Source organism: Rhipicephalus sanguineus, chromosome 5 (genome assembly GCF_013339695.2).
Source record: "Rhipicephalus sanguineus isolate Rsan-2018 chromosome 5, BIME_Rsan_1.4, whole genome shotgun sequence".
Taxonomy (NCBI): domain Eukaryota; kingdom Metazoa; phylum Arthropoda; class Arachnida; order Ixodida; family Ixodidae; genus Rhipicephalus; species Rhipicephalus sanguineus.
In genome coordinates, this window is record NC_051180.1 from 76,755,950 (window position 1) to 76,828,038 (window position 72,089).

General features: G+C 46.2%; 1 pseudogene; it reads left to right on the top strand.

The window, feature by feature from the left end:
- Positions 1-25,414: 25,414 nt before the first annotated feature.
- Positions 25,415-54,629, top strand: LOC119394723 (uncharacterized; annotated as a pseudogene).
- The last annotated feature ends 17,460 nt before the right edge of the window (positions 54,630-72,089 follow it).

Below are 72,089 nucleotides of genomic sequence, written 5' to 3' on the forward strand. Positions count from 1 at the left end.
ATATTTACGGATACGCATATATTTCACGGCAAAATAAAATCAAAGTGATCGCTACTAAGAACTCTACCTCTCTGAAGAAGCAAGGTTTCTAATGGATTCGATGAGATAATTTTAATTAAGAAAATTGTTGGAGTTTAACGTCCCAAAACCACGATATGATTATGAGGGACGCCGTAGTAGAGGGCTCCGGAATGTTTGACCGCCTGCGGTTCTTTAACGTGCACCTAAATCTAAGTGCAGGGGCCTGAAGCACATTCGGCTCCATCGAAAATGCAGCCTCCGCGGCCGGGATTCGATCCTGCGAGTTCCGGGTCAGCAGTCTAGCACCGTTACCACTAGACCACCGCGGCGGGTGAGATAATTTTAAGCAGTTACAATAGAAAAATAGAAACAAGGATGACTATCTTTGATAAATATTCAAAAGAGTAGCAGCAAACTTTCAATAGGGACAACCGGCATGCTTGGCAATCTGAGGGGAGAGATCAAAAAGGGGATTTCGAATAATAAATTTTCAGGCAATCGTGAAAGTGGATCGACGAAGTTGCGTGGAACTCGTGAAAACTTGCACGATTTCGAATGGGCCGGTCTGTATAGCCAAAGGTGCCGTGAATATATTCACAAAATTTATTTCACTGCACGCAGCTGAGAACTTACAATTTTGCGTCAACAAGCGCCAAACATCAGCTGCCCTCTGCTTCGAAATGGTGTCACCAGCTACGCGGCGAGCGGACGCGGCACGCATTGGCTGATGACATGAACGGCGCATCGGCGGGCGATCTTGGAGGCCACGTTCCCTGTCGTGTAGGTACCGCGGTCGACCACGGAGTGCCGCCACACGTCTGCGTGTCGCCGGTCTGAAACGTAAGTAGCCGCCAATACGTAAACAAAAGAAAAAAAGAAAAAAAAAGAAAAACGGAAAATGTTCAAGGTGATTATTCGTATCATAGTAACTTTTGCGTGGCGCATCAGCCCCTCGCCTTTCCCCCCAGTGTAACTTCCATCGCGCTTGTGGATACGAATATAGAAAAAAAAAAATTTCGGCTATAATTTATGCGGCAATAGAATCCGATAACGAGACCATTCTAAGATAAATTATAGAGCCTACTCAGTATTCCTTAATCGCATGTACAGATTAACATGATAAATGAAATCTTGAATGTAACTTATCTCCAGTGTTACCACTAGAGAAATATCAAACAAATGTAGTTTACTTGAAGTACACATTTAATGCATTGTCTTAGTTTTTGCCTTGCTTGGGAAAAATAAATAGCTCGAGACGTGTTGTCGCTTTGACAAATGCTTCATCTAGCCTGTTTACAGTGAAATTACAATCCAATTTGTGACAAATTAATCTCATGCAAATTACACGTCAGAAGGAAATCGTGCTATTTCAAACGTTCGAACGAGATTTGAAGTGAAAGTTGGGTTTATTTATCCGCCTGCTGTAGCTGTCTCGCCGAGCGGCTTCGAAGAAAAACCAATACAGTAGTGCTGTGGTGACTGGAGTCGCACCCTGCGATAAGCAAACGTGAAGATAGAACAATGAAAGCGACAAAAAAGGAAACAGAAAGAACAGACAACCTTCCGCCGCCAAAAACGCACCTCAGAAAGCTCAATGCCTGGGCGTCTCGAGCCGCTGGGAATCGCGCGGTTCGGGAAGCCCGTATATTGGTTCCTCACGATCGCGTCGATTGCTTTCTCAATCGATCCGGTGGGGGCACATTCCTCGGTCTCGAGTGCGACACGAAAGCAAATAAATGGGAACGTGACGGCGCAAGTGATCGTTTTCGAAACGTCCCACGCCCACGTTTTTTTTTGCACAAACTGGCTTATAGAAGAACTGCATGCGCTAGACAGACAGAAAGCTCGACAACCAGAGGCGCTCGTTTAGCGTCTGCTTCCAGTGGCACGATCGCTCCTTCCTCCGCCTGTTGCCCCAGAGATAAAAGAGAGAGATAAAAGCGAAGGAAAGGCAGGGAGGTTAACCAGGTTGTACCCGGTTTGCTACCCTACACGGGGGGAGGGGGAAGGGGAGAAAAAAGAATAGAGAGAGCAAGGAGGAAAGAGGGAACAAGTAATACGCGCACACACATCAATGTTCAGCGCATACACATAGACAGTCACAACGGAGAAATATTTGACATCGGTTCTTCTGCGAGATGTTAAAAAAGGCTTGCAAGGACTGGCTCCAAGGAATCGAGAACTTGCAGAGCGCATTGAGCAGACGGAGTTGTCATTCCGTTGAGGAGAGTGCGCATCGTGGTCATGAGAGACCTCAACACAGCGAGGACTTGTAGGTTCTTGTCGTGGCAGTCATCTGTGGACGATGAAGCACACTGCGGGGCATTCTGCATCGGCTCTTTATGAGTGCGCAGTGGTGGCAGCGAGGGCCACGCGACATCCGCCGCCGCTTTCATAGCTTCTGCTTCTTTCCGGCTCTCCAGTTGTGATGCATTGGGCGGTGGTGGTGGCGGCAGTGGTGGTAGCTGTCGCTTAAGGGAAGTCTGACGATCTGTCGGAGTAGGAGATCCCGTTGTCCGTCCAGATTGGGTAGCAGTAGTTTTAGACCTTCGTCGCCGACGCGAGCGTCGTTGTCTATTTCTCACCACGTCAGCAGCCTCTTTGTGCGTCAAGCCGTCCCGCACCATCTGTTTCATGACACTCCATTCCTTTTTCACTAATGGACAGTCCCTTGATGAGGCTTCGTGTGATCCATGACAATTGGTACACTTCAGGGTAGTTGCTCGGCAGGATTCCGCATTGTGTGGCTCTGCACAGCGGGGGCAAATCGCCACGTTCCTGCAAACTCCGCTGACATGGCCCATTTTTTGACATTTACGGCACTGGAGTGGTCGTGGTGTAAACGGACGGACCACGTGACTGAAGACAATCTTTACGCAACGCTAGTTGCCCAGACGTGAGACTTGGACGATCTTGCTATGGTCACTAACTTCCTTGATGAGCATTGCAAGGTCGCCACAAGGAATGGAGATGTCGACATCGTATATTACACCTACCACCATGTCCTTGTTAAGTGGAAGGTGAGCTCGAACCTTGATACCGTCGAAGTCTGTGACCATGGTCAGAGCAAGCAGAGATGCCTGGTGTATAACGTCGATAGCCAAGACATTCTTGCGGGGGTTGACTCGAACATCCTTGATTTCGTTTGGAGCCAGAGACTCGAGTTTCCTCGAGATGGTCTGCCGATTCAAGTGTCTCAGATTGTCCGATGGCGAAACAGGCACAAATAAGACGGTGTAGTTCAGTGAAGCCTCCTTCGGCTTCACAGTAGATGCGGTTGAAGCTGGTGAAGCACCCATAGATCGTCGTTTTGGTTTACGACTGTAAACAGGCGTGAATTCATCGTCGGAATCGTCACTGCTTGCCGAATACACATCGGTGGACTCACTGTCGGCGTCGCTGAGTTCGCTGTTCCGTTTCCTCGAGGGGCCCGCCGACGGTGTAGGCATGCCTGGAGGGTGTGAGGGCCAGTCTACTTCCAGTGTAGCCAAATAAAATACCGATGGCTACGCGAGGAACATGAAAAATCACCAAAAACTGTCACCCGGTAAACAAAGCGCTGTGCAAGACGCACACTTCGTCGTCGTTCTCCCCAGATAACAATTGCCCGAGCCCTCTGGCCTGGCATCACGCTAAAGGCTTTAGCGAGAGGGCTCCGTTATTCCTAGTGCCATCTCTCTCTCTCTGCGCGTGCGTGCGTGCGTGTGTGTTCCCCCTCGTCCTCATCCGCAACCTCGACCAGGCTACTGCTGCACTCCGCATGGCGCACTCATCTAGAACCACACTTGCTTAACCCTCCTTCTTTACCAGCCACCCCAATCAAACCCCCCTCTCTTGCTCTCCTATTGCCTCACCCAGCAACGCGCAATTCTCTTACTGCACCGTAATGTTTCTTTCGGTTCTCCAATCCTCGTTCTTTACGCACTCTACGCAGATAATTGCGGCCAGCCGACCTGTCGGTCATGCGTTCTGGTGAAGATATCCTTTTCCTTGCTCATTGCCTTTCCAGTCGAAAATACTGCGGTGAATCTTGGCCGCGATATTTTTTTCCTACGCATTTCGTCATCGTCGTTCTTATCGTTGCATCTTGCCCTCTATGCCTTTCCACTGTGTGTCTTTCAACCACGACGGCCAACGTGCCCATATCCAGCGCTTGACTGCCGTGGCCACCGCAGTGTGCCTCACTTCTTTTTTTCCTGATGCGAGTGGATGGTGGGAGTTTCCTTCGTTTTGTCTTCCTTGCCTCCTCTTCCTTTTTTATCAGGTCTCTCGTTCTATTTCTTCGCTATATCCTTTTTACCACTTTTCGTGGCGACACCTCCTAATGCACTTTCGTCACCTTTCCCGTCTTCCCAATTTCATTTTCTATCTCTTTACGCTGGGATCTCCGTTTCCTTTCCGCGTCTCTTTCCGACAGCGACTCGTGGAAACGAGAGAGGAAATGGTTTGACCTGACGACAATTTCTGTTCTCATGCGCACTCGTTTTTATGCTACTTTCGTATGCGACGCGTGATGAACGCGCAATCTCGGTGTTCAGTTAGAGGGGTCATGAAGCACCCCTTGGGCTTGTTGAAAAAATACATCCTGCGAAAAGCTGACACGGCTATGAACTGCTCAGCCAAATATTGCCGTCGTGCGCGCCGCGTAAAGGCTACAAGCGGAACGCGAAGTTGCTGTTTTCTCAGGTGCCCTCTTTTCAAACAGAGGCCGGTTCTCACTCTCGTCGGTGGGCGGGGCGTCTGCCGATTGACGTCGCGATCTGCATCGCCGCGTCGCAAAAGACATAGCATCCTCATTGGCCAATAGCCGACGTAAATCGAGAGCGGTGTTCGGATCAGATGCGCTTCTTGCCACGGGGTGCCGCCACCTGCAGGCGCCGCACTCCTCAGTACACGGTAGCCGCGCTCGCGCACGCGAATCACAGCGGGAGAGCGATCGCGTTTCATGACGCGCGCTGACGTAACTTCTTTCTCCCGTGCCATCCCTCCCCGTGTAGCTTCCAGTGCGCTCGTCGGCACGAGAAAAGAGAGAAAGCGCTGAGAGCGTGCGCCCAATCCCCGTAACTCGCCTCATTCTTGACGAATTCGAGAAATTTTTGCGGCAAGCAATTCGGGAGGCAGTAAACTCCGATACGGAGGTCATTAGATCATTACTTGGAAAAGTGATTCATGACCCCTTTAAGTAACGAAGCGATTCTTATATTTTGATTTGATGGTAACTGCACGAGTACACAGGTCGTGCGTTGATGTATTTTTTTTTATTGCGATAGCAATCATATGGACAGTCTCGGCTGGAAAATGTCCGTCCCCGTCGCCGCCGTCATTCACCGTATATGTATAAGTATGTATATATATAAAAAAGCGACAAAGGAAAATAATTCAGAAGTACTTTCCGACGCACGGAATCGAACGGGTGTCCTCTCACTTTGAAGCCCGCCGCGTTAGACGTTAGGCCAAGACAGCACCGTCTTTCAACCAGCTAACGGCGAGCTATTTATATACACCATGCACTTCAGCATGCTTTCTTAGTTGCCACATAGAAGGTACGATGTGCGCGCGTGTGGCGGGCTTTAAAGATCGTCGCCCCGCTCCTGCGAACGCCGTCGCTCTTCGCCCTACAGGGCGTGGTTGCCTACGTGCACTTATCTCGAGGAAAGAAGGGGGTGGTGAAGCGGGGGGATTGTATGTCTTGTGCTTTCCCCGCGAGGTCCGCGCTGAAGTCACAGAGCGTACGAAGGTCACTTCTCCCGCTGCAGCGGCCGCGTTTGAGAAAGGAGCGCGCTGTTCAAACAGAAATAAGTAACAACTGTGACCATTAGTTCGCGCTCGTCCTGTGTGTACCTGTTTGTTCGTTTCGTGCGTCCTGCTTTATGTTTGAGCAGTGCGCTTCAAGTGTCGAGCTGTGACGCATTAGTTCGCGCTCGTCCTGTGTGCGTTCTTTTCGTGCGTCCTTTGGGCTCGAGCGACGCGCTGGCAATTTCGAGCTGCTTTCCGTTCTTCGCGTCACATTGCAATTTATTGCTATCGCAATCATTGCTTCGCCGTTGCGGCGAAACTGTGACTTTTTTTGTGTGTGTGTGGATACGAAGATGTTTATCGTGCTGCGTCACACACGTGCGTGTATAAATGTGTCTTTCGTGTTAGGTTCAGTCGATAGTTTGTTTACTCTTGTGTCTGTTCAACCCCTGTCCCACGTAGTTAAAACGAGTGCAAGTAAACGTACCATGATTTCGTACCAATTAGCCTTGACCAGCGCCTTTCTAAGTAAAATTAACAAGACTTTTCTTTCTAAATTTTTGTTTTGATGTAAAGAAAGTATTGCAAACATTTTCTCACTTTTAATATTTTCATTACTTAAAGTGTCAGTTAAAAAATTTCGAGAGCTTTGTTTTTTTGCAAGACAGATATAGGCAAAGCCGGACAATTTAGCTGTCAATATAATGAATTAAATTCAACTGCAATAAAGATCTCTCGTAGACGCTAATTCAGGCCCTACGATCGGTAGTGACCGTCTTTGGTTGGGAATTTTTACTAGGATAATGACACCGCGAACAACTGACCTCCGTATTCAAAAACATGTTCATAAAGAAGTTAGGTGACCGAAGATAAAGACAAAATGGAGAGAGAGATGTTGACCATCAAAACACCTGATTGACTAAACCATGAAGTAGGAGGAACAGAGGAATAGAAATGGGAAAGAAGAAAGAAGCAATAAACATTTGCGCACGGCCAAATAACACCGCGATGTCAAGAACACTCGCGCAAGTTAGTCGTTACCAAAAAGCGTAAGGAAATCTTCACTAACTTCTGTGATAGTTATCGGTGGGACGGTATTGCTGCATGTACAGACTGTGGATGTGTCTTATCTCCGCAATGCGTTAGATTTTCTTTGCTCTATATATCGGTTCGAGGCAAGTAGTAAACAAGCAATAGAGTAGTTTGAAGATTAGCTTTTGATATCGCGAGGAATAAGGTCTGATAAAGCAGCCCATGTCATCTCCCCAGCCTATTTACGCTTCTTCTTTCTCTTGATGAAGCAGCCTACAAAAGACACAGTCACGCACACATAAAAATGACGCAAACTCAGCGCTTGTGTTCGAGCCCTTTTTATGTGTGCGTGATTGCGTCTTTTGTGCGCTGGTTCATCAATATCGTGGTTCATCAACTAGCCCATCAGTGCATATCAAGTAGGTTCTTTCTGCTGTTTGTCGTCTTTGCTACATATGATCTTCACATTCAGATAAATATTAATGCAGCATATTAACGGCTGGTGAAAAGTGTTCCGTGAACTGTGCAACTTGTCTTTACTTCTTTCTCATTTGAAAATTCATGCCCTTCTCTATGTGCTATCTCTATCCTCTACTGCTGCCTTCGTCTCAAGAATGCTAAAGGTTAGGTGTTATATTATTCGGTACAGCCTTCATTACTGAAAGGAGAAAGCGCCTCCTCAATATCGATAGCAGCTCCTGCCGCCGGAAAAAGAGAAAAAAAAAAGAACAAAACACCAAAAAGAAAAAAAACGGACGTCCCAAGCGATTGTTAAAAAACCAGCGCACAGGTCAGCCTGCAATTTTTTTTACCATACCTGGATAAAAGAAAAAGCAAAAGAAAAAGACAGAAAAGCAAGAGCGCGACCTCGTGGCACAATCTGTTGTCCTTATTCGCTCGCAATTATTTATTGCCGTCCAATCGGCGCCATTTAAAGAAAAGAAAGAGACGCCATTCAGTTTTTTTTTTTCGGCCTCCTTTTCTTTCTCGAATACGCTCTTCCCTGAACGTCTAATTAAAGGATCGGCCAAGTGCAAGCTTCACAAATACAAACGAGCGACGACGTATCGCTACTCCGCGCCTTGCGGCTAATGAGAAAAGCGAGCTTTTTTTATCGCACCAACCACGCCTTCGATGTACTTTTCTAAACGAAGGAATTCCTGACGGTAGCCGCGGTTCGCATATCTTCATCAAGCACCTTTTTCGCTGTAATTATCTTTCTACAGCTCAAATTCTTGTCGGAATTGCAGGGCCCACGAAAGATAGAGAAAAGAAACATTTCCTTCGAAGGATCTTTCATTTGTGGCCGGATGGTTTAAAAGGTTTAATTTCGCGCAGGCAGCAAGGAGCGCTTACCCTTTTAAGCTTAACGTATTACAGATATCGTTCGGTTCTTCGCTGAAAGCTTCGGACTAAGCTTTGCTTAGTTTCGAAAGACTTTTTTAGTTTTAAGCAAATACTAGAATTTCCAAGCAAGAGGAAACATTGTTCTACTCGCAGAAGTGAAATTAGTATAATAATATCTGGGGTTTAACGTTCCAAAACCACGATATGATTATGAGAGACGCCGTAGTGGAGGGCTCCGGAAATTTCGACCAGCTGGGGTTCTTTAACTTGCACCTAAATCTAAGTACACGGGCCTCAAACATTTTCGCCTCCATCGAAAATGCAGCCGCCGCGGCCGGGATTCGATCCCGCGACCTTCGGGTCAGCAGTCGAGCGCCATAACCACTAGACCACCGTGGCGGGGCAGAAGTGAAATTAGCTATGTTGCACATTACTAATATGAATAAATCAGTGCTGCAAGTATAAAGCAATGTCTACGGTTCACCAAGCAGTCTTATTGAGATTCCGTACAGTGGGCTATTTTTTGAGTGTGCAAAGAGTAAGTTACACCAACGATTTGTGTAGCGATGACATTATGAATTCTAAAAATCAGCACTTCCACAACATTTGAACAGAAAGCTATGGTGATTGGGGGGGAGTGAGAGCCTAGCAAAAAAATTTTGGTTTCAGAGCAGGAATTTTTAACCGCCAGAGGGCACTGCGCAGAAATCTTAAGAAGCGTTTTGACGTGACCGCAGCCATATAAGGATAACGAATGAAATCATCAAACGTAATACAGTGATATGTAAAAGAAGTGTGATATCCATATCAGAGATCTCAAAATTTTGAATACCCGACGTAATGTTTACTTTTACTGTTCCCAATAACCCACGTGTAACCGAACATAAATTCTGAAAAATCTTGGGCACCGTAAGTGTCGGCGAACAAACGGGCTATTAAACCTAAAGTAGCATTAGCAAATACAGGTGTACAGGTAGAACATCTTTTTGATAAACGTGATTGTATATTGGTGCATTGAATATTAATTTTATGCATTAGCACTACCGCATGACCTTCAACTACGTCTCTCGACTATACATACATACGAAGAACTCCCACACCAGTGGTTAAACACTGTGAAGCGTGTTCAGCACTCTTGCATTTGGCCGGTTTGCTCCTGGGGTATTGATTTAGGCTCGTTTATTAGCTCTCTGGTAGTCGCGGATATTAAGGTGAAAGCCATATATGCCTCATAAAACGCAAAAATTTTACCGGCGTTTCCCGTCGGCGGCGTCCACACGAGTGATGCAAAAAATCATCATCACGTGATGACGTGCTGACATATCGCCGAAATTTGTGACGTCACGTGACGTAACTAATGACGTCATCAAATGACATCACAGCTTGGTCAGAGGTGGGACGATCATGGAGGCAGTGCAAAACCAGCTCAGGCGCTTCCGATCCCGGAGGCAGCGGAAAACCACGTTAGGTGCAGGAAGCTTTCACAGGATGGCGGGGCAGAAACAATACACCGACTTAGAAGACAAAGAAGTAGCCTTTCGCCTTCCAGTCGCCTTAGGTGAGTGCGTAAGGGACCCTGTGATGTTTTATGACTCCCCGTCAAACAAGTCCCAAAATTCGCAGAACAAGAAACTGTCAAATGGATATATCAAATATTTTCAGCGTATCAGAAAAACGCCAGGCCTGCGCTGAAACCGCAGCACAGTCACAGCGAAAGCTGGAAGAGCGGCGTTTCTAGAGCCCGTTAAGCTCTGTTGGGGCTACAATACAAGTACACTAGAAAGGTACCCACTACGCCATAAATCACAATTTTTGTGAAGTTGGGAAGCACCTACTAAGCCATTATTCGTCATTCTGTGGAGAAGCGAGGCACCAGCTACACGTCTGTAATGCATTATGTGCACTTTGTTGACGCGACGACTGATGACGATGAATAATTATGGCTCAGCCCTTTGTAATGGGTTGGAATCTTTAAACGGCCCACCAGTTATGTAATTTGCATTGGGTGACGCCCGGTCGCTATTTCCCTCTCCCGTCATACTGTATAACATACGTTGACGTGGGAGAGAGACGGAGGGGGTGGGGGCGAAGAACTTTACTGAGACCCCGAGGAAATGGATCATGCGCTTATGGGCTTCCTTGGCAACCAATACAAGTGCACTTGCGAGGAACCCACTACGCTATAAATTATTGTAATTTTTGAGAAGTAGGGCAGCAGGCACTGTGCCATTTCTCGTCATTTTACGGAGAGCGTTGGTACCTGCTAAACCCATGTAGGGCATTATGCGCACTTTGTTGATGCTGTGCCTGATGACGATGAAGAATTATGGCAGAGTCCTTTGTAATGGGTTGGAAGCATTCAACAACATACCCGTTGCGCAATTCGCATTGTGTGACGCCTGGTTACAGAATTCACGTTGTGCGACGCTTGGTGCTTATTTTACTCTTCTACCACGCTATATTGCATATGCTAATGTGGTTCCTTCCCGACATGAAGCCTGTATAGGACCTTTTTGCAAAGCAGTTTCAAGCACCGGCATGGCTCAGAGGTTGAATACTGGGCTCCCACGCAGAGGGCCCAGGTTCGAACCTCGTTCCACCCTGGAATTTCTTTATTATTTCGTTTTTTTTTTCTTATTTCGAGCGATACTGGTTATGGACACCGGCGGCGGCGGCGGCGGCGGCGGCGGACAACTACGATGCCAAAAACGGCCGGTGAAATGATCTCATAACAGCTTTCACTGTAAAAAAAAAAGAACAATGTACAGAAAACAACAGCCCAGCTTTCGAGATGCACGAAAGCAACCATCCTTCTACAATCCTCGTTTCAGCGTGAACTGCAGATTAATGGAACAAAGCACACCCTATCTCTGACAGGCACCTCACGGGATCGATCTTGAGGTTGCGCTGCCATCGCCTCGACAGCAAACAAAGAAGCGCGAACGGGCTAGGTGGAACCGAGGTGAACCACCTAATTGGCCGCGGAAAAGGCCCTTGCACCATCGATCATTCAATTACTCTGGCTGCAAGAAAATTGAATTTTGCCTCGACGGGACTTCGCCGGTGGAGGATTCGAACTCCAAACAAATGGGCACTCGCTCGCTTCTCTTTTTGCACCAGAGGTCGGACGGTGTCTTGGAGTAACAGGAGCTGAGTCAACCATTTGAGCACAGAGAGAGAGAGAGAGAAACGGGAGTATTTGTGCTGTCAAGAAAATGGCGACAAGCGAAGCTTGTGTGCGTGCCTGATGTACCACTTTTCTTTCTTTCTTTCTTTCTTTCTTTCTTTCTTTCTTTCTTTCTTTCTTTCTTTCTTTCTTTCTTTCTTTCTTTCTTTCTTTCTTTCTTTCTTTCTTTCTTTCTTTCTTTCTTTCTTTCTTTCTTTCTTTCTTTCTTTCTTTCTTTCTTTCTTTCTTTTTGGGTCATGCTCCCTCCTAACTGCTTCGCTTATCCATGCAGAGCGGCTAAACAGCGGCTAAAATATGAAATTTTTCCTAGACCACATCAATAACCTAACCAAATGGACCCCCTGCTTAAGGTTACCCAGCAGCACTCATGTCAATAGCCACTCATTTATAGCATACGTAGGAGACACTTGTAATAATGAGCGCAGTGGAAACCTTTGGAGACTTGTGAAGTGATTTCGTCCTGATTTACAACGCGATTATTACATTCGCGGCTCCGGCAGAGCCATTTACCGCGGAGATCATCAAGACGAAAGTGCTCGACACTGCGCTTGGCTTGCGATCAGCCGTCCGGTATAAACGTCATAAATTGGTGGATCACTGATTACAGAACTACATTTGGCGACAAGGAGATCGCGAACGACATGGGCGCGAAAACGACGATAATCGTATCTCGACTAATACTGAACCGGGACTGCGTGTCCCTAACGCGTTCTCCGGCACAACCTGATTGCCTCCGGAAAAAAAACATTACCGCGATGGTTCCCTAGATACTTTAGTTCTATGAGAACGATGACGACCAAACTCGGTTGTGTTCTTCCCGCAAGCGAATGCCGGTGACATATTTGACCGCTTCCTACGCCGCTTGCGATAAGGGGCTTGGCAACATTTTTATATATGGGATCGCTTTCTTTGTATGTTGGCGCTTTACGGTAGCGTAATATAATAACGCGACAAGGTTAAAGAGCTCGTTTCGTAGAAATTCCGGGGTCGGCATCGGTGTCTGTGTCGTTGGTTGTAAGCGAGAAATTTAGAAAGAAACAAATAAATGAACATAAGCCTTCAGTTCGATGGGAACCGGACCCAGGCCCTCTCCCTGGCAAGCAGGTCTTCTACCGTAGAACCACGCCAGTGCTTGAGACAGTTTCAAAGAGACCCTATACGAATATCATGTAGTGGGAGGCAGGGGCGTAGGGCCATGTAGTTGGAGGCAGGTTCAACGATACTTTATGAATGTTCTTGCGTGCGTTTGTATGTGTGCGTGTTTATATATGCAAGCAAAACTAAAAAATTTCGGGGGGGGGGGGTTGAACCCCCCCAAAACCTCCTGGCTACGCCCCTGATGGGAGGAGTCTACTTAACGCATGTAATATTGCGTGACAGAAGTGTGGGATCGCGCCAGGCGTCCAAATATGCGAATTGCGGAACAAATGAACGGTTTAAAGGCCCACCCGTTACAAAGTGCTCCGGCATAATTAAACACCATCATTAGCAACACCAACAGCAAAGCGTGCAGCTGTGCGTGTTGCCTCACGGACGCGTAGTGGATACTTCGCCGATTCGCAAAAGGAAGCATCATGGCGTAGCGGGCACTTCGCAACTGCACTAATAAGGCTAATTTGAAACACCGAATTTTACGCGCACGGATATGTTCCTTTCCTTCCGGCACGGTCCAGTTGTCCGTTTAGAAGCTAAGGTAGGCTAGCGATTGAGAAGGCGATGCGAGCAGTGCCCGACTACGCTCTCGCGTTCTACTCTTGAAGGCGAAGGCCAAGAGTTCTCCAAGTTCTTTTTTCTTTCTTTTCGCCAGAGGTAACAAATGTACCGATTTTATGGCGCACAGTTCATGCAGTGCATTACCGCACACAAAGGGCTTTAGTGTAACACGAAGCGGTGTCGGCGAGCTGTAGATAATGTTTTGATAGTTTGCAAGCTAAATCATTTATTATTTACAACAGCTAATAATTTGGCGTGCCGGAAACACTATAACAGGTCTATCGGCGTTAAATGCCAGAAATTATTTAGCGCCACACTGCAGTCTAGTTGCTGTACGACATATCACCCTAAACAACCTTTAATACCACCATACACAATCGTTCAGCGCTGCGCCACGCTGTCACACTTTTCCGAATTCTTTATTTTTTATTTTTTCCCCTCCCGCGCGAACTGCCATAACCCGGGATACGGCCGTGCTTCTCGGGAGGACCACCGTTAGCGCGTTCGCGGAATAGATGTTCCTCGAAAAGATGTCCGCGCCACCGGCGCTCACGCAGTCCCCACCTCCACGGTAAGCGAGCGGCATAAGAGCGGCCGCGCTTGCAGGCCCGTCTGAAGCGATGGGCGGCGCATCGCCCGGCGTCCGGCGAGCGTATATATTGCCACTGAGCCATTGATCCGAGAAAAATGTGGTTGATCCCTCTGATATAGGAATCGGTATAGAACACGAAATTGAAACAGTTGGCACATAAGCGGAAGTCTTGGAAAGACTCGCGACCGGGATACATTGTCCGGAGACTCTCCATTGCACGCGCCAGAGCATCGCGCAAATCACACGTGAACCACAGGCGTTCGAAAACCGTGCAGGCGAAACCGAACGGGTTCTCACTGAATCGTTTGGTGAACTCGCGGTCCGCTGCAGCGAAGGGTGCATGATTTGCGGGTCGTGGACCATCCTGTGGGTGTGCTGGGCATCCTGCGTCGTATTGTCGAGCGGCGTCCCGCTGGCGGGTCGCTTCGGCGAAGGTACGATCATTTCGGTCTTGGTTCGGTGTGTGTATGGCAGCCAGTTGGGTCGCGATGCGGTCAACTTCTGGAAAGCGAGAGGCAGAGTTCTCAGCTTGAGCCGTGAACGCGCGAAGGCCTCCCGCTCCCCCCTGGCGTGTCCATCGCTGCACCAAACTCACTTGCGCGACGTCAGCTCGCCGACGTCGTTGTCTTTCGACGGCGCTTAATGCCGCAGTTCTCGTAGTCGGTGCCATCACACTCGTATCAGTAGACAGCAGAGAAACACCGTCGGTGCATATGGAAGCTGCACTACGCTGCACACGCTAGCACAACGCGAAAGACGAAGCACGTAACTGAATCGTCACCGAGTCAAATCAGCGCGTATAGCGCCTCGCAATTGCAGCCTCCGCGATGAACTTCAGAAACATTTTCAGAGCTAATTGCGGAGGCCACGCCCCGCTGTGCTGAGTAGGGCGAACGCCACCTAGGTGGCGTTGGTAGTGCTTCTTGAAGCCAGCGTCCCTTCGAATGCTGGCATCGAGGCGTCGTAGTGCTGAGACCACCGAAGCGTTCACTGCCGGTGCGCGTTAGTGTCATAATGCAGTACTTCTCTTTTCTGCTCGTAGGCGGCGGCACCGCCCCGAGCAAGAGCGCAGGTACACGGAGGAGTGTTAGATATATAAGGCGCGTCTGTGTTGCTCTCTGCAAATGCCATTGTGGCGCAATGGGTTAAACGCTCGGCGATCTATCGTCGCAGACCGAGAGGTCGTGGGTTCGATTCCCAAATTTTCCATGTTTGTGGAACTTTTTCTTCTGGTTTTTTTCTTTGTATTATGTTCGTGTACATTTTAAGAACGTCATATCCGTGACGGAAATACGTCAGTGAAGTCTTGGTGGACCCCGGCATAAAACACTTTCGTGTTAAAACCGTGCGGGATTCTCTCTCCGTCGTTGCGGCAGACTTGACCTCTCGACCCGTCGTTGCCATCCGGCTGCCCCCTCTCGGCTGCGTCTTGCTATGTCTGTGGTCCCTCTCCGCTCTGTACTCTTCGATCTTTAGATAACCATGACAGTGGTGTTTGTCGTCGTGATTATACTGCGGTGGTGATGACTAGAATGAAGGTAGTCATAAGCATAGGCGTGCGCAGGGTTGCCCATCAGGGGGGGGGGGGGCAAAGGTTCATCGCAGCGCCCCCCCCACCCTACTAAGTCAATGTATGGGGCAGATTTTGCACCCCCCCCTCTCTTAGGTAACTAGAAGGGTCAATGTACGGGCCTAGATTTCGCCCCCCCCTTTAGGTGATTAGGGGGGCGGCCGCCCCCCCCCTGCCCCCCCCCCCCCCCTGTGCGCACGCCTATGGTCATAAGGGTGACGAAAATATTGTCACGTGGTCGTGACGTTGAAGAAAGCGGCAGTCGGCAGGTTCAAGACGAAGCTTTTTATTTGGGCCAACTTGTGCCCGGGAAACGAAAAGTCAAACTACAAATAATACACGCCGTACAATGATAGCGGCGAACAGAGCGTCGGCCGTCGATAATCTGATCTGCGTTGAGGTGCGTCGGCATTTATACATGCGGCATCGAGCATTCGAGCCTTATCGCTGGTGCTCGCGCAAGCTCTCGAATAAACTTGACTATTCGCGTCCTACGTGTAATCTTAACAGAACGAGCCCAAACAACCGCGAAGCTTCTAAAACATTGTGGTGCGTTCTGCGCCGAGCGTTGCTAACAGTCTTTGCGGGTGAAACCCGGTCACATAAAAAAAAACGCGCTAAACACCCGTTGCAATATTGATGATTATAAGTAGGAGGAAGCGCTATAGAAGACATCCTCTGCTTTCTCCTTCTTCGTGTTATTATTATTATTATTATTATTATTATATTATTATTATTATTATTATTATTATTATTATTAGACTAGCTCACAGCTTCTAGTCATTGTTTATCGGCTTACCTTGCGCATTATTGTATGTGATTTTAATTATCATGTTCCTTCTATCTTTCTCTTTCAACTTTCATGATGAATATTTACCAACTCGCCGAAACCATCGTTCTTGCATACATAAGCGCGAAGCTATACACATACGCAGTATAGGCACGACGGTCGTGAACCTATATGGGGGCAGCACGTGTTGCTGTCAACTCCTTCCTTTTTTATCGCGTCTTATCGAACTCTCCAAACAGTGTCTTCAGCTATACAAAACAAAGCAAAAAGATAGAAAACATTGTTTCTGCTTCCCACCGACCTATAGAAAAGATTACCTTCGTAAAGAACACGCCTGCGTGGTCTCTACACGCAGCTCCCTTCGGCGTCCGCGGCATGCGACAGCCCTATAAAACGAGCGCTTCTGACGAGGCTTATGGAGCGCTCCTTCCGCTCGACAACCGGGTTCCTTCCTACCGTCATCAAAGGGAAGCGAGGGCTGAGGCAACCGCCATAGCTAGGAAAAAGGAGGGAAAATAGAATAGCGTTTCCCGGTATCATAAACGCCACGCCGACAAGGAGTACTGCTTTTATATTTTGACGGCGTGTTTGTGTTTACTCGAAGCCGCAGCGTCAGTGCGTCTCCTCCGCCCTACGCGAATTGCCTTCATGTACACCCAGCTAGAGAAACCTACGGCCAATAAAGGCTTATAAACAAGCGGCGTAGCAAACCATCTAGGCCGGCCTCAGTATGAGGAGCAGGTGTGTTTTCTTTGTGGAAAGGTGTACACCAGCTCATTCTCTGAGGCAGCACGGAAAGATAAAAGCGGTACAAGTAGCCAGGCAGGAGCTGAAAGAGGATGGAAGCAGACCAGAGCAATCTATCGCTCAGGCCGACCGCTCTGCGTTTCTGTAAATAAGTTTTCTCCCTCTCTGAAAGAGAATGGAAAGCTAACCAAGGATACGGCCAGCTAACCACGTTTCGCAAACTATGAGAGGGAGGGAGAAAGTTCTTTCATGAAAAACAGCTAATTCTGCCGGCTTATATATAGGCGCCTACACGCTACTATGTATAAGGGAAGGGGATTGAGGACAGCAAGTCTATACGCGGAGGAGGGCAGGCAAGGAAAAGGAAAAAGAGAGAGAGAGAATATTATGGTCGCGGTGATGCTGTAACTATAACTAGATCATGGTGGTGCTGGTGATGCAAACTATATTGCTATAAAAAACTGTTTACATGCGAGTCAAGAGTCGTTACAGTGTAAATGGCGCCGTGGCAAGTTATGCCGTGAATGTGAGCAACTAGAACAACATTATTTATTTTGGATCAAGGTTCGGTACGGGTATTCCATTTCAAATGTGAGTGCAGCGCATGCGAAGACGCCAGACAGACACTTTTCCTCTTTTTCGGTCTTTCTCTATGTTGTCTTCACATGCGCTGGAGGAATTCATTAGCTTCTTGAGATCCAGCGTGCGAAAAAGAAGGCCAGGACGACAGGAAAAGCGGGGACACAGCACTGTCCTCGTTTCCTTTGGCGTCGTGCTTCTGTTTTACGCTCAACCTGAAGGAGCGTACTAACTATATACTTGTCCGCCCACTAGTCTGTTCTCATTAGTTATCAGCAACGTCATTCAAGATAATTTGCAAGTCACTCGCCTTCAAGTATTGTAGAAGGGCCCGTATGCCCCTCCCTACGTGTAGGCTCGCATAGTGGAAAAAACTTAGATACCTTCCGTGACATCTATCTATCTATCTATCTATCTATCTATCTATCTATCTATCTATCTATCTATCTATCTATCTATCTATCTATCTATCTATCTATCTATCTATCTATCTATCTATCTATCTATCTATCTATCTATCTATCTATCTATCTATCTATCTATCTATCTATCTATCTATCTATCTATCTATCTATCTATCTATCTATCTATCTATCTATCTATCTATCTATCTATCTATCTATCTATCTATCTATCTATCAAGTTAGCGAAATTTTAAGAGGCCTCCACTACGCCGTGTCCCATAATAATGTGGTTTCGGAACGTCATACCCCAGCAATTACTATATTATCTACCTATCTGTCCATTTTAGAGATATCGAATGTTATTTTGTTTCCTAAAGCACGCAAAGTCACTTGTGTGCAGTAAATAAAAGTTTAGTAAATGATTGCTTTGACTTTGAAGATGTTCAATGAATATAATGCTGTCTTGATGAAGACGACCTTCTGGGCGTAAAATAGGACTAGGTGATTTGTTTATTCGTTCTTGTAGAGCACGAAAAAATTGCAGTTACAGTGCAATAACAAAATTTTAAACCTTGTTTTTAAGGTTTGACTTTTACTTCGCATTCAAGGCACGAAATACACATCGACAGATAATCTCAAAGGGTTAATTTACGGGAACCGAGCAATACACAGAAGTAGCAAGAGTTTTCCCAGAACTACGACCAACAAAGCGTGGCCGGGAAGCGCCTAATCCGGATCAGCCGAAATAATTGAGCTTATAACGAAAGAACAAAAGCAACCGTTAATGCGAGAGTTTCGTTTCAAAGCCACTCGCTGTCCAATCTGTGCGAAACGCAATCGCCGAGCCAACCGTCAGCGTGCGGCTAATCCTCTTTGATCCTAGGAGAATACGGGACGGCCACCGTGGGCACCATTCACAGAGCGAGGAGCGGTAGCCGGCTTTAAAGTGGTTTCCCATGCAGCTTCTGCCATCGATACTTCGGGGATACGCTCGAAAAGCGAATGGATAGAGCGCAACTACAGCTTCCTAATGGTTGATAGTGGACAGAAAACTCGTCGATTTACAGGAGATACGCTTTTTTTATACGCAATTATCCCGAGTTTGAAGCTTAATTTGGAGAATGCTTGAGCTTCGCCTTCAAGAGTAGCACACGATAGCGTAATTGGGCCCCGCGCGCATCGCCTTCTCAATTGCTAGCCTAGCTTCGGTTCTCGGTGGATGCCTCAACCGTGCCGTAGGGAAACGTATGACTGTGCACGTTTCAAGCTATCCTAGAATGCCTACTGCAAGTGATGATGATTATGATGACGATGTTCCTGGAATGATTGGCACCTACACACCCGGGGGATCGTGTAAAAGTCGGGCGGATCATATAGTCTCAAATTTTTAAGTGTTGATAGACGATACAAAGTCAGTTAGAAGGGAGAGTTATTTTTAAAGAATTCCAGTTTTAGTACAGCTGCGAAGTGCCCACTACGCCGCAATTTTTCCTTTTGCGAATCAGCGAAAGGCCCACTACGCGTTCATAAGGCAAGACGCCAACCTGCGCAGTGGCTCACTTTGTTGATGCTTTTGCAGCTGATGATGACTAAATATGTCTGAGTGCATTGCAATGGGTGGGCCTTTAAAACATCCTCTCGGTGCGCAATTCACATGTTTTGACGCCTGGCGCGATTCTACGCTTCTGCCACGCAATATTACATGCGTTAAGGAGACTCCGTCCACTACATGACATTCATGTAGTGTGTTTTCTAAAGCAGTTTCAAGCAATGGCGTGTCTCTGTTGTAGAACACCTGCTGGCCACCCAGACAGCACGGGTTCGATTCTCACTCGAACACGAAAACATTTATTTGTTTTATTTGCATCTTCGCAATTTTTCGGTCACTGACAAAATGTTGATTTTTCGCTCACAACTAACGACACCGATGCCTGAATTTCTGCGGAACGAGCTCCTTGACGCTATCGCGGTAAAAATACGGCTCAAGTAACACGAAAAAAAAGAGATGTAACTTTGCCGCAACAAAGTGCATCGCCAGTTGCTTATCCGCTTCGTTCTTGTACACGATGTGATGGGATGGTTATATAATACCGGGTGGTGCTGGTATGGGAGCTATGGGCCGCCGAGTCAATACTTTTTTACTCAAACTACTCAAACTTTACGGATTTACTACTGATTTACTTAAGCTAACACTCACACACACACACAAAAAAATATTTTTGCGTTATCAGAATCACAAACTACAGGTTGTTATTCACGTGACGCAAAGTTTAATACAAAAAGAAAGAGTAAATCGTTCAGTGCACCTTGAAGCTTTGCAGTATACTGCAAAGCTTCAAAGCACATTAAACGATTTACTACAACTTTCCTACATCCAGTCCGGGTTCCGCTTCCCTTGCGATACATGGGTCATGACGTCACGACGCTGGAGGGGGTCACGTGGGAGCAGGACTTCAGGACGTGTTGGCATTTGCTCCATCTAGCTTGGTAGTGACTTATTCTGCTACGTGAGGCCGCGAAATCAAAGCAACACGGCAGGCTATAGAGTAAGTGGGAGCAGTGTTAAAACGCGTGACGGGCGGCTTCCCTGTTATCTTCCGCGTGGTGACGACACGACACACACGCCACTTGGGAAACGAAGCTTCAGCCGTTCTACAGAAGCCACCGTAGTACATTACTTATAGGACCTTATGAAGCCTTCTTTTATTTCTTGCTAGAATTTCAATGCCTAGGACTTTCATTTAACAAAAAGAAATAATAATAATGAAGACTCCAAAACGTCATTATAGCACTCATTAAAGAGAACTTTAGGTTAGGCAGAACAAATAAATTACTCTTGTGAAACCAAAAAATGGCCTCAAAGGAGCGCCGGTAAACAAGATGCTTAAAGAGGAACGAACTTCGTCGCATATTCATCGCGGCGATCTCTGGCCCATGGCAGAGACGAGACAAAGGCTTCCAGAACCCTTCGATTCAGTCATTCGATCCATACCTACGTTTATTCCAGGAGTTATACCGCGGCCATTAAGCTAGGAACAAAACACTACTACTGCGAAGCAATATCTTCTACCTTCAGGGTCCGCGCTGAATTGCCGGTCCCCTTTTTATCGTCCTCGAAAAAAAAAAGAAACAAATAAAGAGACGGCAACATTTGTTTCCTCGATATAGAAGAAACTGTCTTTTGCGCAGAAGTGGCTAGGACGCGTGCTGCTTCCTTTGTTATAATAATGGATTTCCCTTATGTTTTTATTCCTAGCACTGCGTCTGAGTTTGCTCTATAACGTATTTTTGTTAGTCTTGGTTACTTGTATTGTTACACGGACCGTCTTCTTTCGTGCCACGGTACGCGAGTCCCTTTCCTTTTAGTGTTTGTTGCGCTTTGTGCGTGACAAGCCAGCTCATTGGACAAGCCCGCTATCTATGCTGTGCTTTCTTATACGTTTCCCTGACAACGATCGCTGCGTTGGCTGACTGCGCAAGACGTTAAATGGCGAGGACGCCGTTCCGGAGTGTGCCCTTTGTTCCCAGTACCCTGTAATGTTTGTTAAAGGGCACGCCACAATGCTTCTCTTTACAAAGAGGACGGCGTCGCCAAACACAGCGCTGTTATCTGAGCGCGTGCCTGCATCGAAACGGCGTTCTGGTCTAGTGAGCGTTGCCCGTTTTGTTTCTCCTATTCTTTTGTCTTCGTTGATGTATATAAGGCCGACAAGAGACTACATCGATGATCGTAATGAAAAACCTATCGGTCGACGTCGCGGCAAACGGCTCTAAAACATATTGTTGACTAGCTGCTCGTTATCTGCGGCATCTATACCATACCACGCTACTATTTTATATGCGAGACTTACTATAGATATCATGATGAAGTATTTATTCTCGCTTATTCAGCATCATCAAAGAAGGTAAGCCGTGCAGACGTGGACACACACACACACACACACACACACACACACACACACACACACACACACACACACACACACACACACACACACACACACACACACACGCACACGCACACGCACACGCACACACACACACACACACACACACAGTGAGCTTTTTGCACGACGGACCATTTCGTCATCAAACGTTATCTACCAGCTCAATCTGTCGTTCTAAACTTCAGCAACTTCCAGCTTTCGTCTCCAGCTTTCGGGAGCTCTCCATGAGTGTGAGTTGCCACCAACGTTCTCTATATGTCCACTGTAACAGCTGAAAGTGTCAAGTAGCATCTCCCGTAAAGACGAAACACTGCACAAGGGTTCTCAACTGGGGAAGTTGGTTTACGAATATTATGACAAAACGGCGCCAACGATGGGACAGCTAAAGAAAACAGCGCTTTGTCCTGCTTGTTCTTCCACTGTCCCGTCGTTCGAACGGTTTCACCATAACGTACTCAACATTGCTCTACCATCTATGACTCTTTGGCATTCACGATGTAATATTTTCGTAATGGCCGATACGCTAAGGTGCGTCTCTTGTGAATTGGAAGAAACTGTGTAAGACCGGTTGCGCTCCCTCATACATGTTGTTTAGTAAGCCTTCTCCTGTGGCTAGACAGTCAACTAATTTCTCTGTCAAAATATGCAAGCGCACTTGCCACATCCGCTTTGTCTGTCGTGGTCGTTTAGGGAGGAACCGCCAGATTACTTCAAGACGTTGTACAGACGATAATATTTTAACCTAATTTATTAACGATAGTTTAATGAAGTTTTCGAATTTATATGACTCGAATAAAATGTTGGCCAACCGTATTGCTTTGCGACCCTTAATAAATTGAGCTTACGTGTCGGGTGCTGATTGTTGTGAGGGTTTTGAAAGGGTGCAAAAATATGAGTGGGCACTTAAAGAACAGTGCATTTTGGTTCAAGAACTGAGAGTTAAGAAAAGGTAAGAAAAAAATCAACCTTAACATTTCAAATTATAGAAGGCCCTATCACGAGAATACAAATGTAACTATGCACTTATATCGTGCAGAAAGAAATTGAAACAAATAAAAAGATAGTTCCAAGCGCATAGAGGAGTGGGTTCGCTTTCAACAGGCAGTTGCGGGTGGCTTTTGTCTTGCATATGTTTACAACACCAGCAGCAAGAAATTGTGACTTGTACGCCAAATGCGGTTTTAATCGGAGGCCCTTGCCTCGGGAGAAATATGAACGTGCCAAGTTGATGCGAAGACGAAGGACGGAGAGGAGTGTGTGGAACAAAAAAAAAAGGGGGGGGGGGGAGAGAATCGGAGGCTTCAAGACTTTTGACGAAAACGCGAACTCACAAAAGGTTAATAAAATAATCGTCTATTCCTTTAACAGCCGTAAGAGCGGCAGATTCCGTTCTTGGCGTGACCCCGCGAAACAGCAAAATAAATGTCGGGCAGTATGCGTAAATAAATCAAGATTTATTCGACAGAGTACGGGGACCACTTTCATCCGGCGCAGGCGCCGTAAGGCTCACTAAATAAAGTTCTTTTTTTTTCATTCATTCACATGCGTGAAACGAACCACTCGTGCACTCCTCGAGATTGGCTACGTGCTACGTTTGGCACGTTACTCGACGCGACCGAGACGGTTACGCGTTCTCTCGCAACCTGCGTTTAAATATTTACGCTGCTCTCGCGTGAACGCGAAACTAAATAGTTCGGCGTAAGATATTCGCCGTTGCTACTGGCTGCGATATCAGCATTTAAAGCTGCTGCATTCCAAACATTACTCAATTCTTGCAAAATATAGAATGCGGGAGCAAACGTCGTAAATGTGCAACGTGTTCAGTGGTGCTTATGAATCACTTTGACTTCTTTTAGCGTTATTTTCTTTTGTGACTGTACACGCAGATAAACTAAACGATATAATAAAAATTAGCATCCCATTAACACATTTGGATTTATTCATTATGCTTCCCGTATGCTGTGGTGCGCGAGTTTCGTTCTAAGATATGCTGCAGCCATATGCTATCAATCAATCAATCAATCAATCAATCAATCAATCAATCAATCAATCAATCAATCAATCAATCAATCAATCAATCAATCAATCAATCAATCAAATGTATATACACGTGGGGGTACATATGTAAAAGGAGGTCCCCAGCATATGGCTGAAAGGGGACTTCCTGTTAGAAATTGGTTTTCATCAACACTTTGAATCCTACGGCCAATCCAGTCACGCTAGAAAATATTTTTTGTGTACATGCAATTACAATACATACGAAAGTGGGAATAAACTAAAAACCTGGAAACTTTAGCTTTAGTTCTTGAAGAATACAAGTGTCTACATTTATGGACGCTGGGAACACCAGTTACACTGCGTCCAACATTCTTCTTCGTCGTACATGGGATGTTTGCTTGCCAATGGCTCTGTTTCGAAGCATTAATCATTATCATCACTCCTTACGAAAATCAACGCCTTCATTATCAGTTCAGTGCGTTTATGATTAACATCATCATCATCATCATAATAATCACAAATGTTCACGTGGCCGCTTGCTAACGCCTCTGATTCTACACTTTCACCATCATCGTTCATAGTCGCCATCATCAACGCGTTAATCCTCATGTTCAACGGTTTCATCATCAGCAGCAGCATTGTTGAAGAGGCCTTTCCTTGTTAATGGCTCTGCTTCGACGCGCTAAATATCGGTGCTCTCCAAATTGGAACATTCGCTTCCGCTAGTCAGCTCGAAAATTATGGCATGTATTCCTTCATCACTTGATCCACGTCCCGAATAAAGCAAACACATCCTAATTAACTTCGAAAAGGCGTAATTACAGTTGATGTTTTGTGCAGAGCCGCACGGTGACGAAGCGGATCCTACTACCATGCGGCATTCTATCAGCTTCCACAAACGTGGACGCCGCAGTGACAACTCAACTTACAAACTTTAGTCGCTCACAGTGCAACAAAAGTCACACAAAAACAAGATATAGCCTTCCTTTTCCCGAATAAAACCGAATAATTCAGAAACCCTTAAGAATTCAGAGTGAACTTATCAAAAGAATGTAGGCATACACCTCTAAAGGTGATTTCAGAAGGACGCCATTGTTCTGTGCGCATTTACTGCTGTTTGCTCACAGAAGTTGACACATATAGATGTTTTTATGAAATGCTGAAATAATGTCAACATTTCAAATCTATTTTTAATGCAATGGGTTGGCTAGCCTGACCACACTTTACTGATATGTCTTGTCCATATACGTGGGTGATGAAGTACAAAGGGTTCACATGACTGTAAGTCTGATTTTCATTTTGGAAAAATGGCCTCAATCAATGTATTACTTATAGAAAGCGTCCTTTCATCTCTTATGGCAGCCTGCACAGAATTAATTGTCTGAACTTTTTTCTTTCTGTCTTCATGCGTCTTATAGATGTGAAGCAGCTTTTGCACGGTGCTGTGTCCCTCCTTCCATCGGGAACTGTCCGCTCGGGAAGCACATGTGCTGGCACGCGCTAGCGCGTTCAGGCCTGTGTAAAGGGCTGGGTAAGACGCTGTGATGTTGTTAGTGGGCTCAGGCCTCTTGCACACAAAGAAGGTCTCACAGAAACGTCGAGGCTTTAATGTGGACGCGGGACGGAACTGACGAGCACGTTGAACAAGCACATACACATAACACACACTTCGGTCTATACGTTTAGTGAGAAGCGTCTATCGGCGCGGCGACGGCACACTCACACCCTCACGGCACGTCGACCGCGCGGCGATGCTGTCACCGACGGTCCAGGCGTACGTCGGACGAAGACCCGGCGCCGGTTGGTCTGGAACGTCGCCCAGCATGGTAGCGGCCCAGGCACCGGAACCCGTTGACGCCCGTGGTACACAAGCCCAGGCACAAGTCTTCAGTGGCCGCACACTCGGTCGGGAACGCGGGTCCCGCCCAGGCAGCTCAGGCTAGCACTCAGCCGACCTCTCTCTCGCGAGACATGCCCTCCTTCTCTTCTTCTCGCGATCAGACGGCACATACGCGCAATCGCCCGCGCACTTCAAATATTCTAAATTCCTATCACAGACGCTGTGGCCTCTCCCCCTTACAATCTCGGAAACCATGTGTGCTGGCACGCTCTAGCACGTTCGGGCCTGTGTAAGGCGTAGGGTAAGACGCTGTGGCCTCTCCCCCTTACACTCTCTCAGCAATCGCGTGGTGGAGTCGGGGAACGATATTCTGCAGACTCCACTTGCAAGGACGCGTTAACATCGGGCAAGGTGCCCGTCGACGCATGCGTTACTTCGCATCCCCACATGGTCCCCTTTAGTGGGAGATGGTGTAATTTTTTTCTTATGTTTTCCTCCCCTCAAATAAATAGTTCCGTTGTTAGTTAGCTCCGCTTCGTCTTGCCTATTTTACGTCCTGCTTGGAATCGTAATGTATTTGTTACAGTAATCATAGATATCCCAGACTCTGTTGTTTCTTGCGTGTCCCTTTTGCGCAAAGGAGACACAAAATATCTTCTGCACTCGCAGGGAAAAGACGGGTCAACTATGCGGAAGTTAGGCGTACAAAATGCACACAGTACTATATTTCTCGTCCTAAGTAAAAAACTTCGAGCCAAGTGCACCCCCGAACTGATCGCTAAATCGTGGCTAAGCGACTACAACATCTTAATTTTTTTTTCGGAGTCGGCAAATCACACACTCAGATGCATCTATGATACAGCACATGCACTTAGCTTACACGCTGACGGGTATAGAAGCTCCTCCCGAATGAAAAGGATGCGTAGCCGCTGCATGCATAAACGGTCAAACGGGGGAAGGGGGGCACCTTTTCCGTCTACTTTCCTTAAATGACAGCAACCCCGGGAGACTCGTGACTCAACCCGGGACTCCCCCGTATCCTTACGTACCCTCCACCCTCCACACTTCACCACAACTCTTCGTCCCACGGGAGCTTGCCCTGCCGACCCCTCGCGCGCGACTAAAGCTTCCCGCATTCCCAAAAAGGGAGGAAATCATTCTCCGACACCCGCCTCCCAACTTCTATCAACGCGTCAGCGCAAAATGTTGGAGCATAGAACGAGGGACGTCATGCGGAGAAGCAGGCCTCCATGGTGTTGCTTGCTTCTCGTAATTCAATTTCTCACGGAACCGTTTCTACCAGCATCGTCTGTTAGTAAGTGTTGCGTTAAAACGCCGCCCGGTCGCAGTTCGTCAAAACTCGAAGAACGAAACAAATAGAAGGATAAAAGTACAAGCGCTTCGAACATAAAAGCTATCCTATTGATTGTTCCCACTTCGATGCTCACAGATAAACAAAAAAAAAAAACGAAAGTTGAGATAAAGGAACATTGAAAATGGATACCGGGAATATATGTCGAACAACGAGCTTTTCCCATCTGCGCGTGAGCTTGTCCTTTTATCGATCTTCAGACATACAAGCTATTCCTTTTCTTTTTCAAGTGAAGCGCGTTATGAGTTACAGATTTCAGTGGTGGCTTTCTCGTACGCGAGAATCTCGGCGTCGAAGCCGAAACGAATCGATTATTTGAGCACGCAGCGATGCGGCCCTCCAAGGTGCGCCAGTCACATGCGTATATGTATGCATCATTTTCCAATAATCGATGCTGTCTCGATCGGCGCCTTGTCGGCGATCAGCTGTTTCTAATATGGCAACCTGATCTTTTATGAAGCTCACTTGTCGTTTCACGTTTCCACACTTCATAGTTGGTTGGATATGGATGCATGATCTCACGTTGCGGTGCCGGCGTCAGAACGTGAGTCATTAGAGGGTTTTAGTCTGTCCGACATTCCGGTAAAGCGAAGGCGTAGCGTAATGCCGGATAGCGTGTGCCATAGCTACCGGCAGGTTAGGTGGCGCCACCTATAGAGGATAAAGACAACTAAAAAAGACGTATACCTATGTCCTCCGAGATTCCGGGATTGTCCCTCGCTAAGCCTACAGCATTGAATATTTGAGTGTGGCCCTCGAAAACGGTGCCGAATCGACACGAATGTTTTGCTGTCGAAGCTTAAGGACCATGAATCTAAAGCAAATAAAAGCATCAGTTCGGAGCTAACGAGCTACAGAGCGCACGACGGCCACTTGATAGATTCGAGGTGGACGGCAATCACTTTCGGCGGCGCGGCCATGTTTACCGGGAGTGCGCATGCGCAGTTCACACGTGGTATTCTGGTACTCGCAAAGCGGTTTCCGTATAGCGGTGTTCCGGAGAGACTGAAATCCTCTATTAGCACGATGAAAAACTGCGTAGGCGCGCCCCCACGCCACGCCCGCAACCAATCATAGTCCTCTCGCTTCCACCGAGGAAAGAAAGAAAGAAAAGTAGTATATAGGTAAGGCACGCATACACCAAGCTTCGTTTGCACCAATTTTCCCGATAGGGGAAAGGCACCTGACGTTTTTTTTCTTTGTTCGTGTTTAACCGGATATGAGAAAGCACTTGCTCACTGACGTTATCCTCTTATAACCTTCGCGAAGAAATTCACCGAACCGTCCCCATCGTATAAAGAAAGCGTAGCCGCCATTGAAGTGTATGACAACGGACACTCAACTGAAAAGCGGGAACGACGGCATTCGTCGGGAAAGAAGCGCCGGCCCCTCCTGCGTTTAAAAAGCGACTTTTCTCAACTCCAAGAACAAGAAAGAAGACATAAAATTTCACTTCTTCAGACGATACATAAAAGTAGCACTCAAAGCGATGAAGCCTCGCACGTAGCGCGGCTGCCCTCTTTATGTTCTATTACTTTTCACCCTCTCATGCCTCTTACTTTTTTTTACCATTAGTTATGCGTGTAAGGTGCTCAACCTTGGTTTGTGGGTGCCACTAGCGTGAACGTTCAAATTTTTTGTATTATTTCCTCTCTTTCTTACTACATTTCTTTTAAAAGCCGTAATGTCAGACATTTTCAGTGAAGTAAGAAAAGGTGATTTTGCCGCGTAATCTCCTCTTCGCAGGTGTTTCTCGTCCGCGCAAATCGTAGTGTAGTAATATCTTTTTCCTTCAATTTTCTCTCTCTCCTACATTTTTTTTTCCACCGCCGCATTAGAACCGCGTCAGCCGCGGATTCTCTGAATTCGGACGAAACTTTATTTTCTTCATTCCTCTTAGGCCCCACGTGTCTGGCTGCAGAACTCTTATTTGAGTATCTCTTGATTTATGAGCGCCACATGCCGGTGTCGATGTCTCGACGGTTTCGTTGGCTTTGACGACTGCTTATGTACTTTTTTCTCTCTTATTCTATTAAGTTGAGGGGGCTTACAGCTGCGTTGGATGTTCGCGCTGTGACAAGAAATAATAATAAGTGAAGCTATGTAAAAGATGTGGACCTTTCTCTTCCTTTTGAAAGCAGAGTTAAACACCGTCAAGCTAATACCGTGCAGTCGCCGTGACGGCTAACTGGCATCTGTGGGTCTGGGTCTAATTTTCTGGAAAGCTTTTATGCTGTAACTGTTTGTCAGCGCCTGCTGTTTGTAAAAGTAGGGGCCGGGTAACCGTGACGTTAGGCACACTATGATAATGAAAGGACCCGTTAACAGCAAGCAGCTCTTGCGACCACAACGGCTTGCAATGCTTTTCTTTTTTTACAATTAATTGACATTGTTTTTAGGATCTTAAGGTACATTGGTTATTGGTAGGGAACTTGCGCGAATGATGTGTTCGTTAGGATTGGATAGTAAGTGTTGTTATGAAACGCATTTTTAGCTGAAGAACTGCGGACGAATTCATAACACGTCTCTTTCGTCAGTTCGTTTCCCATTGGTCAGCCTGCTTCACTAATGTTTTCTTTTCCAGTATGAAGTGTATATATGTATTGCCCCCCTTACTCAATGCCCGCCATGGGGCCTGTAAGGTATTTGAAATAAATAAATAAATAAATAAATAAATAAATAAATAAATAAATAAATAAATAAATAAATAAATAAATAAATATGTCCCGCATCGTGATTGGCTGAACTATTCTGTTTCGAAGATTTTTAGCGTAAGACGTTTTTTTGTGAACACGGGCCCCGCTTCCTGGGTGCTAGGCAACTGTTCACAAAACTTCTGTTTGCCTCGTGCGATTAGCCGTCACCGGGTGGTAGTCGTTTCACTATCAAACCGGTCATGACTGGCGACTTCCTGAACTGTGGAACAATGAGAAAGAAAAGTTTCATCAACACGCGCCCCGTAGTTTATGTGTAAACAAGACCTTGAGCGCTCGAGAAGCCTCGGTCAACCACGCGCATCAAAGAAAACGAACCACCAACAAATAAGTAGTCGGGCCTATTTTACCTTGTTCTACGAATAATAATAACTGTTGGTGTTTTATGTCCGAAAACCATGATATGGTTATGAGGGACGCCGTAGTGGAGGGCCCCGGAAATTTCAACCGCCTGTGGTTTCGTTAACGTGCACCTAAATCTTAGTACAAGGGTCGCAAGCATTTTCCCCTCCACTGAAAATGCGGCGGCCGTGGCCAGGATTCGATCTCGCGACCTTCATGCGTTCTACCAATCTCCTCGATGCTGTTTCTTTTTTACGGTTTATTTCGGTTCAACGCCCATTGGTCGCCCTTCAAAAGCGGAACGTCTTGTACCATCATCGGCGCCTCGCTAAAACTGGCGCGTTGACTTGTTTATTCTAGCGTCCTTTGGTCTTTTAATATTGCCGCGCCTAACCGGTTTAACCATTCCAAACATTCATGCGACTTTCGCTCGCTACGTGCTTGGCATAACTCGTCAGTAGCAGGAGAAGCGCGCAGTAAACACACGTTTTATCTAACACAAACCCATCGTTAAGCTCTTACAGTCGCCGACTCTGTGACGTTCGGCAACACTGCATGGAACTGCCTAACCAGGAGCGCAATATGCTCGCTCGGGCATGACTCACTCTCGCGCGTGCCATCGCCGAGGAATGCGGGATTCCTGTATGCGGAATGCTTTCACCTCCCATCCCTTCGTTCCTTCGTATGCAGCGACGTGCGTTAGGTTTGATTCATTGAACGTTTGTGTATGTTCTTATGTCGCTTTCAGAGCTCAGCAGATTCTGTAGCTGTCATCAGTTTATACAACTCTGTCGCGTGGGCTGTTCGCATTTCGTGGGAGGCAGGACGGTTTCAAAAGGAAATGTACAAAAGAGCAAATAAATGAATGGAGCTTCTCTCAAACGAATGACCGTGGTGACGTTATATAGCTTTCAGAGAGAAAAAAAAAACATGGCTGATCAGTGCGTCATAAAAATCGATATAACACGAAAGTGACACGTGTCTTCACAGTACTAGTGCTTATTGTGTAGTGATATATTAGAGCTCGCGCAATGTCTATTGGTGTTTGTCTGCTATAGCACAGTTTGACGTGGATGCACCCACGTTGACGCCTAGTGGCATATCTGCATCGCGAAGACTAGCTCCCATGATCATGATATAACCGCTGTGGTAGCTGAAGTTTTCAACACGTACCAGGACACAGCGTATCGTGAATCCCGCGCAAAGATGACATCAACAAGCACATATTAAACACTGGGACTCGATATGCACTTCAAAGCGTCGTCAATTAAGGAGAGAAACGGCATGGTGTGCGCTCCCACGTAATAGGGTAACCTACGCCTGTGCTCATGGATACACTACCACACTGCTTAAGCAACACGGGAGACAGAGGTTCGAAGCTTGAGCCGCGAACGCGCGCAGGCGTTCCACTTCTCGCTGGCCTCTTTCTCGCTCCACCAAGGAAGGACACGCCGGTCGACATCGTTTCGCTTGCTGCTGCAGTTTTAACGCGATAGCGTTAGAGAGCTCGTTTCGCAGAAATGCCGCCGTCGGTGTCGCCGTCGCTACGTCGCTTGTGAGCGAAAAATCGCCCGTGACCAAAAAGTCGAGAAAGATGCAAATAAAATAAGCAATAAAAAAGCCGCACCTCCCCGAAGGGGATCGTGAGGAAATGCGAATGCATTTGGGTGCACCCGAAGAGTGTGCGATTAATTAATGAAGAGAGACGAGAGTGTGCACGTAGAGGTGCTCGAGTTCCATTGTGTTACACTTCATCTTAGTGGTATCGTTGCCGCGAGAGATTCGACTTCACCGACTTCCATCGCTATCAAGACACCAAAGCGCGCGCTCCCTGCATGATATATATATAGGTCTGAGCGCGGAGAGCAGGAGCGCTCGAGCTCTCTCTCCGCCGAGCGAGCTCCGCGATGCGAAAGCCCTCACCGGGTACATTGCTCCTCTCCCTTACCCTCCGCTGCTCCGCGATAACGAATTTTCTAGCCGCTCACCACGGTGACTCGGACGCCCGTTCTCCTGCCCCCCCCCCCCCCGCCCTCACTTTTTTTTTCTTCCACTCATACCTTTCTTTTTCTTCTTTTACCATTCTCTTTTCACACTCACTGTCTCTTCATTTCCCAATCCCCCGTGAGTGTATCGGTTGAGGTGTCCTCACTTGAGAGACAGTTATCGCACCCAATTTTCATTTCCTTCTTCCTTTTGAGAATCACCCGCCCCCCCATCACACGCCCGCGCGCTCCTCCTCTCCCTTACCCTCCGCCGCTCACCACCTGCTCCGGTTGCTAGGCGCGGCGCAGCTGTTGCTAGGGGCGAGGAGGAGCGCGCGCGGAGAGATACCACCTGTGCGCACGCCGGCCAGGTACGCAGGACAACCCCCGACTAAGAAATGCATTCGCATTTAAAACCTTCGGTCCTAGTGAGGATCGAACCCGGGCCGTTTGCGTGGCAAGCAGGTGTCGCACCACAAAGCCACGATGGTACTTGCAACTGCTTCGGGAAAAAACGCTACATAAATGCCATGCAGTGGAAGCAGTCTCCTAACGCGTTTCGTTCGGCAGGTGTCACGACAAAAATGAGCCCATTCGGCGATTTGTATAGGCGCATTGGCGAGGCCATCAAACTACGCTTTTTGCGCGACGCCATGCTTCGAAAAAAGCCTGGATAGTGCAGCCATCGCCGCTAAAAACACACACGGGTGACACGAACTTTCAAACAGCTCGAACAATGGACAACTATGTCGATCTAGCGGAAAACATATCAAGCCAACGCTTCCTTTCTAGAGGAGGCGTTGATCAAACAAACAGCAAACATTAGATAATGTGCTGCCATTTTTGAGGCATTTGAGAAATATGTCTCGATTCTAGCACAGGAAAGTGTTTTAGATCGAAAACCTGTACCATTACTATAGATACATAGCGCGTGTGTGTGTGCGTGTGTGTGCATCTGTGTGCGTGTGCGTATGTGTGTAACAACACACATTAATAAGTATGCACTCAGTGGTTGAAATGCGCACTTGGGGCCGAATTTCGCTATCGCGTTCAACTCTTAAAGGCGAAGCTTAAGGATCCCCCATCTTTATTAGTCGGCGCTGTCGCACTCGAAATAGTCGGTGGCGAAACACCGTTGGTACATGTGGAAGCTGCACGACTCCGACAATGAGCCATCACACGCTAACGCGAAGCGAAAGGCAAAGAATGTAATGGAATCTAAGGCGACTCCCCGATGCTTGCGCGGTCAGTGTTTTTCGCTGGCATCGAGACGCTTTAACCATGGCCTTCGAGATTTCGCGCCAGCGAGCAGTATTCGAGGCCATGCTTTAACTGCGTCGTCGCCGAATCCTTCTCTATCGGCGCTAGTAAGTGTCATGCCGCATTATTTCACTTCCCCGCTCACAGACGGCGGCACCACCCCGCCCCGCTTAAAGCCCCCCTCCCCCCTACCGCCAAGCTATGGTGGCATAGCCTAGCCCCTCCAACAGAGAGCACCGTGCGAGAGATCATGTGTGAGAGATATAAGGGGCGTTTGTGGAGTGGGGTGCAACTGCCTCGGTAGCTCTGACGGTAGAGCGCTGGGCGCTTATCGTCGCGGCCAAGAAGTCGTAGGGTCGATTACCGGCGGGGGAACTTTTCTTACAGTTGTTTTTCCTCATCCGTTAGCGTCTATTTTATCAACGTCATATCCGTGACGGAGATACGTCACTAAAGTCTTGGTGGACCCCGACATAAAGCACTTTCTTGTAAAAAAGCAAACACAGTGCAGAGCTATTGAACCTATGGGGAAAATTTACTGCTTTCCTCGTGAGAGGACAACAGTTGTTTATATGGCGTGTCGCGACTGAAAAACGCTAGAAAACACCCAGGCGCATGCATCTATTAGGATCCGCGTCTACGTGACGACGGTGTATGCTCCAATGCGCTTTAGGGTTTACGGTCGTAGTCAAGCTTATAAACGTAGATTACATAGAGTTGAAAAGTGAGCAATCTTTTAAATAATTTGTATGCAGTCTACTGCCCACCCCTGTGCAGGGTAGCAAATCGGCTATTACTACCGGGTTAACCTCACTGCCTTTTCCTTTTCATCCATTTCTCTCTCTCTCACACGCACTTTTACGCGCTGATGCGAACTTCTCTTTTCTTGAGCACTGCGCGCTTCATAAAAAAATACAATGTGTGGACCGTTTTATTAGATTACGTTGTCATTCCTAACATTTTGTGCCTTCACCTTTGTATATTAGATATTAGGCATAATAATGCTCAGGAAGGCAAAACAAAAGCTAAATGTCCTTGATTACTTTGCCCAGCGAGTAACAGAAAACGGATGCGCTTTAACTCATTGTTGCAGTCGCTGAATGAAACAGGTCTGCTAGTGTTTAGTTCATGTTTCTTCCTTCGTTTGTTACTTTATAAGCTTTGAAGCAAGTTCCCCGAATAAAAAAATTCTGGAGGCAACCTTAGTTCTTGACTTAGGTGTCTTGTAGTGGCGCTAGCACCTCGGCGTTCGTGTGCCCTGGTGAATTAATTAGTTGGGTTAGTTTTGTGTTTCACGCGCTGCCGAAGCGGATTTCCGAGGTCACGTAGAAAGAAGCGCGTGGTTTAGATCTGCTCCGCTAGCTGTCGCAACGACCCCAGCTGCTCACAATCTTACAATGAACTCGGTCAATTAATTTTCAATAATTATCTTGACAGTAAACTGGCTCTTCTCTTAGGTAAAGTTATGCTCTGATATCATAGGTATCAAGAATAACTCCTAACTCGAACCTGGACCATCGAGTTTTGTAGCGTTAGCTGCACTTGCCTAGCCGGAGCCGATTGCGCGTGGAGGGTCATGAGCCGTGTTACGCATGCGCGAGGATCAGTGATGTCACACAGCTGGGACACCGGAGCTGGCATCTCACGCGCTCTCCGACACCGCCGCGCGCGGCTCGCCGCTGCTTGTCTGCGCGTTCGGGAGGAGTGGCGCCGTAGGCGCGGCAGACACGGTGGCGCCGGCACGCGCGCAGACTCCGCCACCACCGCGCGCGGCTCGCCGCTGCTGGTCTGCGCCGCATTCGAGAGGAGTGACGTCGTAGACATAGACTCAGTAGCGCCGGCGCGCGCGCAGCTATTCGCCTTCGCTGTGCAGTCGCCGTCTGACACTGCGCTGTGGCCGCTTGATAGCGCCTCTGACTGGCGTTTGCAGGTGGGTAACGCCATGGAGAAGGAGAGCGCAAATGCTGCCCGACGGAGCAAAAGAGCCGAGAAGCTTATCTAATCTGATCCCGAAGTAGTTGCCTGGCAATTAGCGGTTCAGTGTATGAAGAATGAACAGAAGAAGGCTAATAATCCTAGACAATCTGGGAAGCTAAGAATAAACAGATGAACCTTTGCTAACGCTACGTATATCCTGGCATAGCCGAGCTAAGCCACTGCAATTTTTTTTATTTTTAGAAGATGGTTTATGACGGTTTTTAAATCCTGAAGTAAGAGCTCGACCGGAACTGCTTGGAAGAGAAACAAGAGGGTCACTCAGTGCCTGTGCCTCTAAACAACATGCCTACTGCTTCCCGCTATAAGTTGAATCGCTATCGCCGCAAGTGTAACTAGACGAGATAAAGAAAAAGTCATTCACTCCTTTTCGGGGAACGACTGAGCACGCGTTGTGCAGCAAACTTCGCCGCACATTAGTGGGACTCTCTCTGGAGTTGGCCAACTGGGAAGACCTATTGTATATAGACTTAATTGGGCTGCAGCTGCCCCCGCCTCGTCAACGAATCTCCCCCCTCCCCCCCCCCCCCCAAAGTTCCGGCCGCCAAAACGCGTTTTTCTTCTAATCTCCGAACAATGCCGTCGTCTCGTTGAGGGAGGCCGGTGGCACTTCCTACAAGACCGGAAGGATGGTTGCTCGCGTTGTCTCCCCCTCGCCAACAGCAAAGCGCTGTCTTTCGTGAAAGAAACTGAGTGGTTAGCGAGGATGGGAGAATCCTGACGATGACCTCCTCCCAATTTCCATCCTTCCCAAAAAGAAAGCGGTAATTGGGGATATGAAATAGGGTGACTTGGGATGAGAGAGGTGTGCGGATGTAAGAGATGCATATAGCGATGCGCACCGACGCTGTCACGAGCCGTCAACATACATGTTACTCTTGAAAAGCGTGGGAAAGTTTGGAAGACCAAAAGATATAAAAACGTGGGTGCTGCTGGGAAAGAAGGAGATCCTCCGATCGTATGCAGGAGACTCTAGGAGCCAAGATGTTCTGGTCAGCTGCACTTTATGAACGCTTGTGAACTGTTAGAGCGAGTTCTGTATCTGTTTACATTAACTGCCTCTTTGTTGTTGTTTCTTTACATAACAGCCAGATTCTTATGTAAGGAAGGTTGTGCCATGTTTTTTCCGTATTTCGCTGCCTTCTGTATCGATCCGTGTTGTAGAACGTCTCTTCGCCAGAGCACAATAAACAAGCAATCGTACGTTCACCGCCGCTGTCATCATTGTCGCCATCTTCTTCTCGTCGCACATATACTCGAGCAATACACTATATATTTCCTTACGAAAACACGCCCGTCCATCTCGCGATGCTTTGCAGAAACACAAACGGCGATGTTGCTCGTAAAATATGAAGATCATTTATTTATGTTGTCCATTTTTTATCTCTTTTTTCTTTCAATCTGTTAATGCCATTCCCCCGTGTAGGATAGCGAAGTGAACGCGTAAGCTTGACCCCTTCCTTTCCTTCATATGCGCCTTATGCAACTGCCAGATAGACAGCTACATGCAAAAATGTTCGCATACGCTACTTCCCACAGTGCGTGGTATAGGCGCAAAGTTCTTTTTCCTTCCTTTTGTTACGTCGTCTTACCATTATCCATTCGTCAGCAACGTGAACCTACGCGACTTGTCCGACAGTCCCTGCAAATAGGTTTCACGGCAGGGCACTTCACAGCACAGCAAGCTCGCTCAAGGCAACGCGAGAAACGTTAGCGTCCGCTTCATCAACAAACGATGCTTCGTTCGACAAATTTCGTAGTACGTAGCGCGCTCTACTTCCCCCTAAGCAAAGCTACGGCGCGGCAAAAAAAAATGCAAATACTCACAAATGAGGTCCCTTATAACCAAGCCGCCGTTCGAGCAAAAACAATTGTCGTTCGGGCGATTTAACGCTTCGCTGCTCCCTCTTCGTAATTCGCCATTTACATTCACAAATTCCCGGAAGCACATGCAACTCACGTCCTAAAGAAAAGAGATAGTATATATTAGAACACTATTTAAAAAGGAAGACACAGGTTGAGGGGGTAAAAAGCTCCGATATGCGTAATAGAACAATTGACTGAGAGAGGGTAAGGGTCTAATAACAGAAGAGCCTCCGCGTTCATTGTCTTGCTTCACCGCTGCGCTGGCGGCGTTTCAATTGCAGTTTTAAATGAAAATGCGTGCGAGTATATTGAGGGCGCTGAGGGTCATAAGTGCGCGAATATCGAGAGGAAAAAGAATAAATGAAAGCGATTCAGTAGAACTGGGGCGGATTCCTGCGCAGGGCGAATGAAAAAAAAAAGAGACAATCGAGAGTTTCTACTCTATAAATGACCCTATTCTTAAGTTTTATATAAATTTATAAAACCGCTCAATTCTTGGCCAATCCAACACAGTGAATGTGAGCCATAGTTAATAGGTGAACAAGAACAACAGTTTATGCGTTCGCATTTGTGTCGGCATTGTATTGAAATTCTCAGCGCCGTGTCACTCACGGTCGCTGAGACTGCTTGGATGCGGGAATTGCGGCAACGCTATTGCGGTTTTCTGCAGCGACAATGCGTAAGATTAACATGGTACCAACATCCTGTTCAGTGAGAATGGTCTGCCGTAACACAGCTAGTTTAAAGCAGCGCACACTGTCGATAGAACACAAGACGAGGAAGGGACAACAGCAGCGTAATTGCCGTCCCTTCTTCGTCTTGTGTTCTGTCCAAATTTTGCTCTGTTTTTCCTTGCTCCAACCATGAACCAACCAGCCTAAGCTTGAACCCTGGTTTCAAGCAATCTTTTAGTTGTTGTATATCCTTAAGAGAGCGTACGTTGCCTGCCTGCGCGCCGTTTTCAAACCTGCAAGCCATACCTATACGGCAGTTGATTGCAAGGTGGTGGGGAATCAAGGTGTGAGTTGCTATATATAAATGTAAGAAGATTACTTTCAAGGGCTCGTTTTTGTTTGTTACACACAATATTAATGAGAACTAACAGACAGCAATGCCAAGGAAAGTATAGGGGGTGTTATTTGTAGTAATTAGAATATAAATGTGAAGAAAGTAAAGTGGACGAAAAGATAACCTGCCGCCGGCAGGGACCGAACCTGCGACCTTCGAATAACGCGTCCGATGCTCTACCACTGAGCTACGGCAGGTCAGCTGGTCAGCTGCCTGCTCGTATATAGATCACGTGCTACGTGACGCCAAAAAGGCAGAAAAAAGAGTGTTCCACACTCGCCGCCATGGCTGCGACTGGCGCTGACTGACACTCCTAAGTTTCAATCTACATATATACCCTATAAAGTGGACGGGGAGATGACCGCCGCTGTAGCTCAGTGGTAGAGCATCGGACGCGTTATTCGAAGGTCGCAGGTTCGGTCCCTGCCGGCGGCAGGTTGTCTTTTCGTCCACTTTACTTTCTTCACATTTATATTCTAATTACTACAAATAACACCCACTATACTTTCCTTGGCATTGCTGTCTGTTAGTTCTCATTAATATATATAAATGTATCACTTATGCTGCTTTTACTATACCCAATTGGAATGGCTAGAGTAAACACCCCTGTCATATATCGACGCAGGTGTGCTGGGACTCGTGGTCACCGAAGTACGGCTCCTGTCGGACAGCAACAAGACGCAGTGCGTGCTTCAAGGCGAGGGTGCCACGCTGCTCTGCTTCTTCGTGCTGTTGCCCGGCGAAGACCTGCGCCGCGTCCCCTGGTTCATGGACGGCGCCGAGGTGTACGTTTGGCGCAAGGGGCATCGTCCGCTGGCGCGCCGCCTGTTCGACAAGCACGTCGACCTGAGCAACCGCTCGTCTACGTCCATCCCGATCCTTTGCGCACACATGTCGATGCAGGGAAACTACACGTGCAATGTCGAGACGGGGCACTTCGCAGAACGATTACTTTCTCACCGTCATTGTAGGTGGGTTTCTCTTTCTCACTTTTCAGTCTCGCTTACCCCTTCCCCCGGGCAGGGTAGCAAACCGAAAATTTATCTTCTGGATAATATTCCTGCCTCATTACATTCATATACTATATCTCTCTCGTGAGAATGCCAGGAAGTGGTGTTTTTCATTTCACTGAGCGGTTGTTTTCTTGTTGTTGTCGCTGCTCTTGTTGTTGTTAAACAAGCCGCGTTTTTCTCGCTCAGTTGACTTCCTTTCGTACCCTCCTTGTTGGCCAGCGAAACATACACTACGTAGGTTTCCCTACCTTCCTGTTTCTTTTATCCGTGCTCTATTTCTCTCCCTCTCTCACACTTGAAAACATCAGTGTCTTATACAGCGACGTAATTATAAGCCTTTAAACTGGACTGTCTGTCCGTCTTTGTTGTTGCGCTGTCATCGTCACGAAAGCTTCTCGTGCGCAGTTTCACGCTCATTATATACCAAACAAAAGCAAGCGAGTGAGGAGCGAAATCGCGCCCCTGCAAAAATATAGCGCAAGGAAGTCGTCAGCCATATCAAAACAGTGGCTTACCGTTGGGCCACCTACTATTCCTGTGGTCTACTCTCGCCATGCCGCGAAAGAAGCGCGACATTCACTTTTGCCAATTTGATCTGGAGTTTTGCGTGCCAGGCAGGCTGTCACAGTGTGCCTGTGACACACTGTGACACCGTAGGCGATTTCACTGTCCACAGTAGGCGATCTTCGCGATGACATTGTATGCTCTGGATCCTCGCTGCTAAGGCAGTAAGAGTTCGACTCTGTTTATTTTCGCGAGAGAGCACCTACCGACACATGGCGCGTCGCTGCAGAGGAAAAGCATGAGTTCTTCTTTTGGGAAAGACAAATTGAGGTAAGGTATCCAGAGATCGGGTGGAAAGCAGAGAAAAGAAAATTTGTCCACACTTTATTGTTTGTCGCTCAGACCTGAAGCTTGACAAAAAAGGCACACCAGAGCTTTCAGAGCAGTCCCGGCAGACAACTGCTGGAACCAGGGTCCGAAATTTCCGATTCCCGTAAGGAAGCGGTTGTCAATTTCATCGAAGGTAGTGCCGAGGACCAGTCTATGTTCACTTAAACGGCGACAATCGCGCCGAAGGTGCGATATTGTCTCTTTGCACTCACATACTTCACATTCTCGACTTCTGGCTGCTCCGGTGATGTAACAGTATGGGCATTAGTGCACGCTACTACAAGCAACGTACGAAAAATGAGTCACCTCCCGTCGTCGTGAAATCGTTCGAAAGCAAGAACTTTTGGTCGAGGTTCTAGGTAAACGAAAACTCTGGCTTGTGAAATCCACCGAATTCTGTAGGGCGCAGTGTAATATTGCGTGCAGAACTATGCAATTCCAAGTATGGCATTTACGCTAAGAGGAAAACACCGAAGTGCAATATTGCCAAGCAGCTTGCAAGTTCGTTCTTCAGTCGCGTCGCCTTAAGCCGGCTAAAGTTCTCTATAAGCTCTCGACTGTTCTCGAGGAGAAGAAAGTCGTTCGTGGATGGAAAATCCCGGAAGCCAATAAGATTCTTGCTCCTCGTCCTTGAAAAGCAGTGGCAAAAGCATATTGTATCTTGGCCTTGCCTCTTTTTATTTTTTTTTTACTGCGAGAAGAAATAGGATTTCACCCTGCTGCAGCGTATAACGTAGACCATGGGCTTCGAGAAATAAATTTCATGAAAGACCATCCTCGAAATTCATCGCAATGGGAATAGGAGACCGATTGGAACCTACATTTCACGACGGGTCTACGAACGACAGGCAAACGAGAGAATTTGTTGCTGCTCGTTGTACTAAAAAACAGAAATTTGAGCTACTTGGTACAGATTCGTGATAAAAGAAGGCATGGACGTGCAAAACAAAAACACAACAGGTGAGATCATGACAACATGAACACCGGCGTTTATGTTGCGTTGATCTGTTCTCTTGTGTCCGTGTTTGCACGCTTATACCTTCTTTTATCATGGATTGTTATATTACATAACAGGCGCTTCGCAAAAATTTCAGATATGAGTCCTTACTTTTTCATATATTACATGTGAAAGTTCATGATCTAAGAAGTACCAAGCAACACAAACGCGAAGAATTACTATCTCTCAATAGTTCGTTATTAGAATGCGTTATTCGGAGGTTGCAGGCTCGGTCACTGCCGGCGCAAGTTGTCTTTTCGTCCACATTTATGTCTTCACATTTATATTATATTTTACTACAAATAACGTCCTCTATACTTTTCTTGGCTTGTTCGTCTGTTGGTTCTCATTAAGGTTGTTTCTATGAAAGAAAAGCGAGCCCTTAAATTCTTCTTCTTTAATTTAGCTCTCAATGCTGCTTTCTTTGATAAATTCGGAATACGCAGTAGTTCTTTATCCTACGCTTTTTGTGAAGCCTTGTAGTGTTATTAATTTTTTTCAGAAATATCGTTTGTTGAATACTTTTTTTTACATACTGCAGCCTCAATGAGGCTATTGCAGGAGTGGGAAAAGAAAACAAAACAATAACAGCAAATCAACATTCATGAACATGCTTCCAGAAATTCTTTCAGTGGTAAGCAACGCACACTTCCGGGCAACAAATTCCAGGCTTCTATAGTTGCAGGAAAAAAGCTATATTTGAACATGTCAGTGCGGGTGAAAAAAGTTGTAATGTTAAGGGCGTGGTCGCTCCGCGTAGATAAAGGTCTGGAGAACTGAAGATAGCTGTCTAGAGTGTCGAGGCGGGGAGAATTGATGAGATTGTAAAGGAATTTGAGGCATTCAACGTGGCGACGCTTCGCAAGTGTAGTGAGACCTAGGTGAGGAAGACAATTCGACGGAGAAAAATCCCTGTCATATCTTTTGCATACAAAACGCACAGCTCTTTTTTGAACGCGTTCTAGTTTTTTAATGTCACATTTCTTATGTGGGTTCCACACCACGCAACCATATTCAAGGATGGGACGAATGAGAGCTTTGTAGGTAAGCAGTTTGGTTTCTTGAGGAGCATGACGGGGCGTACGATGTAAATAGCCTAATTTCTTAAAAGCCTTGTTGCATGTGTGATCAATGTGTTTAGACCATGAGAGATTGTGTGTCATAAGGATACCGAGGTACTTGAATTCGTTCACCCTGCACAAACTAACATTGTTAAAACCATAGTCAAAAGTCAAGGGGCATGAACGTCGGGTAAATGACATAACGACGGTCTTGGAGAAGTTAATATTCATTTGCCAAGATTTGGACCAGCTACAAAAGTGAGAGAAGGAATTGTTGAGAGTGGCATGATCCAGTGGAGATTTAACAGTATGATATAGGACGCAGTCATCTGCGAAAAGGCGTATTTTCACAGGGGTGTACAAGGGGAGGTCATTAATATAAAGCAGGAATAAAAGGGGGCCCAGCACAGAACCCTGGGGAACACCTGATGAAACAGGCATCGAAGGCGAGTTAGTAGAGCTGAAGCACACATACTGTGAACGCTGCGAAAGAAAGTCGGGTATCCAGCCAACCAAGGACACGTTCTTTAATATGGCAAACAACTTGTGCAATAATTTAGGATGTGAGACAGTGTCGAATGCCTTGGCGAAGTCTATGAAAATGGTGTCAACCTGGTCACCTATGTCCATCGAGCTGCTGATGTCATGAACGAATTCTGTAAGTTGAGTAATAGTGCTAAGACCGCGTCTGAAGCCGTGCTGGTAAGTGCTTAAGATTTTGTTCGTTTCAAGGAATTCCATGATATGTTTAAATATAATATGCTCTAGCATTTTACATGAATGCGCTGTTAAAGAGATTGGTCTATAATTGCTTAATAATTGAGCATTACCCGATTTAAATAAGGGCAGAATTGAAGCACATTTCCACGAGAAAGGAAGTGTGGCTGACGAGAGAGATTTTCTAAAAATAATTGTGAGGTACCTGCTACACCAAAGAGAGTATCTAACTAGAAAAGCTGTTGGGATGCCGTCGGGACCGCATGATTTCTTGGTGTCTAAATTTAAAATAAGATTGAGTACGCCCTCAATTGATACTGACACATCGTCAATTCCGGGGTGAGATTCTGAATGAAAAACAGGGATGTCCGAGTTGTCAGTTGTAAAGACTGAGTGGAAGTAGGCGTTGAAGGCAGAAGCGATTGTCTGTGGATCAGAAACTGCAACGTTGTCAATTGTCATCGTGTGTGATGAAGACCCAGATGGTTGGATAGCCTTCCAGAATTTACGGGGATTTGCTTTCATTAGCTTCGGCAAGGTAACCCTGTAATAAAATTCTTTCGCTGCCTTAATTTTAGCACAAAGTTCGTTTTTGGCGCTAACAAACTGTTGGAGCTTTGTTAAGTCACCAGAGCGTCTTGCTCGACGTAGTCTGGTCACACGACGCGACAAATGCAAGAGGTCCCTAGTCATCCAAGGTATTTCAGTGTTTGTTTTCTTTGTTTTCAAAGACGCAAGTTGCTTCATATAGAGACCAAGAAATGACGCTACATGCGCTTCGCTTGACGATGCACGTTTTCATTGATTAGGCAAACTCTAACATTCATTGAGTTTCTTGCTGAATATCCCTTTATCAATTTACTCAATCAATTATCAATTTCCAACGACAGCTTGTACTCACGCTTTAGCTTGAGAATTAGAAACGCTCATTTTTCCCCTTCAGCCGAAATTATGAAAGCAAGTGTACATTCCAGGCCTCCATACCGAAACTCTGGCATATAATGAGCATTAAAAATGCTTCTAGATTTGTTTTTTCTCCTCAGTGAAAATAGCAAATTTCTATGAGTGAGAACAGGTAAATACATAGATCATTGATTGGTTGATTGATTGATTTAGGAGAGAAGAGGCAGAGAGATAGAGAGAGAGGAGGAAAGGCCGGGAGGTTAATAAGGTGAGCGTTCAGTCTGCTACCCTTATTTCATTAAGCTTAATGCACCAAAGCATACACTAAGAATGCCATTGACATGGATCCACTGCGGTGGGTGGTCGATTAGTTCATTGCTACATTTTTAATTTTAAACAAGATATTCTTCATCTTGGGATGGCGCGGAATTAAATAAACGTTCACACCTACGAAGACTACGCACTAGCAAGCGTAATCAGTGTTGAAAAACCGGCAGTGTTCAAAAACAGACATAGCACGATGAGCAGACTGTTTCCAATATGACACCAAAACAGCTGTTGAATTATACCCGCAGCGATGTTAGTTAAGATAAATTAGGGAATTTTGCGAGCCAAAGTGATGATGTCATTATGAGTCAGGCCGTAAGGAAGTTAAAGGTTATTTCAGGCAAAAAGCAGAAAAAAAAAGAAAGAAGAAAGGTACAGTTTGCCTAGGTCGCCGGCGAAAAGGCATAAAAGCCTGACAAGGCACCTGACCCCTGTAAACCCAAAGTCCCAACAAAATGACGCAATGCTCAGTGTAAAATTGAGTCATAAGGAAATAAGCATAAATTAGTTGCTACATGCAAGGCACATGTGTATACCTCTTAGTGGGAGACCTCTTAGTGTCCTTTAATGTACACCTAAATCTAAGTTCACGGGTGTGTTTGCACTTCGCCCCCGTCAAAATGCAGCCGCCGTGGCCCGCAATGGAATCCACGGTCTCGTGTTGGACAGCACAACGTCATAGCCGATAAAGGACCACAGCGGGTGTGTTAATCATCGTCCTGTTTGCACCTCAGGTTCGTGAAAGGAAGGGAGCTGGACTATACGTCCTCGGACCGTGTGTCGTGCATGGAGACGGTGGAGCTGGACTGCGGCGGCATGTTCCCCAAACCATGTTCCCAGACGGGCGTGTGTACCTGAACACGGTGCCGTTCGACCGCGTCGAGCCGGCGGCTGCACCAAGCCTTCCAGGTGCGAGACTGGGTGACCTTCCGCTGCCACATCATCGTCCTCGGCACCGACTGGCGATCCGGTATATCGCACAAGCTATTCGGAGGTAAGCTTCAAACGGACCCTTTCCTTCAGTCATCGATAACTGTAAAAAAATCACAGCATATCCACGGAGTGAATGATGATGAGTGGGCGAAGCTGCGGAGGTTCATCGGTAAACCGTGAATCTTCCGTGAATTCTGCCCAGTACATCATCACCGATGTGAGATCGGGCGCGTTTATACTAAAGGTTTGATGAGTTATGACGACCTGCAGCTCACTTTAATTTTACATGTACGCTGTGAATTTTCATTGTTTAGAAAACCATTGCTTTAGAAAACATCTGGCGTCTTTCGTTAAGCAGCTGGCGTCTTTTCGTTTTGCTTTAGAAACATCTGGCGTTCTTTCGTTTTGCTTTTACAAAACATCTGGCGTCTTTCGTTGGTTTATTTCATCAATCAACGGCGTTTTGAACAAAATTTTTATTGTTTAATCACGCACAGGAGAAATCTCACCAGGCACTACCTTGGAGGTAAACAATGGCTGCTAATGGGAATGAGAGACAGAAGAAGTCGTCTTTTAGCTAACACTTACACTTCTACTTCTACTAACGTTTCCTACTGGAACATGCCAATGGCTGCTAATGGGGAATGAGAGACAGAAGAATTCGGCTTTTAGTTAACGCGCACTCTGCGAATTTTTTATTGTTCAACAACGCACAGAAAAAATCTCCCACCGGCACCACCTTGGAGGTCAAGATCTGGTACTAGCGTTACGACTGGTTACGCACTACGACTACGACAACTACGAGGGACGAACGGGTGCCGCCTTAAGGAGCTTCGCCCCTAAAATTTTCAAACATCTGCAGTGTTTGGCAGCCGTCAATAGCAGTTGTGAGACGTGGATTGAGGGGCATCGTTTTTGAAAGCTGAGAGGCGGCCGTCGATCAAGCACGGGTTACCGCATGCAGCGTTTACTGTATCGCACCTGTGTTTTAATTCGAAGCCTTCCTTGCCTTATACCATGCATTTAGCGATGGTTACAACGTTTCCAGTCTGTCATCACTGCGGACCCCTTCAATAGAAGAAGATGCCGTGTCCAACCAATATTGGTCTTTTCTGCAAAGAAAACCCATGTTTCACCCATTAGGGCACAGACGAATGCAGGCATAGGCGTCACATAGTAAAGTCTAATAGCGTGCTTTCTGACCACTGAGACGTTCGTAGCGCGGCACTTCATGAATTTCTCTTTAAAAAAACAGCTGGAGCACGTATTTGCGCGTCAAAATAGAACGAACGCATAATAGTAAACCGCACCATTGTCCTATGCATGCACTACGTCGCGTAGCAACGAGTTTCGCGCAAAAGTGAGAACACACGGGAAAAAGAGAGAGAGAGAGAAAGAAGCAAGGACAGGCACGTAGGTTGCCCCAGTACTCTGCACTGGGGCAAGATATGCGCATGATTCTAACACATACCAGTTTTGTATACCGCCTTAAAGATCCACCTAGTTAGTAACAAAACGCCGAAGTACAATAAACCAGTGATCGTTTCATCGCAGTCATACTATCTTATTTCCTCTTGCTGATGATCTTTACGTTCACGCTTGCATCACTACACAACACGTCGGCTCAAAAAAGCATGAAGACACTAGTTTATAAGACCCTCTGTTAACATTATCAATGTTGCGGGTGCCCTCGGTCGTTTTCCTTGCAACAGAAATGTCGCCGCGCCATTTAGTGAGACTTCGTTCTCTGATTTTTCTTCTTTTTATGCCAACGGGTAGAAATTCTAGAATTCGCGTAAAAATCTTTTTCGTTTCTTACTTTTAGGAAGCAGTGTACACATTGCATTTATATACACGGTCACATGAGCTTAGTGGTGTTTAAGTTTTTTGTTTTTGTTTTTTAACAGTTTTGAATCACCGCAGCCGCAATATCTTAAATATACACCGCAGCATGTGCAGAAGGTGAAACCGATCTACAGCCTTTACGCCTCGAATGCATTAGGGAAAGCATTCTAGCAACGAAACGAGAGAGAGCTCAGACACGGCCTCTCTCCGTAGCAAAACCAAAGGCTGCATCGAGTTTAAATTGAGAACGCCTCATACTGTTCCGCCATTATGGCGCTGGCGCAACGACATGGTGATTTATCTTCATTACTTTCATACCGGCATCGTTAGCGCGAGTAACGCTTGCATATGAAACGAATCCGCCAGTAGATGGATAGCCCTACTTAATTTTTTTAAGGTGACCATTTCCTTTGAGGGTTATCCTCTCTAAATTTACGGTGGGTTGCGTCGTACAGCTTTTAAATAAACGATCATAGGCGGGAGGGTCGATTTACGCATATTTTTTTGGTATAACGCCATGATTACGGTTCCTACAGCGCAGTTTGAGAGCGTCTCGGATCAAGAGCAAATTACCAAGGCACTTGCGCTCAACTCGAAGGAAACAGATAATTCATGCATCGGCTTTGTGCTCCACGTGCGCGCTTAAAAAGGTATACTTAAAATACCCGCCCGCCACGATATCATGCTTCAGAACTAGGGCGTTAGCATCTAGGCGAAATAACAAAAAGAGTTGTTTAAGCCCCTTGTCCATTAATGAAATCTGTTCAAGTTAACCTCCCTGCCTTTCCTACATTCCTTCTCTCTCTCTCTCTGTTCAAGCACGCTCGCGTTGCTTAGGCATATTTTTCAAAAATCAATTAACTTATTTCTCTATATACTTGTTGAGCCGTAAACTGAAAGTGGCATATTTTATTTATTTATTTATTTATTTATTTATTTATTTATTTATTTATTTATTTATTTATTTATATTTAATCTGTTCAAGCACGCTCGCGTTGCTTCGGCATATTTTTCAAAAATCAATTAACTTATTTCTCTATATACATGTTGAGCCGTAAACTGAAAGTGGCATATTTTATTTATTTATTTATTTATTTATTTATTTATTTATTTATTTATTTATTTATTTATTTTTGAAATATAGACAGACATTTGCGCGTGCCTGAGATCATAAATGCCTTGAAGGAAACTTACAGACCCGGTCTACCATTTCATAGTCGTTTGGGAGGGGGGAGGAGGGTCAAGACCCTTAAGTAAACGCATTACGCAGATTTAATTTGTCAATCCTAATTCATTCCGTCATTCGCGGCATTTACTTGAACTCACGAGAAATAGTGTTGAGGCAGAATATGACACGTGGTAGCTGCCAGGGTGCTTTTAATCCTTCCCAGTACGAGTTGTCTTGGAGGTTGCGTTCTGCCAACACGTAGCGGCCACGGTTAGTTATAACACCTTCCGGTGAGTTTAGGCACAGCGATAAACCTTGTTAGCAGTGGTAGCACACAGTGCTCCACGTGCGCAACGTGTCTGTCTCAATTTCTTTTGATGTGACGCGGGCGCCTAAAGAAAACTACGCTCTGATGTTCACACACACTTCGTAGTCTCATCACATTTAGTCACGTTGAACAAAAGTACAGAGAAATAAATTTATTTTCGCACAGTTTTATGATAACATGAAACTTGGATGACGTTAGAGCTTCGCCTTCAAGAGTAGAACGCGATAGCGTACTTGGGCCCCGCGCGCATCGCCTTCTCAATTGCTAGCCTAGCTTCCGTTGTCGGTGGATGCCTCAACCTTGCCGCAAGGAAACGAACATCTGTGCGTGTAACAATGACCGCTTCCAACTCTCCTAGAATGCCTACTGCAAGTACAGTTGCGAAGTGTGCACTATGCCATAATTCGTTCTTTTGCGAATCAGCGAAGGGCCCACTACACGTCCGTAAGGCCATACGCGAACCTACGCAGCTGCCTACATTGTTGATGCCTTTGCAGCTGATGATGATTAAATATTCCTGAGTGCTTTGTAATGGGTGGACCTTTGAAACACCCTTTCGTTGCGCAATTCACATGTTTTGACGACTGGCGCCATTCTACGCTTCTGCCGCGCAATATTACATTGCGTTAAGGAGACTCCTTCCACTACGTGACATTCATACAGTGTTTTTTTCCGAAGCAGTTTCAAGCAATAGCGTGACTCGGTGGTAGTACACCTGCTTGCCACGCAGACGGCCGCGGTTCGATTCTCACTCGAAACCGAAGATTTTAGGGGCGTAGCTGCTCTTAGTCTAACCTTGTCCCATGTCAGGCGTAACCGCGGCAGTATCTCCCGAACAGTATAATAGATGGCGCTGTCCCATAGAGATGCATGCAAACTGCAGTTGGGTGACGATATACTAGATGGTGCTGTCCCATAGAGATATAAATAAAAATAAATAATAAAATAAATAAAAAATAACAAAAAATACAAAAAAAGAAGGAAAAAGGAAAAATAATCAAAGCGGCGTATCGCTTTGATTACTGCTGGGCGAAACCACTGAACATTTCACGGTGTACACATGATTGCTTCAGGAGCTTCGCCCAAGCTCTTCATCATTCATCTGTGGATATGCTGTAATTTTTTATTATTTCTTTTATTTGTATCTTTCTCATTTTTCGCTCACAAAACTACGCCGACAACGGCGCCGACGCCGACGCCGTCGCCGGAATTTCTGCGAAAAGAGCTCGTTAATGCTATCGCGTTAAAAAAAAAAAACATGACACTATCAAAGCCACGCGATCGCGAACCCACACAACACGAACCAACAAAATCGAAAACAACTGCGCCCGCGTTCACTTCTGACGGAAATGCCGGATGGTAGGACATTTTAACGAAGCTTAGTCGACACGTTCCCGAACGGGAATGGCCGTGAAGACTACCTATAGTTGCGTGCGTCGAAAACGTTTGGGCATATACTCTAACGACAAACGCGTCCACAAGTTTACGGTAAGGCCACATCACTCTTCGAACGCTCAGAAACGGCTTCAAATAGAGTCACTAGAAAAATTTCAGTGTATCGCATCTGTTTCCCGCGCGCCGCCGCGGACGCGACTGGCTTACTGGCATCACATGACCTCTCGCCGCCATATCCCTTCCAAGCGCTTTGGGTGCAGGCGCGTTGAATGCAGAACGTGGCCGGACCTTTAGCAGTACCACGGTCCCTACAAGTACTTCGTCGCTTTTTAAAGGGCCCCTCACCAGGCCACATAGCAAATTTTAGTTAGACGCTGGAAGTTGTTGTGTGCCGAAGGAAGAGCAGCATGCCGCAAGAATTTTTCAAATCGCTCCATTAGGAGCTGAGAAAAACAATAATTTGTAGCGGCGCGAAACCATGATGCGAGGAGGCGAGTTTCAAACCCTTGCCACTCGCCCCGTGTAGCCTTAGCAAGCCAAATCCCTTCCCTGCCCTCTTCACTTGACACATACGCATGAACACGTCATGCGCATGCATGGTCACGTGCGCATGACGTGCCCGAGACAGCCCCAGCACGCGAGCGGCGTTGCACGGCCGCTACCTTTTTTTTTATGCAGCGGCCGTGGGCGTTTTGTCGGCGTTCTCTGTGGTGTACTGCCTATTTCTGCGGAACGGGGCATGAAAGTTGAGACATTTGTACGGGCACGAGTGGCGGTATCATGAGCCAGTGCCGCATTAACGTTTACTTGGACGCCGTAGAATAAATGAGCATAATGAGTGCTCGAACGCGCCGGAACATTACTTTCGTTTCCAGGGCTGGCGTCTGCTCGATGCGCTAACCGCGGGGACACGAACGCATAGGAAAGGGAGACACATTAGCCCCGCATCTCGCTGCAATTCACGAAAAAAAAAAATGAAAGAGACGCACACATTCCCTTTGTGTGTCTCATTATTTCTCTCAAGTTATATTAATCTAGTCAAGCAACAAATTACAAAACTACACATGTCGTGTCAAATAATTGTCGCAGTGTCACGTGCTACTGTTGGCGACGTCAGAGCACAGTCGTCTACGTAGAGGAGCGACGTCACAGCACTACCATCTACGTAGGGCCATTTTCTCATGTACGTCATCCCCTCATTCTCTAAAGCGCGCGCCCGCGAGAGGAAGGGCAAGCAGCGTTCACCTTGAAATTTGACCCATTTCCGTGGCGCGTAGCGTTGCAAATTTTGGCTGACGTGATCGTGAACACCCAGTGTATGCATTGCGCTCGTTAGCTCAAAATTGTCAAACCTGGTGAGGGGCCCTTTAAAGACGATAGTCTTTCTTGGGGAACTTAAACGCAGAAATTTTGGTCTGTCTTTCTGTCTGTCTGTCTTTCTGTTTGTCGGCACGTCCCTCGATTCAGCCACTCGGCCAAAGTTGAACCACTTGCCCAAGGGCCAGCCGTCTTGAACTGGTACGGCTGTTCATACTTGTGAACGCTGTCGATCAAAAAGTAAATATCATGCATATCTGAGGTGCAACATCACTAGGTAAGTATTAGGTGGCGTGTTCCTTTAATAGAAAATGCATACATACGTAATTTTAAGGACCCTAGTTTCTTAAGCTGCGCTGAAAATGCATAAGAATGGAAGCTTGAGCGAGTTGGTATGCGTTCATCTTTGTTGAAACAGCGCTCACTAGACGACGACAAAGTAAAAGAAGGCACAGGACAGGCAGCGCCTGTCCTGTGCCTTCTTTTTGAAGGCGCCATGCAGATGCCAGAGTAGCTCACCAGCAACCGAACGTTGCTGGTGAGCTGTTAATGTTTCCAACACGAAATGCAAAAACATACGAGATTCCTGGAGTAGCTGACCAGCAACCGAACGTTGCTGGTGAGCTACTCCGGGTATTTCGTATATTTTTGCATTCCGTGTGGGAAACATTAAGATCAAAGAGCGTCGTTCTACGTGGCTGCATAGTTGACGGCGGAATGAATTCGCCCGCCTTGAAGAACACTCCTTTCCGCAGTGAACTACACAAACTTTGCTGGAAAAGCTCTCACGCAACAGGATACTTCACCTTTTCGGTTCGCTATGTTGAGTGATATTGAAAACCACATACTACATACCTTTCTATTTGCTCGGCTGTTTATATATCGATCTCTTGAACAGATTGTGCATGCATTTCGAGTTATAAGCGCGTCATGCACGAGAGCGAAATCGAAGATTTATTAATAGCTGTTTACTGTATACCTTGAAGGCAATCGTGGCATGATCATTTGCCACTGCGCAAAAGTGAAGCGTGTTACTCTTTTCATAAACTTGGTATAAGACAATGTCATTAAGGGTATTTTTGATTTTTTTTCAGGAAAAAAATGTTGCCAATGCTGCATTGCGCCCAGCGTACCCTTACAATTCGGTTTAGCGGGTTAGAAATGGTCACACCAAAAAAAAAAAAAAACGAAAACGGCTTATTTTCCCACGCATTGAGGGAATCGATTTCATGCGAGCCCTAGGTCTATATACATGCTGTGTTGCAGTAGAATGCACGTTAAAAATTTTCGGGATGCGCTATTTCTGATCAAAATAACATAAAGCACTGTGCGGAGGAAGTTTTAACAAGAGTGCATTAAGAAAAAAAGTTGAAATTAAAGGCAGTGCAGAAACCGAACCCCAGCTGTTTACGCGCTGGCAACGCCAACAAAAAAAAAAAACTGTTTGTCGGAACACAGCAAAATATTTGCAAGTGCACTGTAACGTTGAGAATATTACGGAGACAAAAAATAGGAAATGAAACAATTAAGTAGTGATGTCAGTAATTTTTGATGGCCTATTTTCTACGTATCTTTTAGGAAATGACAACAAATTCGCAAAATAAGATGCACCTTACCTACCGCACGCCGATTCGCCCGTGCGTTTGGCTGCTGGCGTTCCGAACCGAGACATAAATACTGCACGCACAACTTACCGTATACACACCACTTCTATTACGCATAACACCCAGCTGAACAGCAAGCATGGTGCGCAAGCAAGGTATGCGTCAGCGATCAGTCGAAGGACGCAATGTTGAATGTTCTCGATGTTCGATAATGTTCTCGAATGCGCTATGAAGTGAACCTGAACACCGACTGCAAAGCTAGCGCAAACAGTTAATATTCACCGAGTGTCGAAGTAAATGGCATCTCGCACGGTCACTACGCTAATGCAACTATGTCTACAGCTCCAGACCTTGCGAACACACCCGGCCGTGACCCGAAAAGAGGCCGATGAAGCCACGAAGAGAGTTCGCGAGCACATGGCAACATTCGCCGCACGTTTCATTAGTTACACCGCTAACCGCGCATTCGATCCATAACTGTCGATGACTCGAAATAACTTCTGATATCCTTTTGAAGAAACACACACACACACATAATGCAGTTACGCCGAGCGTAACACGGCATCGAGGCGAAAAGATTGGTCACTTCTCAACACACGCTACCAACGCGCCGGACGGTCTGGAAGGGAAATGGCCGCCGCCGTCCAATGTTGCCCGCGTGCAGCCTACCTTTGCGGTACTCTGAAATTTTCCAGTGACTCTAGCTTCAAAAGCGAAACTCTGCCACGATTGAATAAGTTCACAAGCCTGCGTGCATTCGTATGGATCGAAACAGTAGCGGAAGGAAGTGCAACTCTTTCCCGCCCCACTGCTGATTTCCCAATAACGCATACCAAAACGAGTAGCGCGCACTGACGTTCTTCTACATCGATCTTGAAGCGAAGTATGGATCGATAGGAACAATAAAACTAGCCGCAAACGGAACTCCGTAACTACCGGCGGCAACTCCATTGCCCGCCAATGGAGAAAAATCCGGCAAAGAAAACCGGTTGCAACGTGTAATATACGAAGAAGCTTCGAAAATGAGCAGTGAACAAAACGGATGACTTGACTTGTGAGCAAGTACCTCCTGCACTCCTGCATTTGCCTTTTTTTTTTTGCCTTCCATGCTATATGCACCGAGCTGAATCGAAACGCCGGGAACTATGCTCATTTGTTATTATTATGGCTATTGGCTAGGGCCTCAATAGTTCAGTGATCGCTTTTTCCAGCCGTTCTTTTAATCTCCAGGCGACCTTTCGCGACGGCTGACCGCAAGCAAACGGCCGCAATATTCTCATAAATTTCGCTTCGTGAAATATGCGACGTTTAGAACTATGGCGACACCGCTGCGATATTATTTAGAGTACGTTCACGCTGTTGCAATTTCGAGTTTCAATGAGACGAGAGGAAAAAAACATGTTATCCGCCAAGATGATACCCATATGGTTATTATCATGCACTAGTTCTGGCAAACTGATCGAAAACACATACAGGAAAAGTTGCCGGTTCAATGAGACCGTTTACGCAAAGGATCGCATTCGCCGGCGCATTGATAGTCACGATGCCTAGGCCCGAATGAAAGCATGCACTAAATGCTGTCTCGTGCACAGCTAGGTACAGTGGATTCCCATTAATTCACATACACGATGCTTGCTGAAGAACAGTAGAAGGTTATATGGCGGTGAACTCGGAGCGAACAACTCTAAGCGGGCTTAGCCTTTCAGTACGAAGGCGTATTTTGTGTGCGACAAAAATGGCAACTATAACAATTTGCTATGGTTAGGTTAAAGCATTCGAAGGACGTATACTAGGAGTTAAAAGTTACGCCTATAACTGATGCAAAAGCAACGGATATATAAGGAACAACAACACACAGTGCCTCTGCAGAACGCTCAGTCAAACGATGTAACATCGTGAACCGAAGTAAGGGCCCCGATAGACTCATCACCTGTGAGTCGAATTACAGGTGATGTCGAGTTTTTTAGCGTCGAGTTATCTCTATGACTCAATGTTCCAGTGGAGAACGACAAGCTAACATGAGCGATAGCGCAATATAACAAGAGCAGAAAATGCATTTCGGAGATAAGCAGGAAGCATTTCTTGAGACTATTTTTCTGTGATCCTTGAAATTCCTTCGTTTTGTTTACTACTAGCTAGCGAGCTTGATTGATTGATTGATTGATTGATTGATTGATTGATTGATTGATTGATTGATTGATTGATTGATTGATTGATTGATTGATTGATTGATCGATCGGGCAGGCAGGCTAGCAAGTTTTGTTCCTGTATATTTCATTATCCCTTCCTTTCTTCTTTTACACAACATATTCATATATTTATTCGACGAAAGAGTGCGTACAGAGCCAAAGTGGACGTACTCGAGTATGGCTTGAGCAATGACAGTATAGTAATCTTCCATCGACGCTGGAGGGCGCTTTAAGAGAAAAAGAAACAGACGAAACGTGCAAGAACGCTGAGAAAACTGTCCCCAACGCCTCTGGAGTATCTCTAGTATTTTGTAGTAGTTCTTTATTTGTGTATTTCGGGCTTTCCAAAAAGTCCAAAATGTCTGCAAAAGTGGAAACAGTTCAAGTTGCAGCTGCCATATACACAGTATGTTGGTGTGAGACGTCAACGCCACAAAATTGTTTTCGTCGGTGACGCCCGTATCTTGAACTTACAACAGAAACTGTAGATTTCTAGTGTACAATTGAGCACTATATATATTTAAAGCTTCCGTGTTGAAGCGCTCACAAAAGTAAGTTTCCAAGGAAAATAATTGTTATACACTATTCTTTATTCTTATTTCTTGCCTTTTATATGCTCAGTGGATAGTAAACAATACATTAATCTTTTATCTCACTCTATTTTTCACAGAGATGAGCTGCCAAGCTGCTGTCGCATTGAACCGCTTTTTCATTGCCATAATGATAACACTGCACATGCTACTGTCCGTCCGCCTAATCCCGCCTTCGCCGTAGAGACATTCTTTTCAAACGTGCTCATGACATGCTGGATGGAGGCAGGAAAAGCAAGTGGGACAGAGTATATTGTCACGTGTTCGTGACGTTGACGAAAGCAGCAGTCGGCGTGTTCAAGACAAAAATTCTTTATTTGAGCGAACGTGTGCCCGGGAAACAAAAAGTCAAAGTACAAGCAATTGAAGCTGTAGTAGATTGATCGGCGAGCGGAGAGTCGGCCGTCAAGTGATCTCCCAAGCAGTAAAGCGCTTCGGCATCTATACATGCGTCATCGAAGATTCCAGCGTTATCGTTAGTGGCTACGTTAGTTACAGAATAAGCTCTAATGTTCGCGTTGCGAGCGTAATCTCATCGGAAGGTTCTGAAATATCTGGATGGTTCCCAGTCATTCAGGCGCGGTTTGCGCAAGGCAGCAGTTACACGTGTAATAAGGCGGTAACATAAAAATAGAAAGAAAGCAGCGCGTGTGGCAATATCACTAGCGAGTTTTAGTATAGCGGATAACAGCAAACGCAAGAATTTAGCGTTAGCGTTAGCGTTGCGTGCTCCTAACTGCGCATGAGCAGAACGTAAACGTAGCCCGAGCTCTTACGTACGAACGCTATTTCTGGAATATAGCGTTCAACGGTAACGCACGCAAGAGATCCCGTACGTCGGGCAAGATGGCGGTGCCTGTTGAAGCGAGAGCCGTCCACTTCGAATCTTTGTAGCCGTCGTCCTGCATTATTAAACTTATTCATTCGCTAATAATGTTCGTATTTGATTTAGATTTGAGTAATGAGGCTTCGCCAACCGTGTACCGCCGATAAAATAGCTCCGTTTTTGAGATACAAAGTGGATTTGCGCTGCAGAAGGCTTAGCAAGATTTGTTTGCAAGGTTCGCTCATGTTTTCGGTAGCGGCGCAGAGATGGCGACGCTGTCTTTAGACGGCCACAAGTCAAGCAGATACATGTCAGGCATCGTTTCCCTTCATGCCGTTCGCGGCAGTGCATGAATGTGACGCGTGATGCGTCCCAGGGGGGCTATATTGTACGCGTTCTGTCACAGAACGGAGGCGGAACCGAACAGAAGAAAGAGAGGGAGCAACCAGCCAATAGCTAGCTAAGGAATTTGGGAATGTTTTTAGCCCACGAAAAAATATGAAATTATTACAGCTGAACATTAATATTGTCTGACATTGTTTTTCAAGGCTTTAAACTGAAGAGCGTGATTGCTTTAGCAATTTATTTATGTTAGCATCTTGACATAGCGCTAGGTGGTGTCACAGTTTCGAGAGACGGTTGATAGTGGCGATGGCTACCACGCTCTTCCAACCAATACTTCTAGTATTTGTCCACTTGTAGTAATATTTGAACAGCGCGAGCATTCGAACCGTTATTCAGAAGAAAGTGCCGCCAGAACTCCTCTTCAGTCATCACCTCAAACGCATCTTCTACCTCGGGGCTTCTTTTCTGCGTGACTGCAGGAGCCACGCAGGCGACACGAAATTGCATGAACGAGAACGGAGACGCCCTTTTCGCAAACTGTCAGAAAAGGGAGATGGCTGAATACCAGTCAGCGCGTGAAGCCGCTCCTCCTCTCCCCAACCCACGCGCATACGTTTGGAGACCGGAGACCGTTTGTATCCATTGTCGTCCGGAGACCGTTTTGTATCCATTTTTGTCGACAGAACGGGGAGAGGAGGTCGACGGAACGAGGTCTTCGGCCGTTCTGTGGCTGTCACGTGACCGTTCTATGGCTTTCTCAGGCTATTCTCACGTCTTGGACCGTCAAACAATACATATTGAATTTGAATTTGAATAGAGGCCTCGACCAATCCCGTGCAGTTCACAGAACGCTCCACCTCCGTTCTGTGACAGAACGCTTACAAAATAGCACCCCAGCTTAAAAAGGCCAGGTAATAGGGGTCTTGAAGAATTCTCGAACGCGGCATGTCGACAGAAACCACATATCCAGCTTTTGTGGACACATCACAGCCAGCGCCCCTGGCGGCCACGGCGCGAAGCTAGCGCGTTTTGATTGGAACTGGCGAGTTTTTCCCGAATAATTAAGTGTAGAGGGTGAATGTTGAAAAACGCAGACCACAGAGCGCTTCTGGGAACCTAAACGGATGAGAAGACTGCAGCGATCATGTTGCAGTAAGCTTCAATTTTGTTCCCGGAGCAGTTAAAGATTGTACAATGGGAGTCTATGGAAACGGCGAAAAATGTGGCCTGTTTTTCGAGAAAAAAACGGTCACTATCGTAAAACTAAGCAAGGTATGGTAATGGTCAGGAAATCACATGTAGTCCTGACAATCAGCTTTCGTTTGAAGCCAATCTCAACTTGCCGCAATTGGCATAACATTGTTCCCTAACGCGTTTTATGAAGCGCGGTCGTTCAAATGTTTCTGGTAAATTGATAAACCCTTGCTTACCACCGGCGACAAGGTATCCACCGTGGCCGAGCGAGCTGATCGCTCAAGTTCAGAGCGCGGCATAGATTCCTGGCGACGGATCAGCGTTTTTTTTTTTTTTTTTTTTTTCAGCCAGTGACTTAGTTCTGCAGCTTCGCACAGGATGTCGCCGCCGAAACAAAAAAGAGCTTTCGTTTCAGTTTCGGTTCTTGACTGTAATCTTGACCTGCCGTTTCTTTTTTCTCTTTATTATATGACTTTTTTAGTGCATCTTTAAACACTCCACGCGTATCACATCGTTCAGATCTACATTTGTAATTCTTACTTTGCTCTTTTATAAACGTCCTAAGGAACAGAACGCCCGATCAAGTTATAGTGAACAAAGCTCTTTCGAACTTTTGTACGCGCATTATGGTGGAAACTTGTTTCTCCCTTCTCAATGATGTCGTTACGGCCTTCTCAGTTACCTACAATTCAGCAACGTAAAGGAAGCGAACTAAGCTTAGACAAGCGAGGCATAGTAATTAAATGACAAAGTTAGACGTTTTTGCAGTTGCTTTTTACTTTAGGGCTAACGCAAGTGTTTGTCGTAATCTTAACGAACGAAGGGGAATTTTTCGAGGGGTTCTTTTTTTTGTTAGACACTACTAATGAAACCAACAGATAGTTAAGGCAATCAAAGAATAGGAAAAATTATTTGTTCTTTTTCAAACAGCAGTGCAATGATTTCGCCCTAACTTAAATGAAATCAAAATCGCTATCTCGACAAGCATCAGCGGACGGCTCATATACCCTTCTATATGCTGCGCTCTCAACTCGAAGAGACTGTGCGAAATCCCCTTTCCTACCTGGAGTGGCTGTGTTCTCTTACAGCACCATTTTGTAGAGTTACGCGAGACTGCATCTGAGTTAGGTGCCTGCAGCTTTACTTCATTTGTTGCTATCGCACTCATTGCATCGTCCTTGCGGTGAAACTGGGATTTTTATTCATCTCTTGTCATATCTATCGCCCTACGTGAACAGAAAAAAACCAGCATGCCTTCTCCTTTAACATCACATAGCACTGTGCGCTGCATCGGATAGGTCCGTGTGATATGACGTGTGTGGATCAAAGCTTTCGGGAAGTCCAGGGACTGGTGCTTCCAGTTACAAAACGAAAATCCTGTGATTCAGCAGCTTTTCGCACGCACCCGCAGCCCACCTCAACGTACCGCAATAAGATGCCATTTTAAACATCTGTAAATGAAAATGTGCGCAGCATGTACTGGTTGCGTAAGGCTGGAACTGAAAGCGGAGCTAGCGTTCGACCTAGCTTCTTCTAAGGTTTTGCTAGTTATACCAAGCTATTGCTAGAGGTGCAAAGTTTTTGCTAGTATAGTATTATAGGATATGGCTAGGCTTGGATAATCTATTCTTCTTAGGTTTCGGTCGGTTCCCCAGACTACGCACTTGTTGCGTGGTTCTGAAGGAGAAATGTCGCGTCACTAGTAGTTACGTGATGGGATCTTAGTCACGTGAGAGAGAAAGTACATCTTCGTTACAGTCCAGTGCGGAAGCTGAGGTTGCCCCGCGCCACCCGGTTGTTCCGAAGTTTTTGACGCCAACACGTCACGTCAATAGTTACCTGACGTTACGGGATTTTAGTGGCGAGACTAATTACTTGATTTTACGTGATTTTTAGTCACGTGGCTAGTTGTTACGTGATTGTAGTCACATAAGTAGATGTGCGATGTTACGTGATTTTGGTCACGCGACAATTGCAGGCCTGGTGTACAAAAAATTGTAGTCGCAGGAAACAACAACCCACCATCGATATCACATATATTTTACGATTACGAGAAATTCACTTTCGTTGCTCGAAAGAGCAAGCGAAGCTGCACTCGTGCACTTTTTATTACGTTTCAAAATTGTTTGAGTTTCTACGATTTTTTCTGGAATTTTTTGTATGCTTCATTTGCTCTATTCTTTTTTTCTTTCCTGGTGAAGAGCGCACATATATTGCTGTAAGTTTGAAAATATAGTCAGTTTTAAGTTCAGCGCTGTGTGTGTTTTCCAATGTCGTCCTCGTTCCTTGCGCTGTGAAACATCGAATTATGGTCTACAGCGCATTTGTGCAAACAGAAAGCAGCTGTTTTCACTTTTGCATTCCGTTCCTGCTCTTTGGAAGGTGGGGACACTTGCAAGGAGCGTTGCAAGGAGAGTTTGAACGTAGTATCTTTATAATAGCTATCGTATCACGGGCTGGCCGCCGCGCGCTGTGGCTGAATGGGTTGATCATCCATGCTGGATGTTTGCGCGCAGTCGCTGGGGCCTTGGTTCGAATCCCAATGCGGTTTTTTCTTTTTTTTTGTCTCTCTCAGAATTGCATATGTTTGCCGCGGTGGTACAGCGGTTACGGTGCTCGGCTGCTGACCCAAGGGGCACAGGTTTGACGCATGGGCGTAGGCAGGGGGGTGCAAAAGGGGCACTTGCCCCCCTCAAGCCACACCGGCGCTTGCCCCCCACCCTAGCTATATGCCAGCTCTCGCGCCCTCCCCCAGCTGCCATGCAGCACGGGTTTGCACCCCCCAAAGAAAAATCCTGCCGACGCCCATGGTTTGACGGCGGCTCCAGCATTTTTGAACAAGGCGAAAATGCTAGAGGCTCGTGTACTTGGTTTTAGATGCACGTTACGAACCTGAATTGGTCGAAATTTCCGCAGCCCTCCTCTACGGCATGCCTCATAAACATATTATGGTTTGGGCACGTAGAACTCCAGCAATTATTATTACTAGTACAACGCTGTTGAAGATTTAGTTGCTTGTTTTTTTCGCTGGAGCATTGCAACCAAGATATTTGCTGCAGTTTCGGTTTCGCTTTTGGAAATGGAGCAAGTAAACTTCTAATGTTTTATTTGTTATTACCACACAACCCATTACTTAATAACGAAGAAAAGGAACCCAGATTTTAGTTAACCTCAACCGACCGGGGCCACCTAGGAGACCAGAGGCCAGGCCCGTAGCTAGGGGGTATGTCCCAAGGGCCCGCCTCCCCTCCCAAAAGTTTGACGGAGGCGGTGTTTTACTGACAAGAATAATGAGAATAGGTGTTTCTCTCAAACTGTCAAGGCCTTCAGCAAGTGCCCCCTCCCTTTACCCAACACCCCCCCCCCCCACCCCCCCTCGCTGACTGGCGCAGGCCGGCGGCGGGGACCGGTGTGCACGGAACAGACGGCGAAACGGTAGGCAAGCAGACTCGGAAGCGAGCGCGGCCGCGCGCGCCGTTGCCATAGCAACGACGGAGAGATCTTCAACCGGCTGCTTTGCTGCTGGCTTGCGTTTCCTTTCTTGAATTCTCGGCACTCGCCACTTTCCTATGAAGAACGCTGTCTCACGCTCATAACGTGCATGCCATTTGTGACCTGGAAGTGCCGGGCGCGCGGCGATAATGCAATCGAGAGGCATGCACGATACCAGGACTGTTTTTGTGAGGCGAAACGACACCCTTTCAACACGTTCTTTAGTGTACGCTGCTTTCCTGAAAAGCATAGTTAATTTCATAGGGAATATTAGCCGATTACACACTGGCCTTTGTTGCCGCAACGCCACTTCACGCCGTTGAAAGAGTAATAAGAGGGAATAACTAAGAGGGAAGTCCAGGCATGGACACATGCATGTAGTCTTTACTGATGACTTTCCCTTAACAGGTACCCATGTTAGCAGCAATGTAGTACAACAGAGTGAATGAAAACAGCGAGGAAGAAGACTTCAAAACTAACAAGCGCTTTTCGCTTTACAGTTCTGCTTACCGATTCAATGAGCCAAGTATTCGATGCTCACTAGATTGCCCTCCGCACTGTGTTCCCGAGCCAAGCCTAATTACGGTTCATCAAACTAATGAACAGATCAAGCTCGTCTTGCTTGTTCGCCTCAGGTTTATGACTAACGTGGTCGGTAATGCACTATATATATATATATATATATATATATATATATATATATATATATATATATATATATATATATATATATATATATATATATATATATATATATATATATATATATATATATATATATATATATATATATAATGTGTGTGTGTGTGTGTGTGTGTGTGTGTGTGTGTGTGTGTGTGTGTAGAGAATGCCTTGCGGGTAGTACTCACTGAAAAAAGAAAAGATGCCTTTACTAATGTTTCAGCCGTGACACCGCCTACGTAGGTCAGTGTCTTGCGAAGCCCATGCCACAGCCCCAGCGGTATGGAATGCCTTTTTTCCGGTTTTTGATGTGTGCTACATGGAAGTTCATTCAATGTAGAAAGCGCCGCGCGCATGCGCCGTTGCTGGACATGCGTTCACTAGTAGTCGCGAAGGCAACGCCACCTCTCAACGTCAACTCCTTTTACTCTTTTATAAGCACAGAATAAATCGAGAATGCCTAATAACGTGCGGATTATTTTAAACGCATTTTTTTTCTTTAGTAAATAGCAGCGGACAGCATCCTGCACATCTCATTCGTGCACTATGAAGGCTTGTCCGTCAGGCAACGCGACATGCCGTTGTGACTTTCAAAGCGCAATTCAACAATGCAAATCCTAATCATATGGTGAAAAAAAAAAGCTCGTTTATGTCACTGTAATTCACAGCCAGGGTCTTGTGACACATTTCGATCGGTTGTCAGTCCCTTTAGGAAAGCACATCGCGAATATATATAGTGATAGAGTAAGTATTTACTCTAAAAAGGCGTGACCTCACTAATGCTCACCTCATGTTCCATGATCCCAAATATTTGTCCATAAGTAAATATTGAGAAGGTTATTGTGTATACATATTTGAACTTTCTCACTATCGAGGAGGTAATTTCCGCGTCACTACAAAATCTGCCCTAAATGGTGGCTCTGCGCTGTACAGAACACGTGTGCGCTGTACAGCGCAGAGCCACCATTTAGGGCAGATTTAGGGCCTAATCTAAGAAAAAAAAATAACATGTTATCAGATTGACAGGAATTCAATTCTTTGAGCTGTTTCCACTCAGACAAAGCTGAGAGGGAATACCATGTCTAGAGGGTGTTTTCTAAAACGCATGCATCTATGATAGCACTGTGCTATTGATGCGCATTAACCAGACTTCACACCTGTGTGCAGATATCCCTATTATTAAAGTCGAGGCTACATGCCAGTTATCGTGTCTTCTGAAATATTATTAATTTTTCTTAGTCGCTTTTGCGCGTATTTCTATTGCAACTTTTATGTTGCAGTAAAATTTAATATTGAATTATATATTTCTTACTATCTATTTTACTATGATTTCCTTATCTACAATAGAGACAAAACTACCCGATACAGTGGAAGGGACTTTCAAGGTGGGCCTACACGTTTGAGCCAAAAATGAATCCCAACCAGGAATGTCTTCGCAGCTTTGACATTCCTATCAAGCCAGAAGATTCCAGGATTCAATACGCGGCTGATATTTTGCATCATGAAGTACGAAAAAAAGCTCCGGTTTTGAAGACCCTCGAGCGGAGCTGTAATCATTCTATTCGACATGGTTCATTTTCCGTTGGGCTTTCAGAGGAAGAAGACTACTGCTTGAAAAGCAGTAGATATTAAGGGAAAAAGCAGATTTCGCTAGGCTTTATCTGGCTGAAGACTGGTATTTTTCAGTCATTGCTACGAGCGAAAAACTACTAATCAAAATTCCTGTGCGCATAAACACCATTGTTCTTTAAGGGAACCTCCTGGAAAGAAAGGCTTAAGATTTCCTTTGGAACGCCTGCACATCTTCGTGGCAACAGAAGGAGCTCCACTCACAACTGAAGAAATTTTCATATGCTGGGTGAACGAAAGAAGGGGGAATTAAAGGGTTCGCTTTTCTCTGATGTGTCTTGTGACCCGTTGTTGAGCAAGTCAAATGCATTTTGTATTCTACATCAGGAGTGATACAGAATAAAGAAGTGATTTTGAGAGATTGTAGGAATAGTTACTATATTATGTTGCATTAACAATCGTTGTTGTCAGCGCAAAAACGCCAAAATTCGCTGTTCTGAATTTTTTTGTGCTGATCAAAGTGGACGATTAGGCCAGTAGGTGATTCATGATCGACTTTGTGCTTGCTGTAGTGCAAAGTTGAAAAAGACTGCGCCCACAGAACATGAAAGGAGAGCTTCAGGAGAACTTCCAGCCCATTAGAGTAACCTATTGGTGTATCTGCGCTAACAGGATTCAAGACAATCACCTCGAGCATATGAGTCGGTCGCCCGTGAGAAAAAAAAGGGGAAAAAAAAGAAAGAGAAAGAAGAAATGCAATTATGATAAGTGCCTTTTTTAGCGGGATAGACGGCAGATCTAGAGATTATTACACAACACGTCAGTCGTATATGTTCTACTATACGTTCATTCCTAACAAAAAAACTAACCAAGTTCACATTTTCCGGTGTACAAGATCATCTTTCAACGACTGTATCATTTTTGCACACCCGCTTTGACGGCGCCAAGCTTGCGGTGGCAGCCACATTTCAATAAGAACTAAATGAAAACAAATAAAAACTATCATTAACTTCTTTTTTTTTACTCTCATTCCTAGCGTTCTCAAACTTATCCAGTTCTAATTTGAGGTAACGCAAGGAGCAAAGAAGCATCACCCAAGTGGTACACCAAAGGAAATTTGGTTATTATGCAACCACAATATCCTGTTCGTACCCAAACATAATGGTTCCCGCTAGCTGAAAAAAGAAACTCGGAAAGCAGCATGCTGCTTCAATATCCCACCGGTACGGCAGCGCAAAAAACTAAACAAACAAATAAAAGCACGATTCTCTTGATGCATCGCGGGCGCATCTATAACGGCCAGACATTTGGCGTGGCACGTCTAGAAAAACTGCCGATTCATTGCCAGTCGTCGCCGTCGAGATAACGCCGACACACAGCGCTCTCTTTTCTGCGCACTGAGGTGAAGCGACAGTCTCGGGGCGTGTGTACTGTTTCTTTTGATTCTCTTTTATTTAGTGCCGCGTCACTGCATACGTCATGGCGGGACTTTTGAATTCTTTAAGGTCGATACGCCACGTGGTGTCGTTCGCGCGAACTAGGCCGCTGGTGTCCAGAAAAGCTGCATATGATGTGTCAGAACTCAACGCTTCTGCAAACGCGACATGGGCTGTGTTCCAATTCTGGACAGCATCGTGGACAGTCTACGCTGACAGCTTAGAAGACAGCATCGAGGTCATGTTGTCCGACAAATGGAACGCGTCTAGAAGACGTCTACGCGACGTGATGCCACCTAGCGTCGAGAAGAGAAAGCTAAGAAAAACAAACGTAAATGGTCTTTCTTTAGCCTCTTTCGTGTTCAAACCTATGAAAAAATTAACGTAGCTTACATTGAGCGCCTGGAAAAGCGCCTACTGGTGTACAGACGACCATACCGGCGAGATCTGAGCTACGCGAGCATTGCGCTGAGCCGCCATCTTGTTTGGACAGCAAAGTTGCAAAGTAGTCTGCATCGTTTTTGTCTTTCTCGAAGCTGTCTATTTTGCCGGCTACGTGAGAATTGGAATGGGACTTAAGATGGCCGCTGTCCACTTAGCTGTCTATTTAGCCGTCTACGGTGAGTATTGGAACACACCCATGGAGACGCAACAGTGATGACTTTGGATCAGCTCGACTTGGTGGCGCTTTTGTGGATTCTACAGTGCATTTAGTGTTTTTATGTCAAGATAGCGCCGTATGTGCTTGCGTTAGCGTTAGCGGGAATGCCTTCCGCTGTACTAAAAGACCACCAGTTGACACGCAGCGCGTTCCGTTTTAGCGCTAGCGTTGAGACGCACGCTAACGCTAACGTAAGCTTTTCCCGTTATACTAAAGCTCGCTATTGATGACCTAGCATCTTTCTGTTACGTCGTTATGAACACATGTGCACGTCTTGTTCTTCCTCTAGTAATCGTGTTAGTTGCGGTACAAAAAAACACATGGGACATCAGAAGTTTGACGAGATGTCTGATTGAATGTGTATGTATTCGTCTGTCTCCTTCTCTGCTTTATATTTCTGCGATATATTTTTCAGGTGATATAACTTACTATACTTAATAGTCATCATTTACAAGTGTAACCTGATTCTTGCTACATTATACGTTGCGCTTCAGAGTTGACTGCTGGGGTTGAACGTCCCAAAACCACGATATGATTATGAGAGACGCCGTAGTGGAGGGCTCCGAAAATTTCGACCACATGGGTTTCGTTAAAGGAGTCCTGACACAAAAATTTTCGCCCCGCGTTTTTTTGCTGCAATGTGTTGCTGGGGGCCTGTTAGTCATAACACGGCACATCGTTTGCTGCAGCGCGCGACAGGTAATTAATTATAAGCTCCTCATTACCGACACAGCCTCAGTTTCGGTTTGACGGAGCTCCAAGAACGACAAGCCGCCGGGTGCAACTATCACCACCTAGCGAGTGAAACGCTCGGTCACGTGAGCACACAGAAGAGTGACGCATTTCCGTGCGGTCTGTCGTCGTCGGGCTCATCGTCGTCTGATGGCGACGATTTTCTTGCGGCGGGGATCGAAGGAATTTTCGACGTGGCGAATCACTTACTGTTTGACCCGCTGGCGAGGAGCGATTCGTCGGGAAGCGCGTCAAAAGAAAAATGGCGGCTACGACGTCATCGTAACTTGTACCGGCTGCAACGGTTACGTAGGGGAAGTAGGGGGGTCACCTCGGGTCACCTCCGAGGGTGTCAATGCACTAGGTGCGGCCTATAATGCTGGATCGCGCTCGCGAACTTCAAAATTCATATAAAATACCTTCCAAGCTTTATTCACCGCCGATATTTTGCAGATGGTACACGCACGTACACGGGAATCGATCCAGATGGCTATCTCGGCCGCGAAATTTTGTGTCAGTACCCCTTTAACGTGTCCCTGAATCTAAGCACACGGGCCTCAAGCATTTTCGCATCCCTCAAAAATGCGGCCGCCGCGGCCGGGATTTGATCCCGCGACCTGCGGGTCAGCAGTCAAGCACCATAACCACTAGACCATTTTGGCGGGTCGCGCTTCAGACTATATGAAATGAAGAAAAATGTCATTGCTCAAAAGGCAGCGAGGAATGTTGCGCCTGTTGTACCGGCTGTTGCAATAACTGTGGTACTTCAGAAAAAAGTTATGAAAAACATTTATCACTGTGTTGTCAGCCAGTTATTCTGCATATGTTTGTTGATGGCCGCATTGCATCTCAATGACACTTACTTAAGGCCGATGTTGAGAAATATTCAAGCAGCTTCATCGATCTTTTTTACATTTTCTGTTACCTGGTATCCACTCGTACCTTAGTTTACGTTTTGGCCATCACTTTACCCGGGGACCCACGCGGTTATATGCTGGCCCGTCTGCAAATCATTGTTGTAGCCTTCAACGCTGTCTTGCACCAAAGTAGGCGCCGCTGTCTTGTACAGTCGTCTTCAAAAGTTTAGAGACCACTAGGGCCGAGAAAACGTGGAATTTACCGGCAATTTGTGGCTGCATTCGGTCGAACCGCACAGTACCCGTTAATAGCGCCCTTTACAAGCAACATTTTACAATAAATTCAAGGCTGCCTGTCGAAGCAACTCCTCTGGCAGTTGACAAGGCCGACTGTTTGCATTCGAGATGAGGCACGGTTCATATTCTTGCTTGCTACTCCAGGTGTTCGCGTTGACTATGGTATGTCGTTAGAGGCAACGTTTCTGCAAGTGGATTTGTCTTCGTGGGGGCAATAACTGTCACTCGTTTGTGTTCGTCAGTTCTTTTCGTCTTCGGCTTCATCTTCGTCATTTGCTGCACTGACGAAAGCAAGTCCACTTGTGGAACGCTTGCTCCAACGACATCCCATGTTCAACAACTTGTCATCAATTTAAGCCTCCATCTACTACTAAACTCCTTCAGCTGTGCCTAGTCTTCCTATACATTGAATGCTTCTAGTATATTAGTATACCGACTGCGTATATTGAGAAAGTTATGTTGCATTCCTTGTCTTTTCAGTTCGCGGTGCAAGCTCTAGGAGCTTTTCTTAGACAACTCTGGGAGCTGTACGATTGCGGATCTCGATTTTTCTGTGTTTCCGGCTGACTGTGGACATCCGTGTGCCCTAATGGTATGGAATGAACAGAATTCGATTGCAGCAACTTATACCGAAATGGGCGAGACTGCACCGTGGAGCTGAAAGCGTTCTGGTGCAGCATCTCTTCTGGGTATCTCGAATAAAAGCAATGATTTCAGTAAAAACAGATCGTCATTTGTGGGGCTGTGTTGAAATGCTTTTCTGTCTGAGTAGCTGGAGCAAGCAATGATGGTATGCGGCTAATCCAGAAAAATGAATCGATTTAGAGGATCGCGAGCGGCTGCCGTTTACGACACACGCATCTCGGAAAATTGAATGATTGGATGGACACACCGGCCTGGCCTTTGGTAATTGTCGAAACGCTATTTGGGAGAGCTTAGTGACAGATTGAAGCATGGTCTTCGCGGTTTGAGTAAGATTATATTCTGAAACTGCGCTCAAATGTCGAGCGAAAATCGGTATGTCGCGCAGCATGCCTTGATCGCGTGCCTTCGCATGCCTGATCGCGCGTCTGATGCGTACCAGTGTGCCTTGATGATGAGTCGTACTGTTTGCTGTATGTTGTCTCACGCCTTTATTTGCGCCATAATTAGTGCTGGAAATTAGCGTATGTATATTAATATTATCCACCTTGCCCCCTCCCCCCCCCCCCTTCCCGCTCTATCCTGTGCTGCTTACGAGGTAAAATGAGTTGACGTTGAGATGCGGCGCTGCATTCGCGCCAACATGCCGAGCAGCAGCGCATGCGCAGCACATCGCATCGCACAAACACGAACGGCTCTGGCGCTCACCTCCCACTTTTCGCAGCGTGTGTTGTGCGTACACGCTTCAAATTCGCCGCAGATCGAGAAATTCTGATAAGTGTCTCACTGCGTTTTTCGCGTTACCATTCCGTGATTAGACACTCTGACCGGTAAGCTTTCCCGTAGGCGTGTGCAGGCTTCTCCATTTGAGGACAGAGCGGGTCGAAGTCGCACCGCAGTGCCACCCCCTCCTCCTCCGCCTCGTTGTTTGTCGAGTCCGAAAGAAAACATGCTTCTCAATGGATGCAACAATGAAAATGAAGCGATGACGTGCTTCTCACAACGGCCTGCCTTTTGTCCCCAGTTTTCGAGGGGTAAAGTTGCGTAGTAAATGGTTCATGGAATGCGATTTCGGTAGTACTCGGCTTCCAATACCATTAACCACCTGCATGACCATAGCCCTGTATATTACGCAATGATGGGGAGGTAGAGGTATATGTCATAGTAAAGGTATATGTCAAGCTTGATGCCCCCCTTTCCCCCCTTTCCCCCACCACCCTCTTCCTACGCACACGCCTATGAGCTTTTCGTTGCACTATAGAAAACGGGTACCATAAAAATTCGTTGTCTGTCCCTTTAAAGCAAGCGTTCACGCTAAATTGTGTATACAACGTTACGTGCTTCCCTGCAATGATTTGGTTTCTATTTTCCCATCCGACACTAAATGAATGATCGAGTACACGAGGGCTATACTGTGGCTGTTCCAGAGTTTCGCGTGGGCAGATTTCTCCCCTGCGGTGTTCTTGCTCGTTCACGTCGTCTCTCTTGGCGTGATTGCTTCCTCCACGACGGCCCACAGGGGAACGTCGTGTTCCGAGTAGCATCGGCTGCCACCGAAGCACTTAACGTCTTTCGGATGGCATTGGAGCTCACCGACTTGGCTTTCTCCCTGTCACTAAATCTCAATTTGGCTCCGGTATAGTCTGTGAATCGAGTCAAAGCGCGCAAGGAGGAAATACAGGGCACAGCTCGTGTACAATCTGGGTTAGCACTTTAGACTTCGGTTGCGAGTGGACCTCCCTTTCACGAAGACCACTGGGCGCGCGAGCTAAAAATACTTTTTTTTTTGCCTCGATATAAGCTGCAGTAGCTACGCGACAAAACCCTCGGCTTCACTGCAGACTACAGAGACGACATTTCTAAAGTGAGGAGGCAGCTTTTAAGGGTGTTGCAACGTTTCTTTCTGTAGGCTTCCGTATATTTCGCGCATCGAACGTAATAATTCAGCGGTGTTGATTTGTTGATACTGTTTTTCTTTTTTTCTACAATCCAAGCGCAATCTGTTTATCTGCGTAGGAAGTCAGTGCTACGGCGTCTCTTGCGTACACTCTCACATTCTGCCTGCCACCACTATGGGAGAGAGAAAAGGAACACACAGTTTAAAATTATTTTTTCAATATATTTTTTAGCATAACAGCCTTCTCTCTTTCTCTCTCTCCATGTTTGTCTCCTACAAGTGACACGCTGTGATGAGAGTTTAGTGCCGTACCTGAGCTTTAACTCGGATATACGAGCTCCATACAGAATTGCATTAAAGCACCATATGTTGAGAAGCTGATCCTTTTAACCAGAGGCGCTTGCGACATGAAGATCACCACCTATTATGGGTTGGGCTGTAATAACTTCTAACAGCGTAGCTGTTAAAGCTCTTTGTGAAACGGACGGCCACAAAAAACTATCATCATCATGAACGGGTACGCGCCACAGAAATGGGGCATATCCCACTACTCACCGCTGGTCCACTAAAAACGAAGGAGGCAAATAAAGACATAAATAGAAAGAAATAGAAGGAAAGAGAAGAAAGAAAGAAAGAGAAAGAGAGAGAGAGAAACACGGAGAATCAAAGAAAGAAACACATAGCGTAAAAAGTCAGCGAAAGAGAGAAATCGACAGCAAGAAAGAAAGACAGAAAAAGAAAGAGAGAGCGAAAGCACTAAGCAGAGAGAGAGAGAAAAAAAAAAGAGATAGGAAGGAATTAATCTCAGTTAGCCAGAAGACTTGAGGATCGACCAGCTTCCCGTAATTTTTTTTTTTTTTTGAGGGGGGAGGGATGGTTCCTTCTGGAGGGGTGTTAGAGGGGTGTGGGGGGCATTTGTATAAATCCCGGTTCGGAGCTGAAGCGGGTACACTCACAGAGAAGGTGTACGATGTAACTTGCGAGTCATCGTTCCGAAGTGCGGAGATGATTCACAGCCGAGAGAGAACTTTGTGTATGTAACCAAAATTAGGTTGCAACAGAAAGGGGTGAATGCGCGGGGCAGTAGCGAGGATGCAGCGGAGAGAGGGAATGGGCTAGACGCTGTTTAAATTAGCTGCCAGCAGCGCGGGTCGCGCGTAAAATTGGCCTACGCGCTAGCCGGATGCCCGTAAAGTGCTTCTCTGAGCTGGCGTTTGTTAGTGTCCGCTCGCGAAACGTTTCCGCATTTGCTGGGGCTATGAAAGTCTGCGTATAGCGATGTAGCCACTCCTAATGAGTGGGCGCCCGCATTTCGCTTAGAGTAATAAATTAAAAGAAATAAGTTAGAGGTAAAAAAAATTGGTCTACCTAACGAAAGTTACCGCGCAAACAAGCTGCCCAAAATGAAGAACGTACTACCGCTTTCGAAATTGCCTTGTCATTCCAGAACAAGAAGAAAGAAAGTAGCCATCACATGAAGTTCAGCTTAATTGTTTTAAAAGCTGCCCTCTCAAACGGCTGGTGACGGCTTCTAACCGAAACTCTACTTACTCGTACAAACAAACAAGAAAGCACACAGATACTAAGGTGGGACCTTAGGGCTTATTGAGGAGACGCAGTTATTGTGATTAAAGAACTCGTAAGTTTTTTAAGCGCTTAATATTGAACTCCACTTTCCGTCTCGATCAGAACGCGTAGATTGTAGATAATATGCTAATGATAATATGCGTATTGTAGATAATATGCTTTATTTCATAAAGACAGCTTTATTATCTGCAACATTGGCCGAATTTTTACCGGTTTTTTTTCCGAAGTTATTTTTTTGTGTACATTGTCTTCTTTTTTGCTCTTTTTTCACTGTACATATGTGACAGACAGGCAGATGTTCGTGTTCTTTTTGACGACGCTGTTTGTTTCGGTTCTCTCTTTGTCGCAGCCCCTACTTTTTTGTTACACATAAGTGCCATGACATTGCCTGAACGCTAATTCCTTACGAGAATGTTCCTTTATTTTCATTGGCTGCTTTGCATTTTCCGACATTCTCCATGTTGCGAGTTTCTCGTTATTCGTTTGT